General features: G+C 41.8%; 1 protein-coding gene across 1 annotated transcript; it reads left to right on the forward strand.

Annotated features, from left to right (window-relative positions):
* Positions 1-39,020: 39,020 nt before the first annotated feature.
* On the forward strand, positions 39,021-50,142 carry ela3l (elastase 3 like; the record flags this gene model as incomplete). Its single annotated transcript, XM_080765676.1, has 9 exons — positions 39,021-39,066; positions 40,641-40,729; positions 41,759-41,856; positions 42,642-42,770; positions 44,219-44,355; positions 47,104-47,249; positions 48,086-48,238; positions 48,589-48,642; positions 50,125-50,142. The coding sequence occupies exons 1-9, from the start codon at positions 39,027-39,029 to the stop codon at positions 50,140-50,142; spliced, it is 864 nt and encodes a 287-aa protein (XP_080621802.1). The 5' UTR covers positions 39,021-39,026.
* Between the last annotated feature and the right edge of the window lie 8,728 nt (positions 50,143-58,870).

Raw genomic sequence — 58,870 nt, forward strand, 5'->3', positions numbered from 1 at the left:
AAGCACAAGCCGTGTAGGATTTAGAATGTCGCGACTCGGACTCGCTCCTCAAAGACTCAAGACTTAATTGACTCGGACTCGAGCGCAATATATACTCTTGAACAATCTTTATTTTGTGTTTCATTTCATGCAATAATGAATGACAAGACCGACAAATAATATTGTCCATTCCTTGTCTTTTCTCTCTGGTGTGTGCTGAATGCGACCTCCGTTTCAGCAATGTAACATGGCGAGGCAGCTGCTGCGCAGTGGAGCCTTTCATCAAAACATTTAAATATTAAAACAGCTAAAGTAAACAATTGTTTGGCTCAGCATCAGCTAAGTATCTAACGTCAGTTAGACACTTAGACAAATAATTACTACTTAATTACAATGAATTATTTGTTCGGCCCAAAATTGTGTTTGTTGTCATGATTTGTCACGACTAGAGTTTGGCTTTGTATGAGGCTCAAAAGGTATTTAAATAAATACTTTTTGAAATGTCTATGAGGAAAATGAACGGAGAATTATTTCCTGGGCCCTGGGACTGCGACGCTCTATAGCAAACATTTATTACCGTAGTTGACTGGGTGTCCCAGAATGCTCACTTCATTCTCACCTACATTCCACTAAGTTCCACCACAAATAATGTTTCATTGGCAACATTCGACACGGCAACTCGCTGGCATTAGCTCGCTCAGTGCTGTCTCTCGTGGCTCAAGTTCGCTCCGCCGCAGTCTAAAACTATGGGGCGACGAAAGTCCCGTCCACCCGGGGAGCAAAAGCTAGTTTGAGTTTTGGCCCTCACCTCTAGCACCACGCCAAGCCACAGCCGATCTGAGTTATAATTATGTGAGTGGAGTGGAGTAGGGACATTTTTTTTTGTTTCATTCATGCTTAGTTGCACGCTTGTTTGTATGCTGCTAGAGCTACGCTGAAAATATCTGATAAGATATTCTCCACTCATCTGTTAACAGGCATAGCGTTAGCACCTTTTTTTTTTTATTCCCTTGGATTAATGAGTAATCAAAGTGCTTGAAATGCCACCTCAGTTGTTGAATGTGGTTGTTGTGTTCAGATCAGACGGAACACAATTAGTCCCGCCGCTGCTTTTCCTCCGCCTGTAGCTATAATGTTGTTGTTGTTGTTGTCGGGCAGAAACCACGGTATCTCCATATTCAGTTTTTTAAAATTATTATTAATGCTATTGATCTGCTACTTTTGCAATTTTTTAATTTGAATCCTAAAAAGTAACAGTTTTGAGACGACATCCCCTCATATCAGCTTCAATCTGATGCGTGCTGGCTGTTTTTATACAACTTATTAAAGCACGATGGACATTCTGTGCACCATGCGTCGAAAGGCCTATTCTCCCCTTTGTTTGTGACCTGATAGTGACTAAAAACCTGCGCTAAATTTGTATTGTGTCGTTCTGAACGTAAAGCACCACCAATCCAGTAGTCTGACTACAGCGACGGATCAGTTGAACGGCGCCACTGCCCCAAGTTGGAACGTCAATGGTTTTACCACCTGGATCTGCCAGTGGTGTAACTAAAGAAACTATACATTTGAACAAGTACTGTACTGTACTTTACTGGAGTATTCCAATTTTCTGTACTTATACTCCACTACATGTCAGAGGCAAATATTATACTTTTATTAATTATTTGGAAACTTTAGTTACTATAGTACCACTTAAGTCCTACATTTCGGCCAATCAACAAGCTTATATCTGCTATTTTCAAATAGCATTTTATTTGAAAACTTGTGAAATGAGAATATTCTGACTTTTGGTAGGCCTACTTTAAGTACATTTTGATACCAATACTTGTGTACTTTTACTCATGTAAATTTTGAATTTTCTACATTGCAGTATTGATACATTTACAAAAAATATGAGTAGCCTACTTTTTCCACCACATATGTCCACCGATGTTTATTTTTCCATCAACCTCCGACATGCTTTGACATAATTTGTCATGGCGATTTGTTTCTGTTTCTGCGGCACACACAGTGGACAAATTGTATGGTGTTATCTCTCGCCACGCCATTAATTAATTGCCATCTGGATGTGTCTGTAGTCACTCAGAGAGGGATTTATCCTCAGCCAACCTTTCTTTTGAAAGACGTCGCCCAGGAAACCAAATAAAACAATAGAGAGATATACTCCTATACTAACCCATTCTGACCTGAGATCAGATTCATACAAGGTTTCCACTGGACACACACTGGTCTGATTAACCCCATTCTGACCTGAGATCAGATTCTAAAAATGTCAGTCGTTCTTCGATTTTTCAAAAATAGCAGACCTACAAGCTCGTAGCGCGCCACTCGGTGGCGCGCTATGAGCTTGTAGATCTGCTATTTTTCAATAGCTAAAGCATAACATGATGCTAACACCAAAACGGGTTCCCGGTCAGAATGGGCTAACACCTCCCTGCGGTAGGAATTTGTGGGGGTGGAATCTAGGGAGGAAACTGGGACGCTATACTTGAATAGGTTACATTCATTAATTAAATATATGTTCAAGAATGCAAGACTCAAATCAGGCTAACAAGCAACAGGAATATAAGCTACAACTAAAACAAACCTTTTCCAAAGGGATCAAAGGCAAACTCATAATCAAAGTCACTGTCTTGGGTCACATTCTCACCTAATACTTCGGTAGACTCGATGCGTATGGGCGGAGTAATGGGATTCTTTGCATATTTAATTTGGTGGTGATACAATTATACTCATAACGTGCATGTGTCGTGCCGTCTGTGACTGGACCCCCACACCTGCCAAACGAAGTGCACTTTCTGAAAATGCGCAGCAGGATTCGTTTTAATCGCAGCAAAGCTCTCTGGTGTGAATGTGACCTTAAAGTAGTTGGTTGGGGTTGGGGGAAGGAGGATTGTCTCCTTTGCGATGGTCAGGTTCAGTGTCGTCATGGCAAGAGGAACCACAGATCCAGTGAGGGCGATCAACTCCTCACAGGTGAGAAGTACCAGAGCATCAATTACCAGTTGATTGGCAATGAACACCCAAGCCTCTTTCACAGGACACGGCTCTCCACCTGGACTGAAGACAACACAAAACCCAACACAATCCTACTAATAATAACTATCATTAACCAAAAGTATAATAATGTACCATCATATGGATATACACTTATATACACATATAACCGTACCTAAACAGTAGATCCAAAACGACAACTGGTAGCTGGGGTGGAGGAGGGTGAGCAACAGGTTGGTATACAGCAGCGCAGCAGAATCAGCAGCAGCAAGCAAGCAAGCAGTTTAAATAGCCGGTATGAAGATGGAGTGAGTGTGTGATTGGCTGAGTGAATCATGTGGATGAGAGCGTGATGCTGAGGTGGCCCAAGAACGGCCGGCAGCGACTGCACTGAGGTTTCCTGACTGAACTTGCTCTGCGCATGTCTACGACAGGCACAATGCTCATTAATCACAATACTAACTAGAACTGCACTCTGTCGAGTGCATACTTGCTTGGTGCACACTAGTAGGCCTACTAGTGCGCAAGCAGAGCGCGCAAGTACTTTCGACCGCTACAAACTGTCAAATCTCAGTAATGACTACTTGTGCCTGATACGGCAGTGGTGCCAGATTACCTACATGTATACTATACATAGGAGCATTACCTTTATTCCTCCCAACACTATAAACATATCGTCATTACGTCACCATCAAAAACCAATTACAGTACACTCTGGCATTGGGTCCTTTAATCCACATCTTTATTACGTCATCATTGAGAGCTAGTTAGTGTGGTTGCCCAACAGGGCAACCAGACTCTTGTAATTGTAACACTTTATTGTGGGCTCGCTACAGCGAGCACACACTAGTTATTGCCAACCTATGTTTATTTATTCTTTATTCCGCCGTTTTTTTTGACACCCTACTACTTCCACATACTTTATGCTAGAAATTTTGTTCAAACTTCAAACTGTTCAGCTCTTTGAAGTGATTGTGGCTTGTATTTTTATTTTTACAAAGTTTTATACTTTTTATACTTTTTATACTTTTTAACTTTTTTTTACATCCTTTATAATGAGAGTCGATGGAAGAAAGGTCCCATTTTTCACAGTTAACTTTTTTGAGCTCTTATTACTCCGTCATACTTTCACTTTGAAACTTCATTCAAACTTTATAATGTTCATCTATCTTTGAAATTTCATTGGTGAAAAAGTTGTTTTGAAAAAGTTTATACTTTTTAAAATATTTAACTTTATTTATAGTTTTTGCCTCCCATAGACAATGAATGGGATTTATCTCTAAATCAACCTCACTTTTGCAGCCTCATTACTCTGGCATACTTTGTCGTAGAAACGTGATTTAAACTTTAGAACGCTCACACGACTCTGGACTCTGGACGGTTCAAACCGTATTCGAATACGTTAAACGGTTTTTCCGAAATCGCAGTTCAATCGCAGGCCGTTTCGCGTAATTAGTGCCATCTTAGAGTGCGGGGCTTCTTTGACTAGAGTGTGGAGACTGAAATTCTTTCCTTGAAAATTTACCAAACAAATTGTCGTCCCGGCCAAAGTATTCATTTTACACGCATGTTCTTTGGTCATTTTGTAGCCACACATGTCCTCTTTCACACAATGTGACCACCAAAGCACAGAGACATACAGAATGTGAACTACGGCCTTTTAAGTGACACAAAAACAGTCAATCTGCTCATTGACCTCCATTGTATAATTCTTACGAGGAAATTATCGCGCTGACAATTCTTAACTCGCTCTTATAACCACATTTTCAATCGTACCAACACCACAATCGCACATGGTGTACCTCAATATCTCAGGCCACTCACAGCGAAAAATATATTTGCATTCGACTTTTACTTTTTGCGATAGAGCAATTTGTTCGGGCATAGTTTCCTCCATCCAGGACCATTGAAATCTCCCAGTCATAGTGCTGGCAAGTAGTAGAACTCTTTTTACTTCCACAGCTGAGACATATAAGGGCTTAATTACAGGGCTTGACATTAAAGTTACAAGATCTCAATGAGTTGCTCTGCGATACCTTGTGAGCTTGTAGGTCTGCTATTTGTGCAATTAGGCTAGACACATGCAAGTGCACGCACGCACGCACGCATGCACGCACGCACGCACGCACGCACACACACACACCCTGTCTTCGCACGCACGCACGCACACACACACACACACCCTGTCTTCCTATTGGCTGGCCTTTACACAGCTCTCGCAAGCGCGCGCACGCACGCACACACACACACACACACACCCTGTCTTCGCACGCACGCACACACACACCCTGTCTTCCTATTGGCTGGCCTTTACACAGCTCTCGCAAGAGCACGCACGCACACACGCACACACACACCCTGTCTTCCTATTGGCTGGCCTTTACACAGCTCTCGCAAGCGCACGCACGCACGTACGCACGCACGCACGCACGGAAAAAAAAATGAAAACTTTTTTTTTTTTTTTTTATAAAAATTGAAAAAAATTGAAAAAAATTGAAAAAAATTGAAAAAAATTGAAAAAAATTGAAAAAAATTGAAAAAATTGAAAAAAATTGAAAAAATTGAAAAAAAATAAAACATTGAAAAAATGTTAAAAAATTGAAAACTTAAAAAAATAATTACTTATTAAGAAAAAACTTCAACTTTTTTTTTTTTTACTTATTAAGAAAAAACTTGAATTTTTTTTAAGTTTTTTTTTTTTTTTCTACAACTTCCACATACTTTATTCCGCTTTATGCAGTTATTTATGCTTAAACTATAGTTTTTCCAAATGTTCATACTTTTTAAAACTTTTACTTCAGCTTTAATACATTTTCTACTTTTGTTTACAATATGCTACAGTCCCGAAATTTTGATTATGGATTTAGACCACCAATGGGAACACTATTACTCCGGTCCCCGAGTTTCAAACTTGACACGGCAAAAACTTTATACATTGCAATTTATGCGAGCCCACGCAGTTTCTACAGGAACTGCCTTTCTAGTTGTGGGCTCGCTACAGCGAGCACACACTAGTTATTGCCAGCCTATATTTATTCTTTATTCCGCCGCTTTTTTTTGGCACCCTACTACTTCCACATACTTTATGCTAGAAATTTAGTTCAAACTTCAAACTGTTCAGCTCTTTGCAGTGATGGGTGCTTGTATTTTTATTTTTACAAAGTTTTATACTTTTTATACTTTTTAACTTTTTAACTTTTTTTAACATCCTTTATAATGAGAGTCGATGGAAGAAAGGTCCCATTTTTCACAGTTAACTTTTTTGAGCTCTTATTACTCCGTCATACTTTCACTTTGAAACTTCATTCAAACTTTATAATGTTCATCTATCTTTGAACTTTCATTGGTGAAAAAGTTGTTTTGAAAAAGTTTATACTTTTTAAAATATTTAACTTTATTTATAGTTTTTGCCTCCCATAGACAATGAATGGGATTTATCTCTAAATCAACCTCACTTTTGCAGCCTCATTACTCTGGCATACTTTGTCGTAGAAACGTGATTTAAACTTTAGAACGCTCACACGACTCTGGACTCTGGACGGTTCAAACCGTATTCGAATACGTTAAACGGTTTTTCCGAAATCGCAGTTCAATCGCAGGCCGTTTCGCGTAATTAGTGCCATCTTAGAGTGCGGGGCTTCTTTGACTAGAGTGTGGAGACTGAAATTCTTTCCTTGAAAATTTACCAAACAAATTGTCGTCCCGGCCAAAGTATTCATTTTACACGCATGTTCTTTGGTCATTTTGTAGCCACACATGTCCTCTTTCACACAATGTGACCACCAAAGCACAGAGACATACAGAATGTGAACTACGGCCTTTTAAGTGACACAAAAACAGTCAATCTGCTCATTGACCTCCATTGTATAATTCTTACGAGGAAATTATCGCGCTGACAATTCTTAACTCGCTCTTATAACCACATTTTCAATCGTACCAACACCACAATCGCACATGGTGTACCTCAATATCTCAGGCCACTCACAGCGAAAAAAATATTTGCATTCGACTTTTACTTTTTGCGATAGAGCAATTTGTTCGGGGCATAGTTTCCCCCCATTCAGAACCATTGTAATCTCCCAGTCATAGTACTGGCATAGAACTTGGAAGTCTTTTACTTCCACAGCTGAGACATATAAGGGCTTAATTACAGGGCTGACATTAAAGTTACAAGATCTCAATGAGTTGCTCTGCGATACCTTGTGAGCTTGTAGGTCTGCTATTTGTGCAATTAGGCTAGACACATGCAAGCGCGCGCGCGCACGCACGCACGCACGCACGCACGCACGCACGCACGCACGCACGCACGCACACACCCTGTCTTCGCACGCACGCACACACACACACACCCTGTCTTCCTATTGGCTGGCCTTTACACAGCTCTCGCAAGAGCACGCACGCACACACGCACACACACACCCTGTCTTCCTATTGGCTGGCCTTTACACAGCTCTCGCAAGCGCACGCATGCACGCACGCACGCAAAAAAAATTAAAACTTTTTTTTTTATTTTATTTTTTACAAAAATTAAAAAATGAAAAAAAAATGGAAAAAAATGTAAAAAAAAGAAACATTGAAAAAAATGAAATGAAATTTAAAACTTAAAAAAAAAATTACTTATTAAGAAAAAACTTCAACTTTTTTTTTTTACTTATTAAGAATAAACTTGAATTTTTTTTAATAAAGTTTTTTTTTTTTTTACCTTTAAAGAAAAACTTTCAAAAACACTTCTACAACTTCCACATACTTTATTCCGCTTTATGCAGTTATTTATGCTTAAACTATAGTTTTTCCAAATGTTCATACTTTTTTTAACTTTTACTTCAGCTTTAATACATTTTCTACTTTTGTTTACAATATGCTACAGTCCCGAAATTTTGATTATGGATTTAGACCACCAATGGGAACACTATTACTCCGGGCCCCGAGTTTCAAACTTGACACGGCAATAACTTTATACATTGCATTTTATGCGAGCCCACGCAGTTTCTACAGGAACTGCTTTCTAGTTCCACTTATTATTATTTTTCTTCCACTAGTCTTTATTTTGACGCACTACCCCTCCCTCAGTTTTGACTGTACGCACTTGAGCCATATGTCAAATTGACCGGAAAAATCGGGAATCGATGGCGTGTACTTTGCTAAGAGAAATGTTGTATAGTTTAATTGATATGAATTTATTAGTGAATTAAATTATCCCATTGACTTCAATGGAAAAATGCAAAAAATCACATTCAAGTATTTTTCCCTCTGAGACTGTAAGCACTATAGTTACAAAACTTGGAGGAATATTTCCTAATTATCACTAAAATTAATTAAAAATATATATTTTTAGGTCGGCCTCATGGTGGCGCTATAACAGCCCACTTTACCTTTTGGCTCATAACTCTTGAACCGTATGTCGTAAAATCAAAATTATTTTTTCCCTGGATTCCTTGGGTCATGACGCATCTCCCCATATAGGCCACGCCCATGTCCGCCATGATGGATTTTCCGCCATTTTGAATTTTGTCCAAAACACACTTTTTGCTTTTCCTCCTACAGATTTTGTCCAAATCTCACAAAAATCTGTACACGTGATCTCTGGACCCATCCGATTAAAACAGAAACGCAGATTTTCGGTAGTGCGTATCGTTCGGCCGTAATCGTCTTCCGAAGTCAGTAGGAGGGGCCTATATCACGAAAAATGCCATAAATCACGAATGGAATGTCCATTCCATCCAAAATTTGAATCACATGTCCGGGGTGGTTCGTTCAACCGAGTTCCAAAAGCAATTCCATTTTCATCCATAGGGGGCGCCGCAAACGCGATAAATGTAACCGTTTGTCGAAAAACCAGAATTTCAGGGGTTAAATCCCCTCCGAATTACTTACACACGATTTAAGGTGTGACTTGAAACTGTAACAGGCTGGCAATATCAGTGGGAGGGGTATATATATGTAAGCCACTGCGGCAACCACACTCTGCAATTTTTTAAAATTGCGACCTCTCCGAGGTTGTCTAGTTATAAATATATATGTATATGTAATTTGTAAGTTGATTAGCGGTATACTGTGGTTACTTTGCGCCGTACGCACCGTCCCAGCCGTCCCGCTAATTTTGATGCGTATGCACCGTCGCAGAAAATTGTGCCTGATACGGCAGTGGTGCCAGATTACATACATCTGTATAACTAGCTCTCAATGATGACGTAATAAAGATGTGGATTAAAGGACCCAATGCCAGAGTGTAATTGGTTTTCGATGGTGACGTAATGATGATATGTTTTAGTGTTGGGAGGATTAAAGGTAGTGCTCCTATGTATACATGTATGTAATCTGGCACCACTGCCGTATCAGGCACAAGTTGCTGGGACGGTGCATACGCATCAAAATTGGCGGGACGGCTCAAGCTCAAAATGTGTCACTTCAACTCGCTTGGCGCTGCGTTTCGAGCTTGCAGATCTGCTACTTTTGATGCATCTGTATGATCAAGTAGGACATTCATTTACTTGGAGGAAAAAAAAAAGTTAAAATATGGAGATAAGAGTATGAGGTCACCGATATACTATACATAACAGAGCAGTATTGCCTTAGATGGAGCATGTCCTTCAGCCTGGTTTGTGTGTTTGGCGCCAAAGACAGGTTGCAGCGCATCATCATCAAGATGGCGGGCTGAGTCATTGGGTGTGAGCTGATGTCAGCTGCACAGCTGTGCAAAGGGCTCATTCTGAGAGGCACTGTGTGCATCTTCAATGAACCTAATCACAACTTTGTGCAGAGGGCTATCGGGCAAATGAAGAGTTCTGCAAAGGAAAGTTTAAAGGGATAGTTCAGATTTCTTTTAACTTAAGTTGTATGAAATACTTGCCGTTAATATAGTGGTTGCAACTGTATTAATTGATTGCCCGAGTCCCGTGGTGGGCGTTCTGCTCTGGTTTTAGTGACTATTAAGTAGTTCCGGTCATTTTGTGGGGGGCACTGGGGCCACACAGTAAAGGTAAATTAATCCACAGTCCCCCAGTGCCCCCCACAAAATGACCGGAACTACTTGATATTTCACCAAAACCAGAGCAGAACTCCCGCCACGGGACTCTGGCAATCAATTAATACAGTTGCAACCAATATATTAATGGCAATTATTTAAAATCTGAACTATCCCTTTAAGCCCTAACTAGTAACCAGACCAAAGGGTCAAGACGGTTTTAGCGTTGTCCCTGCAGTGTGATATGTCTTGTTGCACGTTGACCCACGTTGACCCTAGTGATTCAATGCATGGAATTCAATGGCCCAAACCACACCAAAGGGTCAAGACGGTTTTTTTGCGTTAACTCCTTGCAACCGTTTGGACCCAAGGAGTTGCATGGTGACCCTTTGGTGTGGTTAGGGCTTTAAACAGATTCAGAAAGTTTATTTTTTATTTTTTTTCCTTCAGCAACTATAAACCACATAAGCCCTATACTGTAGCCTAATACACTTTGTCAGGACACACATGTATGTATTTGGCCGTATATCCGAAAATATGTTGTGCCAGGGTCCCCCAGAAGACCCCCAGAAGAGACGATTTGTGTAAAACAAAATGTTCCAAAATATCAAATATAAGCTCGCACCGTGGCACAAAGTGACACACTGTGACTACACTATTTTAGAATTGCCAACGTATAAATGGAAAAATCACACCCGTTTGAAGTGAGGGGTGCTAGTATATTAAAGTTTAACTCATGTTGATTAGGTGATGTAATGGCGATGTAAAACAAACGGTGAAGACACAAACATTAAATGCCATTAACAATAAAGAGACAATATGACGTAAATGACACATTATGACGTGCATTTTCCCTTCATTGTCAATGCGTTTACAAAACAAACATTGAACTAAAGACAAACATTAAACCTGTGTATAGGAAAGAAAAGAAAAGTGGCTCTATACCTCCTGAGCCACTGCCGCTATGCCTGGGCGACTGCATACTGTGTGTATCAGTATTTATGCCTGTATTTTTATGACAATAATTTTGTTGTACTTCTGCACCTTGACCAACTGAAGCTTGACCTTCCCTATCTGGGGATGATAAACCTGACCTAACCTTATATCGTCGCTGTCGGGCAGAAACCTCTCATCTCCATAACATTTTGTGTTTTTTCGTAAACTAACGGCCCTGCTACATCGTTGGTCACACAAAAGCATCTAAAGTAGCAGATCCTCAAGATCGAAATGCGGCGTGAAGCGGCGCGTTTTGGCGAGCTTATCGATCTGCAACTTTTTTGCTTGTTTTATTCAATCCTGAAAACTAACATTTTGGGACATATGAGGTGTCCATCTGAAAGAGATGATATGTATATATGCACTCTATACATAACCACCTGGATTTGAACCCTCATCCACCACAGGCCATTGTCATCTTCACATCATGCCATGTTGTTTTGATGCAAAATTACTTTACTTTGTCCCCGTGGATATGAGTGATTTCATTTATCGTTTTTGATTTGGTTTTCAACTCAGGTTCATGGGAGAATGCGACAGGTGTCCATGTATCTTTATAGGTGCTAGTCTGATCTCAACACCTTATGGGTGTGAGGAAGACATTTGCCCACCCACAAAGGTCCAACTATCACTCATTTCGCTGAGGGGACCCACTCGACATTTTGCTGAGGGGACCAACTCGACCCCCACCCACCCACCCACCCCCCGCCCAAGTACCCCTTGGGGGTCCCTGCAGCCCCCACTTTGAGAACCACTGACATAATAGCATTAGCCTATTATACCATAGCTTTTTGGATATAGCATCCAGCCAACTTTCATTTTAATTGACACTCGTGATTTGCAACGTCCACATTTATTTCTGCTTTGCACGTACAGTATATTCAAATAGGGGTGCAGCCAGTCAATAATGTATAGTTATAGGGACACACGTTGGTGGCAGATAAAAGCAAAGCTCATCAGGCTGATTATTACCCACTGGGCCTGTCACAGGTCGACTTCACCTTTCTTATATCATCAGGCTGCACTCTCAATGACCTCCTCCCCCTGTCAACTTTATGGTTGAAGAAAAAAGAATAACTTTGAGTTTGTTGGCCACCGGTGAGCACTACCGCAACTGTAACCTAATAAGCATACTGTATATGCAGAAGCAACTATGTATACAAAGATTTAACGACATGGTCAAAATATGGAGGCCATGTGTTTAATGAATGGTTGAAGAAAGAAAATAAGTGGTGTGTGTGTGTGTGTGTGTGTGTGTGTGTGTGTGTAAATAAATGATCTGGGGGCGCGCACATATACACGCATGCACGCACACACACACACACACACACACGCGCACGCACGCACGCACGCACGCACGCACGCACACACGCACACGCACACACACACACGCACACACACACACGCACACACACATATATATTACATTGTACATCTAGGTGCGTGCCCTGGGCTATTTTGACTATGCAAAGTGTGCCCTCTCAGAAAAAGGGTTGGGAAACACGGCTCTATGGGACAAACCAATGCCTATCTGTGGTATACCACAACATGGCCGCCACTGCTATGCTCTTATATACTGGCCATGATTGCCAGAGCATTTTGAACAATAAACTTGTTTTGTTTTCACCAAGAAAAATGCGCCTTGCACACTATATCCCCAAACACCCAACGTCCTTAAATAACAGGGCATTGATGAGGTCGGTGCACACCTCATGTGAGTGCGGTATAAAGGTATTGTTTTGGGTGTGGGCGGTGCGTGTTGTACACAGATAAGCACAACAACCCCAAAGAGAGAGAAGGGCTGCTGCTGGCCTGGAGCCAGAGGAGAGAGATTCAGACGGAGCTTATCTCTCTCTCTCTCTTTCTCTCTCTCTCTCTCTCTCTCTCTCTCTCTCTCTCTCTCTCTCTCTCTCTCTCTCTCTCTCTCTCTCTGTGAAAGCCTGCAACTACCATCAGCTTATTAGTTGGCGCACCTATCTTGACATTAAAACCCGGAACGCATCAGTGTCATTTTAGATTCTAGCTCTATTATATATATACAGTAAACTCCTTAATTGGATTAAGAAGGCATTTTGTTGGTGTCAGGCATAGGAAACAAAGTCTTATGCACACCTGGTCGGCTCAGAGACGGGTGCGTAGGCAGGGATCAACGTATTCTGCACTTGCAATATGAACATTTTTATTATTTAAGCAACATTTTGGTCAAAAGACCTTCTTCGGGCATCTGCTGACAGCTAGTAGCACCACAGCTAAATACAGATCTAACAACCAATGAGCGGCAGGGGCGGTATTGCAGTCGCTGTAACGCACTGTTGTGACGAAAAGAGAGTTGAGCCAGAAGCCAAAGCTCTCTGTCTACCGAACAATCTTCGTTCCTACTCTCACCTATGGTCATGAAATGTGGGATGACCGAAAGAATAAGGTCGCGAATACAAGAGGCCGAAATGAGTTTTCTTCGACGGGTGGCTGGCATCTCCCTTAGAGATATGAAGTTCAGTTACACAAGAGAGACTCGGAGTAGCTGCTCCTTCGCCTGGAAAGGAGCCAGTTTAGGTGGTTTGGGCATCTGGTTAGGATGCCTCTCGGGCGTCTCCCTAGGGAGGTCCTCGACGCACGTCCCACTGGGAGGAGACCCCGGGGCAGACCAAGGCGCAGTTGGATGAAATACATTGACCAACTGGCCTTGGAACGTATCCAAGGCGGAAGTCACTAATGTTGCTCTGGAGAGGAAAGTCTGGAGCACTCTGGTGGAGCTGTTGCCCCCGCGACCCGAGTACGGATAAGCGGTTGAAGATGGACGGATGGATGGAACAATCAATGACAATCTCCATCGTTGATGGGGAAGAGACACAGCAGGTGGTGCAGGTTCTCAGTTGATTAAGTGATCTTGTCTTCACCGTCAGTCTGTAGGCCTATACAGTAATTAATACACCTCGAGTCGACGAGCCAATTAAGCGTCAACAAAAAAAAACACACAGAAGCTGCACGAAGCGTAACACCAGCGCATTTCTCAACGCCGCCCGTCTCCTGTTGAATCTGCGTATACGCGCAACACCGCGTTAATTGGCAGAAAAAGTGGTGAGAGGTGGTAACAGACAATTTCTTACATTTTTTGTTGCCTTTTTTGTAATAATTCCGAGCGGGGTTTTGTTTATGGCCAGTGTTTAAAGGCCTGCTCAACACATTCAAAATCGTATCGTCTTTGCGTTGGTGTTGGGCAGAAACAACACTCTACTCGATCATATACTATACAGGGTCACACAAAAGCATCACAAAAGCATCAGATACACAAGCTAGAAACGCGGCGTGAAGCGGCGCGCTTTGAGCTTGTCGTCGACTTTTGCTTTTTTTTAAATCCTGAAGAGTAACAGGACATTATGAGGTTTCCACCCGACAGAGATGATTTGTGTAATTGGCCTCAGGTATTAATGGCTTAAAATAAAATAAAGATTCCATTTGGCACGGTGAACAGTGACGAGCAGAGGAAGACGAGAGAGGCCAATTGGGGGCGAGGAGGCCTTAACATCATCATCACAACAACAAATCATTAGCAAAATACCATTGTACAATTTACAATTTACAATTTAGGCATTTAGCAGACGCTCTTAATCCAGAGCGACTTACATTAAGCAAGAACAAAAGCATGGGAATACATCACATAAAGACATTTATCATGAAACATGCGTAGCTAAGAAAGTAACAGTGGAATATCTATAATGAAGCTATACATATAAGCTATACATCTATACTACTATGCTACACATATGTACTATGACGTGCTATGACTACTAGAATTGCTATCTAAGGGGGTGGGGTAAGTGCTATGGGCCATGATGGAGTCTGAAAAGGTGGGTTTTCAGACTACGGCGGAAGATTGGGAGTGATGCTGCAGTTCTGACTGCAATGGGAAGTGCATTCCACAGTTTTGGAGCCAGAAGGGAGAAGAGTTTGGGACGTGTGGAGCGTTGTCCCGGCGTTTTTAGTGAGGGTACTTCCAGCTTCCCTGCGTTGGCTGATCTGAGTGAGCGGGAGGGTTTGTAGGGTTCGATCATACTTGCAAGATATGGGGGAGCCATACCTTTGGTTGCTTTGAATGCCAGCATCAGGGTTTTGTATTCTGTGCGGGCAGCGACCGGGAGCCAGTGGAGGGAGCGGAGCAGGGGGGAGACATGTGAGAATTTTGGCTGGTTGAAGACCAAGCGAGCTGCAGCATTTTGGATCAGCTGGAGAGGCTTAAGTGCACATGCTGGTAGGCCAGTAAGGAGGGAGTTACAATAGTCAAGTTTTGACAAGACTGTTGTCTGGATTAGGAGCTGGGCTGATTCCTGGGTGAGGAACGGTCTAATTCGTCGTATGTTATATATTGTACCACACGCAAGGCTCTGGGTATGTGAAATGTCAAGATCATTTGAAATGTGTGTACAGTATATTGCTACGTTCGCACTGGCAGATATAAAATATGCTACCATTATTTTTCAACGGCTGGCTTCCAACATGAAGATGCAACGTCTGTAGCTTCTACAAAAGCTACAGCTACAAAAAGAGGAAAAGCGGTAAAATGAACTTCCGTGGGAGCCGGTCGGGGCACCACGGCCACATGTGGCCGTCTGGGCATATGTTTTTTATCCCACGATTTTGTAACCCAGTTTTCTTTTCACCCAGTGCCAATTATCTAATGTAATCCTGGGCGCTACACTTTCTCTGCCAACCTGGGGGGGCAGCGGACTGACCTCATGCCTCCTTCTATGCATGAGGAGTCCAAGCTGCTTCTTTTCACCTGACAGAGGGGAATTTCCCCGGCCGGACGTAGCGCGTGGAAGGGACACGTTATTCCGACCAGTTCCTTTCCCCTCCATCAGGCGCCCCGGCTGGCCAGGGGGAGGTAGTTTTAGAGACCAGGATTACGGCATGTTTTTGTGAGGGTATCTACCCTAGGGGACACGGGGAGAACATGCAAACTCCACACAGAAAGGCCCTATCACCAACCCCCGCCTCGGGTATGGGCACTGATGACGCGGAGGAGGGAACACGCCGCCAGTGCCCACAGCGTCCCCAGCGGGAATCGAACCCAGGACCTTCTAGCTGTGAGGCGACAGCACTACCAACTGTGCCACCGCGCCCCCGTCTGGGCATATGTATACTTTTTCGAGGGGCACACGGCCAAAGAGAGGGGCAACGACGGCCATGGCCGCTGTGAAATTCCTGCCCTGGTCACTTCTCTTTTGGGCTTTGTTTTCGTAGTAGTGCTGTCTGCTTGTTTATCTCACAAACGGCAACAGCCCACCAGGACCAATCAAACGGGTATAAACTCAAGTGATCTCACCTCCGCTGTCCTTATAACAGCTATAGGGTGCATCCAGGGACAGTTGGTACAGTAAAGTGTGTCAGAACATGGACCATATTATCAAAGGAGAAGTGTTGTCAGCAGAAATAAATAATGGGACAGTCGTGGTGCCGCAGGGCAGATGTAGCCTCACAGCTGGGCGCACAGAGTCACCATTTATTTATGCACGTCGTAAAATCTGGCCAGGTTGATCTTATATGCCACTTTCCTGTCATCACGTTTGCAGAGTGACGTGTAATACAATGTAAATTAATCTTAGTCTAAGTCCTAATGTGCAGGGAAATATTATGAAAGGAATTATGTGTTTCCTAAACAATTAACACAATATGTAAAAATGTGATGTTCCTGCTTGTCACTGCCAACCATGTGAAGAAATCACAGATCGAGGCTTTAACCGTTGCTTTTATATGAAATATCCGAGACTACTACAATTTCATGGAATATGCTTCTGAACGTTATGGCTAGTTTGACCACTTCAAATGCTCTTAATAATAACCGGAAGCTCTCAATGCGTCACAGACTATACTTGTACAGATTGGTGTCACGGTTCGTGACGTGTTATGTTTAACTTGTGTACCTTTTATTTTGTAGTAGCCTATTGTTTTGTGCCATCCTGTCTGCCCCTGTAGTTCTGTACCTGCCTTGTCTAACCTGTATTGTGATTAGTCTTTGTTTTCCACCTGTGTCCTCTTAGTCCCCCAGCCAATCCCTGTCTTGATTTTGAGTTTTGTTTCACTTGTGCCTAGTTAGTCTGTGTCTATTTTTACTCCCCTGTTTGTTCATTTCCCTTGCTAGTTCGTCACTTAATGTCAGTAGTGTTCAGCTCCTCATGTATCCATGATTTGCCTCCTAGTGTATTCCTGATTTATGTACTTCAAGTTCCGTGTATTCCTTGCAGTACCGGTTCTAGGCCTTTTGAGGCCCTAGGCAACATATTATACAGAGGCCCCCCCCCTCCTGCTTTGCCACGCCGGATAAAAATTGTAAATTTGCCATGAAAATGCTTCAATCTGGTGCACTTTGAGATCAAAATTAAGAAGCTAGGTGGGGGCCACATGTGGCCAGTAGCCCATGTAAGGGATACATGAAAAAAAAATCTTCTCCCTGTGACGAGGCCCCCTCAGTGGTTGAGGCCCTAGGCGACCGCCTAGTTCGCCTATGCCTAGAACCGGCCCTGAGTGGTCCTACCCCCCCCCATGAGACTTACAAATCCCAAATGTTTATAAACAAATCCCAAATGTTTGTAAACAAATCCCAAATGTTTATAAACAAATCCCAAAATGTTTATAAACAAATCACAAATGTTTATAAACAAATCACAAATGTTTATAAACAAATCACAAATGTTTATAAACAAATACCAAAATGTTTATAAACAAATCCCAAATCCCATGAGACTTGGTCCTACCCCCCCCGACCATGAGACTTACTACAGGTCAACTGGAAGTGGTCCTACCCCCCCCATGAGACTTACAAATCCCAAATGTTTATAAACAAATCCCAAATGTTTGTAAACAAATCCCAAATGTTTATAAACAAATCCCAAAATGTTTATAAACAAATCACAAATGTTTATAAACAAATCACAAATGTTTATAAACAGATCACAAATGTTTATAAACAAATACCAAAATGTTTATAAACAAATCCCAAATCCCATGAGACTTGGTCCTACCCCCCCGACCATGAGACTTACTACAGGTCAACTGGAAGTGGTCCTACCCCCCCCATGAGACTTACAAATCCCAAATGTTTATAAACAAATCCCAAATGTTTGTAAACAAATCCCAAATGTTTATAATCAAATCCCAAAATGTTTATAAACAAATCACAAATGTTTATAAACAAATCACAAATGTTTATAAACAGATCACAAATGTTTATAAACAAATACCAAAATGTTTATAAACAAATCCCAAATCCCATGAGACTTGGTCCTACCCCCCCGACCATGAGACTTACTACAGGTCAACTATTTCCTTGTGTTGGTTTTTTGGAATAAAACCCTTGCATTGAAGCTCATCTGCCTGCACCTATCTGTCTGCAATTGGGTCCTAATTGCTCCTGCCCTTGCACTGTGACAATTGGCAATTTTCTGTGTTTCCATAGAAGACATGCCCGCTTCCATGGAATGACTCGTGGACTGAGAACTTTAAAGGAGTATAGTAGTAAAAATTACTAATGATATTTTCTATCAATTGCACAGCCCATGAAGCCTTGAATTCATGCAGATATTGTTTGTAATGTTTTTGTCACATTCCTAAGCTAATCGAAATTAATGTTGATGACCGGCATAGACTCCTGCCAGAGACCTTAACATCCGTTTTTGGCCTATAGGCCTATAGGAATGCAACAAAAACTAAAAATTATTCATGAATTCAAGGCTATATGAAACTTTGAGTTATAATGCAATTTGTTGTGTCGCAAGGTTGTATCTGACTCCCAACGCAGTCTCACATTGCCCTCAGTTTCCTGTCTCTCCACACTCTCAAAATGTAGTAAAAACTGTTGAAATATAATCAATAAAATAGAAAATGAAAAAAGTTGTTGCAGATGGTTTGGTAGAATTCACAGCCGAGTAGCAGTTTATCTGGGCATGCGCACACACACACACACGCACGCACGCACGCACGCACGCACGCACGCACGCACACACACACACACACACACACACACACACACACACACACACACACACACACACACACACACACACACACACACACACACACAGTGTAAAAAACAGTGACCTTCAGCGGTTCACACAAGACCTGCTAGCAGCAACAACGTCCGTGTTCTGAGTTGGCACATCCTAGTGGGACTTTCCACTACAATATTTAATATAGTCAACATATAATATTATGTGTTCGTTTGCCTTTGTGAATAAATAAGGCTTATGGCCTATGGGCAAAGTGTGTGTAAATGGAAAATAGTTTCACTCGCTCTTACTTTACCTGTGAAACTTGTGAGGTCACAATAATGTAATTATCATCACCTGACATTAGAGTAATAGAGGCTCAGTGGTTCTCAACGTGCCCGTGGGGGGAGGGGGTTCCAGGAGTGTTAATACAGCATCACAATAATTTTAACCATTTCATCCATTTATACATTAGCCATTCAATAATGGCAATACCAGACAGTACTCGCCACACACTCTCAAAATGTAGTAAAAACTGTTAAAATATAATCAACTGGAACTGCACTCTGTCGAGTGCCTACTTGCTTGTTGCACAAAAGTAGGCCATAAATGGCCTACTAGTGCGCAAGCAGAGCTCGCAAGTACTGTCGACCGCTAGTGTGACAGTGTGACCCCACCGGGTGCAGGCTTTAGTTCCGACATACTATTGATCCGAAACCTCAATCCTAACCTAACCCTAACCGCAAGCACGGGAGCAGCGCATGTCGGACCATCGCTTTATCGCATCGCATGTCGCCCCGCTTCGGATCTTCGGTGTGTTGGAAAAGCGTGCACACCCCACCCCACCCTGTCACTGTTTGCTGCTAGTGTACATGCCTTTCAGTAAGTGCGCACTGTTAGGATATTATGCAAAGACTACTAAGAAGCAGCAAACTGATCACACACACACACACACACTGCTCTCATTAGATTCCTGTCACTTTAAGAAGCTGAACACAATTTGGGCCAAACCAACTCCCCTTCTAGGGAGGGGGAGGATTGCCTGTCACAGAGGGACATCGAAGGATTAAAGGACTTTTGGGAAAACTAAAAAGACTTTCAAATAGAAGAGCTACAAGCTCAACTGAAATGTGAATGTGAATATATATATGAATGTGTTTTGTGCCAAACCAAGCAGAGTTGACATGTTGTGGATCATGTTGACCCCTATTCAGTTGGTCCAATCTAGTGGGAGGGGCCATGGGGGGTATAAAGCTGCAGGGAATGAATATCCCAGTCAGTCTGTCTGGCGTCTGCTCATTCTGCTCGTGTTGCTTGAGGAAGGAACTGTCTCTGAGGAGGTGATGTTATTATTTTATTATTTAATACCATGGTTGAAATACTTGGATCTATTCTTGTGATGTTTATTATGATATATATAATGTTATATATATATAGATTATAATTATTTAATTTACATTTGAAAAGGCCGGATTTATAAATACTTATGCTTATATCATATGATAATGATTTATTTGGAAATGGTTGGTTTGATTTATGTTGTTATATATGATATGCAGTACTTTGTTTTGAATATCTTTTTATTTCTATTTTGCAGACGTTTGGTCTCTTTTGTTGTCACTTGTAATGTCACTTGGGGTAATGAGTCTTGTGAAAACTCTGCCAACTGCGTAGCCTTGCCATCCGTTTGTTCATACAACCCTCGCCTAAATCAGGGGTGTGACAGCTACAAACTGTCAAATCTCAGCTTCTCTGTGAAAGAACGTTTGAAATATTTAATTATTAGGTTTAGCTATTTGCTACAGTACTTACCTCGTTTTTGGAGGTAAAAAAGTAGTATTGTGAAGTATGGTAACATTTTCTATCTATAAAATAAATACACTTCTATCGATTTAGAAGTGTCCTGGACCCATTTTTAGTTTCTCAAAGAAAAATAAATCATCTATCTGATGAAAAAAATCTTAATCGTAATTAATACGGATGAGTGACGGCTTTCGATGGTGACGTATATGTCGATCAGTGGCGGCCGGCGGGTGGATTAAAGGAAATGCCTCTATGTATTTGTAAGTTAATTAGCGGTATACTGTAGTTACTTCGCGTATGCCCCGTTTGATGCGTATGTATCGTCCCAGCATATGACGTCAGGGTATAACTGGTACAACTAGCTCTCAATGATGACGTAATAAAGATGTGGATTAAAGGAGCCAATGCCAGGGTGAAATTGGTTTTCGATGGTGACATAAGGACGATAGTGTCGGGACGTTTTAGTGTCGGGAGGATTAAAGGTAATGCCCCTATATGTATACATGTATGTAATCTGTAAGGCCCAAGTATAAACTCATACTGAAGAAGTGTACTTTACAATTTTGAGGTACAATTACTTGCATGGAGTATTTCCAAGTTTCAGCACTTTTACTTCTACTCCACTACATCTCGGATGGCGGCAACACCGGCAAGTCAAAACTTGTGACGGCAGTTCCGAATTGCAGCCACCTGTAGGTGTTCTTTTAGAGCAGTTTTGAAAGGGGGACACTTCTTCATGGCTGCATGCTGGCATAGGGCATTCCACATTTTGGTGGCATACCAGAAGAACGAATAGAAACCCATGTCTGTGCCAAATCTGGGTTGAACGTGATTTGTGGAGTTCCCCCTGGTGTTGTGATTGTGGAGTTGATTGACATTAAGAATACAGGGTATTATTGAGGTGTAGTCAGTGTATCTTGTAGACCAGGCCCATTGCAAGTTGCCCATTGCAAGTACTCTTAGTCTTTCGTGTAAAATTGAAAACCTAATAAGCATTGAGTCATAAAAGAGTAGTTAACCTCATCCACACGAATAGCCATTCCTCGAGCTTTATGCCTGACACTTTCATTTCGCCAGAACATATCTTTTTAATGGGCGTGGCTAGCGATTCAGGGCTGGGGCCAGGCTACGATGGTGTAGTTGCACGCTGAAATTAGGCCTATACTGTAGATGTGAGCTTGTATGTATAGGTCAGCTGCCTATTTCCGGCGCTCTATGCCGTCGTGCGCCGTTAGTATAAATGGGTCTTCTTATCCTGCTGTGCCTGCATATAATCAACAGTGTCACATCGACAATAAAAGCATGTTCAAATCCATTGGCAAAGGCAGAATCATTGGCAACATTCATGTTGTGCTTTTTTTGTGTTGTGTGTGTGTATAATTTGTTGTCCCTGGTAGGCATCAAGGATAAAAAAAAAGACTGCATTTTATCTTTATAGGCAGGCTTTGCAGTTTGCACTTGTTATTTTCTTCTTAATTGTATTCTGCATAGCTTTATTTTCCAGTCTTCACTACTGCTGCCCATGATTTGAATAACTAAAACAAGTTGAACAGTGTGTTTTAATTTGGGGGCATTGTTAAGTCATCACAGAAACAAAAATGTGTGATCAAAGCGATGCCGGTCGTCTCTCTGGTCCAACTGTTTCACTGTCCGGGCCTTTTCCCCGTCGCAGTCATGGAGATGAACTCTCGAACAAGATGTCACTTTTTTTTATATATAATGGCCTGCCGCCTATGTCATTGTTTGAGGAAAATTGTTTTTCTTGCCTATACATTATCTCTTCATGACACTGGCCACCTATTGCACATATCCTTATTGAAAAGATCATGCTGTTTCCATCCCTGTATAGTATTAATGGCCTATGTGAAGAGTGTGACCTATACGCCATTTTATTTTGCCTAAGTCAAAGACAATGTGATGGAAAATTGGCCTATATAAGTCGTGTAATCCTCCTATGTGATATAATTGACTTCGCTATTTGTTTGTCAATACAAATACATACACCAATAAACCTTTTTTTCTGCGCCAAAAGCGAAGGCATTTTAACCCTCGGCTTTTCTTTTCAATGTGTTGCAGCCATACGGCACAAATCAATTCTACAAGAACCTGACTTAATCATCTTATTCCATTTGACAGAGTCAAATTAACGAGTACAACATGTTTAATCGGGTCTTCCATTCCCCCTGATTTGAAGCATTTTTTTTAATTGGGTACCAATTAAGTAACTAGTACAATTGTTGAGTGTGCATGTATTGTACAGCATACACGCACGCACAGATAGAGACAGCACTTTTTTTTATGAGCTTCTATCTTGTCTTTCATTTAATTTGTATTCCAGTGTGTGGACCACAGATGGTGAGAATGAGTGTGTGGGAGGGAGGTCTACACTTCTTCACACATATATAGCTGACATTATACTGTATGCTGTCCAGATGTGTGAACAGGACAATGTATATTGTCACTGTCAGGGCAGCTAAAGCCAAAGACTCCAGGGTTGGCGACCGCCCCCCCCCCCCCGGAACCCACGCCCCGCTCCCCCCACTCTCCTCCTCATCAGTTCTTTCATTCATTCAATAAAATCTTTAAACCTTCCACAATGGTGTGTTCATTCCAACTAGTGAAGGGTGCATACTTAGTTTAGACTAGTCATTGGTTAGACATGGGTTAAGGTTGGTTTATGTGTGCTGCCCCGTGGGAGGTTAGGTTTAGGGTGAGGGTTTGACATAGGTTGTAGTTGTAGGACTAATGACTGTTCTAAACCCTATACAGTATAAAACCAAAATCACAATTCCTATCACATATTTGTTGTATGAGTCAGCCCATATAGAGTTATACAGGATGGTGAGCGTACCTGCCCCACCCCCCACTATTAATTTTGCTCAGTGGCGTTTTGAAGCACCCGGAAGAGCGCTCTACTTCCGCATTTTTTCGGAAGAGCACCAACAGTTGGTGGTCAAAATGTGGAAGTGCTAACGAGCTCTCGATGTTAATCGCCGGCTGCACAGGGTTTTCTCACTCTATATGCAGTTCCAGCTTTGTGTAGGCTCGGTCGCTTACTCGCTTCAACGTTGGCCAGCCACTCTGGGGGCTTGGTATAGCCTCTGTAGTGTGCTACATTGAGGACTACATTTCCCTTGATGTTAACTACGGCCTCTAACAGTGCTACATCATGTAGGACTACAATTCCCTTGATGTCTATCTACTATGTAGTCACTGGAATGTTGGACTCGGGTGTCTTACATTGGTGATCAGAGTGATAACACTGCTCGTACAACTTTGACAAATGTGACCAAACAAACCCTTATGGAGGTCTACTGCCACATCCCCTTGTCCCTGTACGCCTGAAGAAGATCACACAACCCGAAGCTTGCATTAAAACTCTGCATATCTGTACAGTTAATGAGTAGATCTGTTGTTTTCACTTTTGTGTGACTCCCTTGTACGACGACAAAGTAGGGGCCTGAATTTACGAGGGAAAATATATATAAAAAGTTGAAATATGGAGATACTGTACACGTTTTTCTGCCAGACACAGCAACAATAATGTTTAGTATTAGATGTATGTAGAGCTCATTCTATACTGACAGTAAATCATTAATTTCCCCTCTGAATGACTGAGAAACTCTCCTTTCTCCGTAGTGCAATCATAATGTTTTGTTTTTATAAAGCGGCTGTCTTCAGTTCACATGAGTGCCAGCTCATTGTCTGCTAGTAAAAATGATCTTATAAACATTAGATGGATGCAGCCTTCATGTATAGGCCTAAACCATTACATAATGTTACATCTCTCATTGTAAGGTCTCTCCTCCCATAACATAATGTTACATTCCCATTAGTCTCTAAAGAAAGTGTCCCATCTAGTGGTGAGCTTGAAAACTAAATAATTGTGCACATGAACCCTGAAGAAGGCTTTTCCCCAGCTATAAACACAGATGCAGTATGAACCATTTAAGACACAAATGTCTACCGTATATTTTAGTACAGAAGAACTATAGATAAGGCATATTGTTGCCTCTGTGCGGCAAAGCTTCTATTGTATTTTATATTGAATAATACCCTAGTTTGTCATACTACAGTGTCCCACAAACATAGCCAAAATGTGTATCACAACGTGTCATGAACTTGTAGCTTGTAGTTATTAGCTATTTTTCCTATTTACTATTTTTTTGTTTGTGAAAGTGGTGCCTGTGAGTTTTATAAATATTTAACCAATGAATAAAAAGTATTAACAAGAGCTTGTAACTAAACAATTATTTTTTAACATATTACAAGCTACAGTAACACAAGCATTGGGTTAAAGTTGAAAAATTGTCTCACACACACACACACACACACACACACACACACACACAACATAACTTTCACCTCCCCGGAGACAATGAACCACTTCATCTTTTGGATCATTTGTGTTCTGTCTACACAAAATCTCTTCACCCAAAAATAACCGATATACAATCTCACACCACATTCTTAAGCTTAATAGATATTAAGGATATTTGTGACTTATAGCAGGTTCCCCCAGAATAAGCTGGCGGGGGATTGGAGTGGTTGAGGGCAAATTTAATTCCCAACAGGACAACGTGGCTTTGCTTCATGGCAAACAGAGTCTGAGGGAAAAGTAAAGATGTCCTCATGTTTACAGTCATAATGCTTGGTCACATACAGACAGGCTTATGCCTATTGATCTTATAACTCTACATTCATAATGCTTGGTTACATATACAGACAAGCTTACAGTATGCCTATTGATCTTAACTCTACAACTGTTCTCAAAGGGCTTCCCCTGAGGACAGGAAAGGATTAGCTCCTCACTGACAGTGGGCGATATACAAGACTTGCCCAGATGGAGTCCATAGCTTTGGTGTATCATAGATTTGTTTTACATTAGAAGACATAGGGCTGTATTTTGCGTGTCTTAAGTACCAGGTCTTATTCCCTAACTTGAGTAAACTAAAGACCTGGAGGCGTGATCAATGCCATTTGGCTATTCTGAGTGGCCAAAGAGCATTGATCACGCCTCCAGGTCTTTAGTTTACTCAAGTTAGGGAATAAGACCTGGTACTTAAGACACGCAAAATACAGCCGATAGTGTAGCATGGCAATATATACTGTATATATACTGTGTGTGTGTGTGTGTGTGTGTGTGTGTGTGTGTGTGTGTGTGTGTGTGTATATATATATATATATATATATATATATATATATATATAAACGTGTCATTGCACTGCACAACGCGTCACTGCACTCAGTGCACTGTGAGCTTGTAGATCTATCTTTATTTCTTAACTGTGTTAATAAAATTATGTAATGCAAAGAAAAGGTGATGTGCTCTTATAAGCCATGGTTTTCTCACCGCGCCATGCTCAGAGGACAGAGACACAATCTGCTGAAGTGATCAGTAATAGCCCCATCCTGCAAAAAAATGACTATCTCCTATTACTGTGGTGCAATGGAATATAAATGGTTGGACAAGCTTGCAACCGTGAGCTGTGAGCAAATAATGCAAAATTGCTTCCCTGACATTATCCAACTGAAGTGAAACTCATTTGAAATGCCACCAGGTAATAGAACTCTGTGCAAGAACACTTTAGTATTGAAATAACCAAGACAAATGCACATGAGGAAAGGATATCAGGGAGTTGGAATTTTAGATGAGAACTCAATGTTCAAAAGTTATGTTTAATGAGAATAGGTGTTCTGGGAACTGTTCTGTTGTTATCACTTTCCCCCCCCTTCTGCCTCCAGAAGGATACTATAGAAGATTTAGAACAACTCAAGTGCTTCTCATTTATTGTACCATGTGTTGGCTCAAATATACTGTAATAGCCTGAAGGTTGCTGATATAAAGGCAATCCTTAGCCTGATAGTTAGATTATGTGTACCCACCAGTAGGCTACATACAATACAACTATACCATGTATACATACATATAGCACTTTTCTAGGTCAAATTCACTTAAATATGGAACTATTAATTGAATTCTTGACTGATTCGAGATTCTAACCTCCAAGCTTAACTATATAGCATTACCTCCAGTCCAATCGTTCACAATGCTGCAGTGCACCTGGTTGTCAACCTCCCAAAAATGTTCACGTCACTCTCCTTTGTTGTCGTTCCCTTCATTCAGAATTGGCAATTAGAAAATATGACGATGAATAATCCTTTCTGCTGTGTAGAGCAAGTTGAGCAACCTTCGCTTTATGCGCAGAAAGTTACTGAAAGTTTAATTGTTTAGCAAACTGTAATTTCATTCTCCATACAAAACATTTCATCTACGTTTACATGAAGGGTGATCATTCCGAATAAATACTTCCGAATAAAATACATCCGATGTAATGTTTTTTGCCGCGAGTTTACATGGGAAATGGTCATTCCGAATGAGTGTTTATATGGAGAAGTGATAGAAGACATGATACTGAATGTTAATTCACGTGAAACTACGCCATCTGTTGGACACATAAAATATAGGCAGTTCATTCATTGTGACTGTTTCAACAATACAAACATATTACAGACGAAAGACGATACTTTGAAATCCCATCATTTAATTCCGCAGTAGCTTTGAGGCTGCTGGTTGGATAGGGGCGGCGCGGGCATATATGTTTAGTGTTTACCGTCTTTTTTTTCCCCACCCGCTGCGGCGCCGCTTCTCCGCTGGGAAGGTGATCATCTCGTTTTTATTTGTAGGCCTACTACTATACTTTGTATCTACAGCACGGCCAGGGCACGCAACGCAACACTGATGATTATTATTGTATCGGGTCGCTCGTTATTTTTGAGAGAGAGAGAGAGAGAGACCGTTGAACACACACACACACACACACACACTGTGACACACACACACACACACACACACACACACACACACACACAGATCAGGGGTATCTCATCTGCTGCTGCTCCACGTTTTTTTTTGTGGATTTCGGATCTGAAAAAAGGAACGAAATAACGCGCTCTATGTGCAAACTCCTCGGCGCCGACGGCGCGCCTTGGATATGAGCGCCTTGGAGCATGCTCAGAAAGACCAGAATGAATTTACATCCGAAGCAGTGTATACATGAGTCAAATTTCTTTCAATCGCATTGAAAATCGGAGTAATCCGGCCAGTGACATCGGAATGGTTTTTAGATCGCATCGAGCGTTTTCATAAGTTTTTGTAGGTGTTTACATAACGTTTAATAGGATTGAACTTCTATTCGGAATGAAAAGGGGATTTAACTGCTCATGTAAACGTAGCCAATTGTTAGGACTCATGATTGGACAACTAGACTTGAAACTGTGTTCATTCCTGAACTTGTATTGCCCCTTTGATGTTTTAATTTAACTACTGTACCTATATATTTATCAGATTTTTTTCCACACTTTGTTTGTGGTTCATGTCTGTGAATCACTTTGTAAAGTTGTTTTGGAAAAGACAAGTAAAGTGTATTAGTTATGATTATGATGATTATGATTATTATTATTAGCAGACCTCAGCAATATAGTCCAAAAGGCTCAAGAAGATACAGTATCTGACTGAAATCAAGACAAATGTTGTGGGAGCATTTAAGAGCAGCAAAAAATAAATTGACATTAATTTAGGAAAAAAGAAAGGTATAAGTTAGATGTAATCAAAGGATAGCTTACATGCAGTGAAGTGTAACCATGGTGGACTGTACTACTGTAATTTTACAACTAGACTCACAATTCCCCCAGGGAATAAAATCGGTACATTTAAAGAACAGATTGGGAAAATATGTTTTTGCAGCATGTCATTCTGCCTATTTTTTTTTTCCTTCTTATTTTTTTAAAGAAATTAGCTTAAAGGAGTAAATGGATATTTAAATATATTGTTTTTGGGAGATGAAAAGAACAACAATGATTTAATAGATCCAAAATAATTATTCAAAATAAATGAAAAAAGTAATTGAAAAAACACGGGCACGGGTATTTGATGGACAATGTCGTTCACCAGAACCAAGGACGGGTGTTTTCGATGAATCTGTCACATGGTTAAAATGTTTTTAAGTTTGAAGTTGCAATGGGTTTGTATAGAAAGGGGGTGGGGCAGCTAAAATGCATATCAAATACTTCAAAACTGAATCGAGCAACTTAGAAATGACCTAAAGATTTTTTGAAATTGAAATGTCCCTTTAACATTCTCTACCACAAGGGATTGGACAAAATTACATTGTATTCGTGAATAAAAATGTACAGTGTCGCTATAAACACTATAGCCACTAATTTTAGCCAGAGAATTATGTAGAGGGGGAAAAACAAGAAGAGCGGCACAAGTTGGCACTGCGATGCTCTGTGAACCTGTACATTGGTTATTTTCAAATAGTCACAATATAAAATAGGGCTTTAGGTGTTTCAATTGTTTACAACTGTGCAAGGCAATATCTTCTGTCCTGATGCGTAGATGAACATGTATAATCTTCAAGGAAGGGATATTCTTCTATCGCATTGGTTGTCAAAGTGGGGCCACATTACTCATTTTGTTTGATTCACATTCTGCTTATACTGTTAAATTATTTATTCTGCATACTGTGTATATATATATATATATATATATATATATATATATATAAATTTATTGGAAATCGTATATTGTAATATTTGGTGCACTGAAGAGTAAGTAAACATTTTTAAACTTGAGTTTTTTTTGCATCATTACAGTCAATTTGTCTCTTATAGCCTGCCCTGCAGCCTGCTGATAGATTTATTGGAGATTATCAGCCGCTGGCCTTTATAAAGGAAATAATCTGCCTATACGAACTATAGGCCTAATTCATACGAGTAATAAATATATCTGTAAATCACGAATCTTCACGATTAGGCCACACCATTACCGTTAGCCCATTGGTTCGCTTGCACAGGTTATAGTTCTGCAGGTTACTTAAGGAGTTTCACAGGCAACAGCTTTTCTTTACGAAGAGGCCAGAAGTACTTGGTACTGATGCATTGTGTAGAACTGTATCACTTGGTTACATTACTACAAAGTACTCCCTTAGAATATGAAATAGTAATCACCCAGTTAATTAGACTACAATTTCTAGATGTGAGAGGTTAATCCACCTAAAATCCTAAACTAAAAATCACACATGTGTGAACCGAGTGGTGCAAAACAGTGGATTAAGAACCTCAACACGGATTTTCCTGGAGGCTTAAACATGCCTAAAATCAGATCTTGAATACAACAGAATTTAGGATTAAACTGGAGAAAATCTAAAAGTGATTGAATCAGACTTCCTTCGGATACATGGCGAATGCATTCATTCCTTGCATTGTGCTTACACATGTTGCGACAAGCACAGTGCACTGAAGTCTTTCAGTGTGTGTCCGTCCGTCCCCCCCCCCCCCCCCTCCTCTCTCTCTCTCTCTCTCTCTCTCTCTTTATCTCTCTCTATGCACGCACACAGCATTCATGTGTGTTGCTCTGCTAGGCTAACGTTACTACAGCGCCCCTACTGGCCCCTACTGGTACATACTGGTGCTCATTAATCAACACATAGGTGAACACAAACGGACATTGCTGTTCCTAGGAGTGGTTGCACCACTCAAAAATAAGCTACACTGCGTTGTCTACCTAGAAGTGGTTCATATTATTCAGAGTCCCCTGCCTACACGAATGCCCTCTAGCCGTGGCATTTGAAAGCAACATGCAGGCATTATGCAAACAACGCTTACGTTAATATCAATGGATTATTCTACACTCAGGATCCAGTTAACCGTGTATTTTGGGGTCCCAGAGATTAAAAAATATATATATTGTCGTCAGGGCAGAAACCTTATCTCCAGATTAAAATTCCAGTTTTCTTTAAATGCTTTATTTTATTTTTGTTTCATAAATGAATGCCCTACTTGATCATACTACACCATCACACAAAAATAACAGTTTTGAGAGGTTTGAACCCAGCAGAAGCGATATGGTATCAAATGAGCTAGGTTCTGTGGCCTAATTCATCAGAAAATGGCAGTCCTTGAAATTAAAAAAGGTTGAGAATCACTCTATCACTATCACTGACATACCTGTAACCTACATTATGATCTGACTTAAATGTTTAACTTTGTAAGCTTTGGTTAAAACATGTTCATTTAAACCAGTCACATGAGAGCCTGGGAAGGCATCACCTGCGGCTATGCAATGCGAGGCAAGGGGAGACAGACCCACTCTGTTCCTGATCTGAAGGCTTTCCTGACCCACTTTTAAACTGGGTAAACTCTGTCTAAATATAGATGTGTTTGTTTGCTTTTGGAGACATTTGGTTGTACTCTAAATCGATGTCTGTGTGGGGAAAGTGTACAATATCGTTGCTTCCGGGTAGAAACCTTGTATGTCTATTTAAAAAAATAATATGAATAAAACAAAACATTGTGAAAATTGCACATTTACAAGCTCACCTGTTGTGATGCGTTGTGAGCTCTGTATAGAGCGTCACAGTCCCGCCCCCTTTCATGACGATGAGAGACCCAGAAGTGAATTCCCCATTCATTTTCCTTATAGACTTTTCAAAAAGTATTTATTTAAAGACGTTTACGCCGCGGACAAAGTCAACTCGGATCGTCAACATGATCGACAAAATCATGACAATACGTTATGTATATGTTTTGGGCCGGTCATTTCTGGGTCTCTTGTCGTCATGAAAGGGGGTGGGACTGCGACACTCTATCTATAGTATCTGCTATTTTCACTACTACTTGTGTGTGACTTTGGTGTGACTATACGCACTTGTATGGTGAAGTAAATCATTAATGTACCAAAAACCCCAAAAAGTTGAAATATCAAGTTACACGCTTTCTGCCTGACAGCAATGACATGCTCTTGCTTCCAGCTCTCTAGAACAGGGATTTAAAAAAAATGCAGATCTACAGGCTGCACAACACATAGCATCACAATGCGTTGTGAGCTTGCAGAGCTTGTTTTCAAATAACCGATGTACAGTAGCCTATGTAAAGTGGTTAAACTGATTTTCATGCTATATTGACACATTTTGCTGGGGACCCCATGAAACCCCCTCAATGACCCAAAGAGTGGGGTGGTCCGCATTTTGAGAACCACTGTATTAGACTGTACAATAATGTGATGAAAAGCTGGTGCTGGTGGCACATTGCAAAAGTAATTACAACCAGCATACCTGCTCAATACCGTGTGTGTGTGTGTGTGTGTGTGTGTGTGTGTGTGTGTGTGTGTGAGAGAGATACTGTTGCGGATCTGCTACTTTTGATGCTTTTGTGTGACAAAGTATAATTCACGAAAAAACACAAAACGTTAAAGAGGTTTTCTGCATGACAGCAACGATAACTACTAGTGAATAAAGTTTTTAAATAAATGTAGTGGAGTAAAAGTACTCTGAGAAAATACTGAAAAACTCCAGTAAAGTGAAATTGCTTTGACTAAATGTACTTAGTATACTTTACACCACTGTGATTGGGTCCTAGCTGTTCCACGCTGCTTTCGCGACTTTGGTGTGACACATGCTGTGTATAGCATGACAAAGTAGGCCACGGCAGGAAGGGAAAAAAAAGGTCAAATATGCAGATTCTTATTTTCATTTTTCTGCCCGACAGCAATGATATAATAGGATGGGGATATGAACTCTAGTTAAGGTTCACGTCATCTACAGCCCAGTATCAATGCTGCGACATTATACATTATTCCGTGTCCATTAGCACAGTGGTCCGCAGGGTTGTATGAGGCGGTTATAATGAATAGATTGACTCGCATGAATAAGTGATGCGAGCCACAGAGTGCAACCATGGCCATCTCCGTATTCAGGTCCCATAGCATGAGGCGACCCATGGCTGTTGCAGCCGGTATAGGAAATGGAGCCATGCACCATCCAGGGGCATGCAGTGGTGAGAGTATAACCCAGTACATTTATCCAAGTACTGTATTTAACCCCCTAGACTTGTAGTGAAATGGACCTGAGTTGCACTTGTACTTGGACCTTTCTTATGCTCTACAAAACAGCGGATCTACATACACGATTAAAGCTTGAAGACTTATACCAGAAAGGTTTAATTAGCAATACACGAGAGGCTTTACCACCATTAATGGCACACCCGCGTTGGTGCAGGAAGGAGCCCATAGGTGAGTTCAGTAAGCAGATTCGCTAAAGAATACCAGTCGTAATTCTTTAATGACAGATGTAGCCACTACGACCAAAGATGTCCAAGAAAACCCTCTCTGGGAGAGCAGCGAGACACAGCACAGCTGATTTTTATGATTTGATAGGCGTTCGACATCCATCATGCTCGCTCGGCTATTCTATTTCATCCAATCAGATTGCTTCCTCGAAACGACCTGTTGTATAATTAGACGTAGTGATGTCTTTGCTATAGCTTCCCTTCAAAGGCTTTGCTGTCTTCTCAACTAAAAAGGATGAGCCATAAGGCATGCACTGTCTTTGACCTCTGTCGGCTGCAAGATTACCACTGCTGCAAATGATGTTAAAAGACATTCAACATGTGTGACTACTGTTTTTCATCTTTTGAAGTTCTTCGCAACCATCCCCGATACACCTGATGTTGTTGTTTACCACATTTGCAGTGGGTTGAGCAATGTTAACGCTTCATGGTGTTCAAGATTGAAATTGCTTCATGTGAGACCTCTAAGGGCCGATTCATACTCCTATTTTAGTTGCCACTGAAATGTCGTGATGACCCAAAATCATTTCGGCACTCCAGGGGGTATATTTCCTCAGCTTCAAGTTCAATTTGTCAGCGTTGAAGCCAAGGAAACACCATGAGTTTGGAAGAGTCACAAGCCCATTTCCAAATGCTTGTGGCCGGGAGGTGAGCTCAGCAGAGCGGGCAGTAGCTGCCTCTCGCTGGCCGTGCGATCTCGCTGCAGTGTTTTTATCTAGCTTCTCCTCACCTCCCACACTCTTTCTCAACAATAAAACGAATACTAAAACAATTACAAACCTATACTAGGCTAAACAACTGCACGTTCACATAAGAAACAACAACAACACACTCCACTGTTACGTTCTTAGTTTATACATGATACATGATATATGTGATGTATGCCATGCTTTTTGTTTTTGCTTAAATGTATGCCATGCTTTTGTTTTTGCTTAAATGTAAGTCGCTCTGGATCAAGAGCGTCTGCTAAATGCCTAAATTGTAAATTGTAAGATACCTCGGTTCCCCACAACGCATCATGTTTTAAAGCCGAACTAAATTCAGGTCGGGGACCCTTCCCAAACCGTCTTTTTTTCAGCACTAAATAGGAGTATGAATCGGTCCTAATAAAATGGTTCCCAAACCTTTTAGCTCAAGGCCCTAAAAGACTAATAGATGTTTGCCCGGGACCCAAACTAGTGAAAATAGCAGATCTACAAGCTCACAAAGCTTGTAGATTGGCTATTTTCACTACACAACTGATGAACAAGGTTGGGATATTACACTATCCTCTGTATCGATGTTCATTTAGTATTAAACTATGGGTCCATTAGTGCAATAGTTCGGTCAGTGTTGTATGAGGCGGTTATAATGAACAGATTGACTTGCATGAATAAGTTATTAGAGTTATAATAGAGTGCAGAGTAGAGGCTGAAAAAGAGACAGACCTAATATGCAGGCACACTACTGTAGCCAATATCAAAAGGTGACCCATGGTTGTACAGCCGGCGTAAAATAGAGCGAAGCACGATATTGACATTTTAGCTGATAATCAATAACAAATTATATCTACACTGACTGCCTTGATACCAATATTTCAATACCCACTATTTCCCACCAGCAGGGCTTACGCATAGACAGAAATATGGACAAAGGGAGAGGTGAAGTCACCCATTGGCTACTACAGACTCACTTAAAGCCACTTTTTCTGTGAATTCAAATCCACCATCATGGAATTTCCGCGGTTCCAAAAAGCAAACCGGAAACGCATGCTATTGGCTGGAAGAGCAGTGAGGGCGTGTCTTCACTCAGTAGAACCAGTACAAACACATAACTGAGACAATAACACCCCAACACTTGTGTGATGGTGTTATGATGAAGCACTTTCATTTAGTTTTTTTGCAAACACACACACACACACACACACACACACACACACCACCCATACACACACAGACTGAGAAGTTGGAAGTCCTAAAGGGTTTTATGAAAGAACATTACAGAATCAAAGTAGACAGTGTGAAAAGAAAAATAAACACAAAAAAATATAGCTGCAAGCAATGATGACCGGGCCCTCGCATCCCTGTCCACTTTAGGAGCAGTGATGACCGGGCCCTCGCATCCCTGTCCACGTTAGGGGCAAATATCGATCAGAGCCGGGAGCAGAGAGCAGAGATAATGAACTCTAAACATCTGTGTGAAGTGAAGGGTGAAGTGAGGGGCGCTGCTGCTTAAAGCAGACATTAAAAGTCCATGGACTTGCCTGCCACATGACGTTGGAGGGGCTACGGCATAGAGTTATAAAGGATAGAGGCCCCCACTCAGGCTGGTCAGCGCAATCCCCCGACAGCACCCCCAACTCAGACCCTCAACCCCCGCTCTACCGATGCAGGGATAATATCCTGACAGACACGGAACCTCTTCTTGGCGCTAAAGCGTAGCTAGCTCAAACTGCGTTTTGATTCATAAACAGCGGGTCACTGCACGGTAGTTGTGAACGTATATTCCGTGATTGTGAACAGAGCAGCCGCAGCTCAGCGCAGTCGGGGGAGTGTACTGCGCCCCCCCGGCTCTTCTAACTTCCTCCATGTTATTGGCCTACGGCAGGGGTGGCCAAAATCACAAAGGCTGTGCAGGTAGAACACATGACATGCACCTAAAAATATAATTTAAGTATAAAAATGTATTTTTGCACCTGGCACTTGAATTAAGGTGACTTGATTGATTGACATCAAAAAGTGCCTGTCAGCTCAAACCCACAATGCAAGTCTTTGTCTTAAAGTGTGTTGTGCAGATGTCAGTATATATAGCATTATACAGTTATATATTTTTAAACCCTATACCAGTTCGTCCCCTCCTCCCCTCAAGTGCGCGCTAGGTACATAAAAAAAAATCAGCAATTGGATAATACTGTTTTTTTGGTGAGTAGATCTTGTTGAGCTCGTCATTTTGAAAGTAGCTCGCAAGTCAAAAAAGTGTGGGCACCCCTGGCCTACGGTATACACTCCACCAGGGGGCGCAGCAGTCACCACCGGGCTCCGCCAAACTTTGGTCAACTCAACTGTCATTGCATCTATTTAATTATTGCATTAATGCATTTATATAATTGTATTTTACCGACAGCACGGGTGGGCAGCCATGTGCCCCAAATGCCTCGATCTGGACACCAACGCAATTGAGTTGTCTGCGTCACAGTTGTTACGTGCCTGATACAGACAAATTGGCAGTTTACTGTACAGCTATTCCGAAAAGAAACGTAACTGATTGCATCTGTAGCCTTATCTGTACAGTATGTTGAAGAGTTTGCGACTAAATAATAACTACATCCGATCCATACGGAACACATGCGTTCTGTTTTCCATAAAGGGAAAGGTAACGCTTTTGCACATACAAGGTTTCCACATTGACGGTGACGATATGAAGGTCATTGGATTAACTGTTATCATGGAAATTAAATATGTATTAAATATATTTTCATACGGGCATTTGTATTATGTTTTGTTTAATTCCCTCTGAGACAGATTCAATGTTTATTTATTACTTTTTTGTTAAAGGGAACGAGCAGATGGTTCAAGTCAGTTTGGGGGCCAGTCGAGAGAGAGAAATGTTCTGCTCTCCATAACGAGTACAAAGACAGACTGTATCCCGAGCAGCAGCCTGTATGCTGGCGCAGTGATATCTCTGTTTGTCATACAGTAATACATATTCATGTTTCTCTCATTGTACGCATATTCATTAGTTTGGTTTTTAGAAGATGATTAACAGCCTTTATAGACTTAGTTGAGTATTCATGGAGGGCCCCACTGGAATTGGTGGACAGTATGTTGTGAATTTATTTATTTGACCCTCCATTTCGTCCTATAAGAGTCTCCCTCTAACTCGTATCAAACTTTCCAGGCCGTGACCCCCTAAAATAGTCATATTTGAACTGGGGACCCCCCAGCCTGACGAGCACTTCTAACTCCTACACAATAATTGTAGGAGTTGAGCATTCCATTCTATTTTATTTGACTTGGTTCCACAGATAAATATTGTGTTATTGCTGCAATTTTCACAATTTCTGACTATGTGGCATTCCGACTATGTGGCTTCCGCGTGCGGTTAGGTTTAGGGTTAGGGACAGGGTTAGTAATGCGACGAGTCGGAATGGCAGTGCTTTGGTAGCGGGCATACAATGTTGCATATTACGCAATTCATCTTCAAATGAGATCTGTAAGCTTTCGAGCTTGTATCTGCCGCACTGTTGATACTTTTGTGAGACGCTGTACTAGTATGATCAAGTAGGGGCGTTAATCCCCCCTCCTTGAGGGGGTTCCAGGTGGTCCCCAGCTAAATATTTAAGATTTGGTAACTACTGCATTACTTATTACAAGAAGTCTACACGGTTAGAGAATGTAGAATAAACAGTTTGCCTGTCGTCTCTCCAATGGTACCGCGTCAGCAGCATGGAATTGTGAACAAACTCTCACCCAATGATAGCAATGTTGTATGCGTTGTTGGGTCTGAGAGGGCGCAAATGCCGAATAAATAATGGACCTTGATATGAAAAGGGTTGAAAACCACTGGTCTATCTGATAAAGTTGTTGATGGCGATGGCATCAAATGTGTCGATCAATGTCAGTCCTACAATCATCGTCTCTGTCGGGTGGAAACCAAAACTGTTACTTTTCACCATTCAAATAAAATAAATAGCAAAAGTAGCAGATCCACAAGTGACACATTTTGAGCTTGTCCATCTGCTACTTTTACTAGGCTATATATTTTTTTATTTGTGTCCTGAAGAGTAACGGTTTTGGACAACCGGCAAAGTAAAATTATTCAGTTGTCTGTATTTTAATGTCGGAAGCCCGTTTGTTTCTGAACCAATCAGAGCGGCCCATACCTTCAGGCTATGGAACATTAGAATCTCAATCATTGCACCCGTGTAGCATCACTACTGTTTGTTTACAGGTTAGAGAGAGACAGCCAGTCAAGCATGTTTGCTACTATGGCTCATTTCTAACCTATAATGTGTTCAGATACATATTTTACCGTGCTGATTAAGTTTAAAATGAGTATGCTAATAATACACTGTCTGGATGTCAAAAATGTTGTGTCAAACCATGTGACTTCCATAATTCCATTGGAAATGCATTGGGAGCTTGCATCAGTAAATAAGTCTCATACATCTAGCATGCATCAATGTTGTATGCTAGATCGAAAGGTGTGAGTGAAGCCTAACACAGCACTGAAACCATTACAATGACTAAAACCCCATCAGTATAAATCCTAACCATCCATGACAATTGTATCAAATTAATGCAATTAAAATGTATGTGGAAATGTCATACATTTTAGTGGAAAGAGGCCCAACATTTTTTCAGATGGGTGGTCCGCAGCCAAATGCATATCAATTATGGGGTCCTTGACATGAATACGTATTTTGCTATTGGTGTTTAGCTAAGAACAATTTGAATTTAAGTGGAGCCATGATAGATGATGATGGATTGCCATGATGGATTGAACGGTATAAGAAAATATAGTTACAACAGGTCTACATTCCACTGTGTGTAGAGGTTGAGTTGGTAAAGAATGCTCTCGCCAACAAAACTGAAACCACAGGCTACTACGGGTCATACGGGTAGATTATAGAGTTTGTTTCAAGTGAAGGTCATGTGAATTGTTCCAGGAAACACACCTGCTTGGCCGGGGTCAGTCAGGCCAGGTGTGCCGCATTCGCGTCCGTCCCTCCGTCTGTCTGTCATTGGCCACTCTCCATTGCTACGTGTGGATTAAGGCTGGCAGTGGTGGGACAAGTGACAAAGTACATTTACTTTAGTACGGTATCTAAGGACATGTTGTAGCCTACTTGAGTATCAGTACTTTATTTACCGGTATTTTAATGTTTTAAATGTTTTACTTTCACTCCACTACGACAAATATTGACACTTTTGAATATAAGTATATTGGGGTTTTTTTAAAGTATCTATACTTTGCCTCAAGTATACTGCTGGGATCAAGTCCACCGCCGCTCGCCTCACCTTCTATAGGGCTACGGGGGTGGGGGGTATAGGGGGCGTGTATGGGTGGGGGTGCGTATGGAAGGGGAGCTATAGGTGGGTAGGGGGCTAGGGGCTGCGGGTGTAGCCCACGGTGTGGGGGTTTAAAAGGCGCGCTGGAGTGGTGATGCCCCTCCAGCTCAAGCATCAATCAACATGATCCCCGTTGTGCTGGCCTCTTTGTTCATAGCTGCTGGTAAGAACATCTGTTGTGTCTCTCTCTCTCTCTCTCTCTCTCTCTCTCTCTCTAATTCTTACCTCCCTCTGTTCCGTCAGTATGTCAGTGCAGTGGTTCTCGTTTTCGTGTCGAGGACCCCCAGATTGATCTGTGTTTATATTCGTATTGCAATTACTCAAACTTTTCCCAAACACATTTCATTATATTATATTATTATTATATTATATAAAGATAAATACCGTTAAAATAGCAGGTGCACAATCTCATAACTTTTTTCTATATAGCCGAACTATAAAATATAGGGTTAAAGTGGCTATAGACAATTTTTGATGCTACAGTATAAGGAATTTCCCTGGACCTCACTTTTAAAACTCTCTCTCTCTCTCTCGGCATCGATCGTCATTGATGGATAATTTGTAATTATTTAAGATGTATTGTTAGTGAATGAGTGCCCTGTGTCCCGCTTAATTATAAATCTTATGCCCTATGACTTATATTTCATGTCACGCTGTTCCACTAAGTTAAATCTCACTTCTCCCCTAGCCAGTGCGAGATAAAGAATTGTTTTTCTCCTGTTTGCCACAGATTACATTTGAATCTGTGAGAACTGTTGTTTGACCTTCTAGCTAGGTAGACATTCTGTCTCCCTCGCTCTCCTATATTTATGTCTTAAAAACGTTATATTAGTCGGCACGGCCATACCTCCCAGCTATAGGTGTCGCTGTAATTCACTTTCTGTTAACCTCTGAACTCAAATTGAATGTCAAAGGGATGTTATGACTTAGGACCTTTAAATTGTTGTCACTGATGATGATGTCAGTGAGAAATCTTTTCAACGCTGTACGGACATACTGTTATTTCTCTCCCGATGTCATTACATACATCACCATGTATTATATCAAATGGAAAATCCTAAGCTTTGGCGTGTGGACTTCTTCTTCTTCTTCTTCTTTCATCAGATGGCCAACTCAGTGTCATGCAGCCATGCCCTCGTCTCTGGTCCTAGGTCAAAAAGGCCAGCTTCTGAGGGTGGGCTGTATAGGGGGCAGTCTGTGATAATGTGTCTGTTCAGGCTCACCACACTCGCACGCCGCGCTATCCGATAGGCCCCACTTCTTCATGGATGACTTGAAGCGTCCCACGCCACAGCGCAGACGGTTCAGCGAGGTCCATAGATGGCGTGGCAGGTCTTGTCCTTTAACGTCACCTACTGGGTCCCGGATGTGTTGTTGAATCCGGGAGGGCCCGGCCGTCTCCCACGACTGTTTCCAGGATGCTGCCAGCCAGTGTGGACTTCTCTTTTTTCGTGTCTGTGTCAAAATCATTATAAGATCATATTATTATCATCATATTACATGCAGTAATCCTGGTCACTAAACTGCCTCACCCTGGCCAGCCGGGGCACCTGATGGAGGGGAAAGGAACTGGTTGGAATAACGTGTTCCTTCCACACGCTACGTCCAACGTAGCGAAAGGTTCAAATACGAAAAAACGAAAGGTTCAAATACGCAGGTAAGAGCTTGGTTAATGCCCGACAATATGAAATAATTGCCTAATTTCCACCTCTCTCTGTCTCTCTGTCTCCACTCCAGCCCTCGGGTGCGGCACCCCTCCCATCGAGCCCCTGACCACCCGTGTGGTCAACGGAGTCGATGCCAAGCCCCATAGTTGGCCCTGGCAGGTATGTGCTAACACACGCACGCATGCACGCAGCCACGCACACAGACAGACGCACGCACGCATGCACGCACGCACGCACGCACACATACACAGTCCCCCTAAGCTCTTGTACTGCTTTTTAAGAGGTTCCCACCTGACATGATATTATGGTTAATTATAAAAAACGCCAAGAATATTAATTTCTGGGGTTTAGCATGCAGAAAACAGATGAGCATGGTTGTTGCAGATGGCTTGAATTCACAGCCGAGGAGGAGTTTATCCGGGGGCAAAGGAACCGACGCACACGCGCACACGCACGCACGCACGCACGCACACACATACACACACACACACACACACACACACACACACACACACACACACACACGCACACAGTGTAAAAAACAGTGACCTTCAGCGATTCACACAAGACCTGCCAGCAGCAACAACGTCCGTGTTCTGAGCCAACAGCACAGCACTGGCACATCCTAGCAGGATTAAATTGGACTTACCATGTTGGTTGCTAGCTGTTCTCTCATTGTCTTTACGAAAAATAATGAGGCTATGGGCATAAATCGGAAAAGAGTTGCACTCCTTGTCTCCTTTTGTCCTTTATATCCCTATATAAACTTGTGAAGCGAAAACGAATTTATTAATTTGTGTATGGCTGGTGGGGGTATGCACAGGTTGCTTTTTGGGAAATGTATACAATATTACAATTTAAAAAAGGAAATCTGGATAACAAACCTATCATAAAAGTTATTTTAGCTATATGCCAATTGTAATAGTGGATAATGTTTTCCATGGCATGTCTTGTTTTTAATACCCCCTAATCTTTCTGACCTTTTTTTAATGTCATTCCTGAGAAATACCCTCAATAAAAAATCAAAATACCTAAAACCAATAAATGATAAATGCCAAATCTAAGCCTTTTTTCAAGTAATAAAAGCTGATTAAAATACATTGCATACAAGAATAAACCAAATGAAGCCACACATGTGGAAAAAAGTGATAACTAACATTTACCACTCGTGTGTCTGTCTGTCTGCAGGTCTCTCTGCAGTATGAGAGGGATGGTGAGTGGAGACACACCTGTGGAGGGTCTCTGATTGCTGCCAACTGGGTCATGACCGCCGCCCACTGCATCAAGTAAGGACTTGCGCAATCCCAGACGGAGGCTGTATTGTCAACTTGTGAACTCAATACTGCCCCTGTCAGCTTAGAAATGAATGTATAGGCCACACAGGAAGACCACAATGGAAACAAGCCCTCAGGGCCCGTTATCCTTTTAGCTTCATGGTACGTATAACTGTACTTTTAGCTAAACGGATGAATAAAGTATTAAATAATAAATAAAAATGATATATATTTTCGACCTTTTCTAATCCCAAAAGCTGAGTATAGAATAGAGTGGTCTAAGTACCAAACTGAAGGGATGAATTCTGAATATTATCAAAGTGTTCCGAGCCACCCCTGGACTGGTGCCACGGCACTACCTCTCTTGTCTCTCGTCTGTCCCAGCACCAAGCTGTCCTACAGGGTGTTCTAATGGTCTCACCTCTCTTGTGTCTACCAGCACCCAGCTGTCCTACAGGGTGTTCTAATGGTCTCACCTCTCTTGTGTCTACCAGCACCCAGCTGTCCTACAGGGTGTTCTAATGGTCTCTCCTCTCTTGTCTCTCGTCTGTCCCAGCACCAAGCTGTCCTACAGGGTGTTCTAATGGTCTCTCCTCTCTTGTCTCTCGTCTGTCCCAGCACCAAGCTGTCCTACAGGGTGTTCTAATGGTCTCTCCTCTCTTGTCTCTCGTCTGTCCCAGCACCAAGCTGTCCTACAGGGTGTTCTAATGGTCTCTCCTCTCTTGTCTCTCGTCTGTCCCAGCACCAAGCTGTCCTACAGGGTGTTCTAATGGTCTCTCCTCTCTTGTGTCTACCAGCACCCAGCTGTCCTACAGGGTGTTCGTTGGGAAGCACAACCTGGTGGTGGAGGAGTCCGGCTCCAAGGCCATCCTCCCTGAGAAGCTCATCGTCCATGAGAAGTGGAACCAGATCTTTGTGGCACTCGGGTGAGGAAAGGCAAAAGCCCAGTGGTGGGAAGTAACTATATATATAAGTACATTTTCTCAAGTAGCCTATACTGTACTTAACATTTTCAGGTACTTTTACTTCACTGGAGTATTTGCCATTTCAAATACCTTGAGTTCTACTCCGCTACATCTCGGATGCAAATATTGTACTTTTACTTTTCAAGTACATTTTGAATTCCAGACTTTCTATATTGTAGTATTGATACTTACACTTACCTTTTTCACTTTTTTCCACCACTGGCAAAAGCCATTGTGTTACTGTACATCAAGGGTTCTCAAACGTTTCAGGCCGTTAATTAACTCCCCAAAATAATAATATTTGAACTGGGACCCCACTCACTTTAGAATCTTGCTAAGAGACCCCACTAAAGGCAACACTTGCACATCAGCTATGTTCACTATACTTTTGTGCAAAGTACAAAATCTATTTATAAATATTTGACGTTTCTTAATTGCCCGACAACCAACTCTATCTAGAGGAAATTGCTTTGGCATACTGGAAGCAGCAGCCAGCAGACAACCTAACATCAAAACACTTTGACGCCAGAAGACGCATGTGTCAGGCTGACATTTGCAACTCACATTAGTGTGCACTACTGTACTCCGGTGCGTAGGCGGTTCGCTAAGCGCTGAGTGCCCTGCGTAATGGGCAGATTGCCATGAAGCAGCCTGTTGCACATGGCTTCATCACGCCTCCGGAGACAATAGGGCCCTAGCTGATTTCGGTGCCCTCTGATGGCCTTTTGCCTTTAGCAGGCAGCGTCACGGCTAAAGGGTATCAACTTGACAGCAGTTATCTCACGTTCTAATAGGCAGATTATCTCTTGAGATTCGTCCTTGGCTCAGATGAAGCTATAGCCCTTCATCACCTCCAGTCATCCTTGTTCTCCGTACGTCTGGCCAGCTCGTGTACATCCCACGAATGTTAATGGGGGAGGTCTTCGTCACCAGCCTGTGTGTTGGTACTTGGTTCCCATCACAGCACCAATTTGCTGGCTGGCACTTCTTTGGTGTCTTTAGCAGTGTCCTGCTAGTCTCATTCTCCTGGCTCATTCCAGGATACTGTTGGTAACATGTACATTCTTGCTGATAAGTACAGAGCCCAACATTCTGGTCATCTATAGATTTCTACAGGGTTGTTTTCAGGGGTATTATGCTTTATACAGACTATTTTGGTGACCTTGTGACCTTTATTCTATATGGTATAGTCTTGTTTGGTTTTAAGAACGGAGGCTGCAAAAATGAATGTCTCCTCGAGTCCTCGTAAGATAACTCTCTCTCTCTCTCTCTCTCTCTCTCTCTCTCTCTCTCTCTCTCTCTCTCTCTCTCTCTCTCTCTCTCTCTCTCTCTCTCTATATATATATATATATATATATATATATATATATATATATATATATATATATATATATATATATATATATCAGTAATGACATCGCTCTCATCAAGCTGTCAGAGTCGGTGACTCTCAGTGACCAGGTGCAGTTGGGTTGCATCCCGGCGTCCGGAACGCTCCTGTCCAACCTGTACCCCTGTTACATCACTGGCTGGGGACGCCTCTACAGTAAGTACCTGCTGGACCAGACTCATGCTCTTCTACAAATGCCTTCTACGTCAGTAAAGGTGGTGCGTTCTTTCGCTGCGTTTTTCGGATCCGAAAGTAGTAGGTTATCACTAGAAGAAAAAAGGTTTTCCGTTATTTCGAGTGAAAATTGGTAACATGAAATTGAAACAAAGATTATGTAGCAGACCAAAATTGGAACTGGAACACTTTCAAATGGTTAAGCTGATAAATGTGTCCCCTCTCGTGATTGGCTGAAATTCGGCAAGCCACCTGAAAATGTGTTGTCTATTCTACCAGAGAACTGGAGTTACAGTGTCTCCCTCCCTGTTACTGATAATAGCCTGCACTGTATGTCCAGTATCAGGAAATATTGACATTTTCACACAACAAAAACAAAATGTTTTAAGAGGGTACAGAATATGTATTACTAGGCTAAGACATGTACAGATGATTATAATTCACATTATGTATCTATGCACACACCTTCTATGCACACCTACAACAGCCTCAGGTCCTTATGAATCATTACCACTTTTCACTCCTTAATGACGGCCCTGTGGGCATACTGTATTTACCTAACAGTATTTATACATGTGCACGTGATGTGTTGCACAGAAATGGTTCTCAACCAGTGGTTGAGAGTCTTGGGACCATCAGTGGTCCTTGAGGCGGTTCCAGGTGGTCCCCAGAGAGTTGGTATACCCAAATGGACCCTTATAGATCTTTAAGTCTTGAGAGTGTAAAATAATAGTGATAATAACTAACTTGCGGAGGTAACGTGCCTTGTCCACGGGCAACAGATCTTTCAACGTATGGCATTGCAAATACGTTTGATAATCGCTATACTCTGCGCAATATTGTTTTGGAAATGCCGCAAATTGCATTGCCGTGAACGAGAGCAAATCACAACTTCCCCTGGGGGTGGTGACTCCGCCCTGAATACGCGTTGTCCTGTCGGTGTATATGGAGCACTCATTTCCAACCTTGTCTTCATAATCACTATGAAAAAACATTAAATCATGGAGATAAGCGGTTTCTGCTCGACAGCGACAAGATGTATGTGTGATTGTGTTTATGGATCTATAAGCGGTCATGCGTGTTGCATCATGTATTACACAAGTCAAGCACAGAGAAAAACAATCCTTGTGCCGGCGGCACACTTGCATGCACGCAGGCGCACGCACGCAAGTGCACGCACACACACGCGCGCACACGCACGCACGCACGCACGCACGCACGCATGCACGCATGCACACACACACACACACACACACACACAGACACAGTCTAGCAGCATCACATCCCGGTTCAATAAATGCCTCCATAGATTGAACACTGACATCGTTGCTGTCGACGGGTAGAAACCTTGTATCTCCACTCTTCAACTCTTTACACTCTTTCCTAAATTAAAGCCCAACTCATGGATTCAAAATTTCAGTCATTTGGACTCCATTGAAGCCATGCATGTCTTCTATCTACATTAAGCTCTCAATGTCTGCGATGTATTGACAGGCTGACAGCTTGTAGATTTAGGCTATTTTGGTTCTTATTTCAGATTAGAGCATCTGAAGTGGTCAAACCAGCAATATGAACCATCTTCCATAAAATCTTAATAGTCTTGGATATTTCATATAAAAGCAAAGGTTAAAGCCTCAATCTACAAGCTCACAACGTGTCGCAACAATGCAGCGATGTTGTGTGCTTGTAGATCTGCAATTTTCACCATTCCATGAAGATTTCCATTCCATCACCTGACAAGTAATGGTTTTGGACATATGAGGTTTCCAACGGCCGAGTGATGATGTATTTCATCGCCCGCGGACACGTTGTAATGCATGTCTGACAGGCTGTCTCCTGCGAGCATGAAAATGTCTGATTTGTTACGTATAAGTAAAAGTAAAAGCAATATCACCCTGTAGAAATACCCTGTTACCAGTACAAGTACTGGCTCTATTCACATTTTGTTTACTTTGAACATTTGAAATGTCTACATTTTTGGTTTAAAAAGAAAAAAAAACGGCATCTCTACAAGCTCTCTGCTACACCTATAGCTTCTCTCGAAAAAGGTTTTGCAACTTTTGAAAGAGCTTTTTTGGTTCTTAACCCCAATATCACTTGTTTACTCAAGTCATGATTATTTTGAAAACAGGCTCTTTACTTGAAGTATTTCTACAGTACATTGTGCCATTCCTACTTTAACTTAATAATAATAATAATAATAATAATAATAATAACAATAATACTCAGAGTACCTCTTCCACCAGTGTACTGTATAATCGCCTTGCCTGGGGACACGCTGTAGTGCATATCTGACAGCTGTCGCAGTGTACACATGTCATACATAATGCGCTGCTGTGTACATGTGCGTGTGTGTGTGCGTGCAAACAACATTGCGAGGACCATTTTCCTGGAGAAATGGTTCTTTTAATGGTTGTGCGCTATGTTATGGGGTTAAGATCAAACATTTAGAGGTCGTCTTTAGCGTGTGAAGATTTAAACATATGCATGCACACCGATGCCGTGCACTTTGAAAATGTTAACTTTTAGTCGAAGCACCCTGCATCATTCTCTCTATAGTCATAATTATATCGAATGATATCCAAAATGACATCTGTGTGTGTGTGTGTGTGTGTGTGTGTGTGTGTGTGTGTGTGTGTGTGTGTGTGTGTGTGTGTGTGTGTGTGTGTGTGTGTGTGTGTGTGTGTGTGTGTGTGTGTGTGTGTGTGTGTGTGTGTGTGTGTGCGCTAGCCGGAGGCCCCATCGCTGATGCGCTGCAGCAGGCTCTGATGCCAGTGGCGGACCACGCCACCTGTTCTAAGCCCGACTGGTGGGGGATAGCGGTCCGTACCACCATGGTCTGTGCCGGAGGGGACGGCATCGTGGGCGGATGCAACGTAAGTGTGTGTGTGAATTAAGCGAATCATTAAATATCTCAGTCCACTGACATAATTACATGTTATCTTCCCATGGGTATGAGAGAATGGCAGACAGACAGACACATAGACAGACAGACAGACAGACGGACAGACAGTATAATGTGAGAGTATCAGCACACATTATATTATATACACAATTAATCACATGTTAATTGTGATCCCGATTTTGGCTTCCCACAATTATATGAACATGATTGTTCGATTATTAGCATTTATTGACGTGTTAATTACCAGGAATGGTAGCACAATGTGAAAGTAAAAGCTCTGTTGATTTAATGTGATCTCAATATTGATTAACATTGTGATAATCACTTGGCCATATGCATGATATTTTGGTGCATTGTGTGAGTTGACCTCTGTGCAGTGGTAGAAAGTAACATTTACTTAAGCATATACTTAAGTACAATTTCAAGGTATTTGTACTCACTACATCACGGAGGCTAATATTGTACTTTTACACCACTATTCATTTATTTGAAAATGTTAGTTCCTAGTTACTTTTATTACCGGTATTACAAAACATATTAAACACGTCAGCCCTATATACATCTACAAGCTCACGGCACAAATATTTGTATACATTTTAAAACTTGAATTTACACATTCTGCATAATGAGTAGGCCTACTTTTACTTTTGGTACTTTAAGTACATTTTGATGGAAATAATGTAGTACTTTTACTCAAGCACATTTTGAATTCCGTATACTTTTACCTGTAACGGAGTAGCAGTATATTGATACTTTCACTTACGTATGAGTAAAACATTTGAGGTACTTTTTCCATCACTCCTGCAGGGAGACTCCGGTGGTCCGCTGAACTGTCAGAGCGCTGAGGGGACGTGGGAGGTCCACGGCATCGCCAGCTTCGTCTCCGGCCTGGGCTGCAACTTCGTGAAGAAGCCCACCGTGTTCACCCGCGTGTCTGCCTTCAACGACTGGATCGACAAGGTACAGCAGTGGTTCCCCAAGTGGGGACCCGGGGGACCGCTATAGGGGCCCTTGAGATAGTTCCAGGGGGTCCCCAGCTAAATGATAATTATAGGAACCAAATTATGGACCCTCATGGTTCTGTACCTAACGGGTCCATTTGGTTCCATTTGTACACTCTTAAATTGAACCTTAATTTTCAATATACATCGGGGTCCCATAGATAGAAATGCCATTAAATGGGGGGTCCGTAGTCCCTACTTCTACTCAGGCTTCCCTACTAGCGTAGCGATACGATGGCCAAATCCGTGAAAATGCAGCCTGTCTCTTTAAGAAGCTAGTGTGCGCGCTCCCCACTATGTTCTCTGCAGCTGCTGCTGCATGTGCGCGCCGCTCAGTCTCAGAACTTGCCTGAGAGCAGTGCAGTGAGCACGGTGCTGCTGACAGAGACAGATAGACAGACAGAGAGCCTAAATACTTTCATATTTCCCTCTACTCGGGCCAGAACAGTGACAGTCACTGCAGTCAGAGGGTTTCTTTTAAATTAGCTTAGAGCAGTGATACTGTGGAGGATTTATTTTCAACGCAAATGTGTATTGCCTCGTTGGTATAACAAGCAGCACTCTCTAGCTGGCTAGCCTATAGTAGCTGCTAGCTACTAGCTGTTAGCTGCTAGCTGCGTGCATCGGTGCTTATTGCTTGTCCTCCTGTCTGTCAGCCTGTACATTCTCTTGCTCAACTCTACTGAATACTGATGTTACAATATAGAATGGAACATTCAGGGAAGACAGTGATAAACTACACAATGGTTCTTGTATTTATGGTCAGGGGCTTGATTGCTTGGAACAGACCGAGGCAGCGGCTAATGTAATTTAGGCACAATGATAATGATTTACTAGCCCAAACATTTAGACTCAAAGAGGTTTTTTTCGATTCTGGATTCGTCAGAATCGAAAAAACCCTAGGAGAGTAAATGTTTGAATTATGTACCAATACCATGCACATTTTCAAATATAGTAACACACAAAATAGCCAAAGTGTCCAGGCGTTGCTGGAAACTATATAGTGCCCACTGCCCACCTATCACTGTATCCCATTTTAGTTGCCAAACCAATGTGGGTTCTCTTGTAATTTACTTTTGTTCTCACTTGCAACCTTATAATGCAAGGTGCATAATGGACTACTGAAGGCTACATGCCTATAAGTGTCTTCCTCTGGGTTTTTTTTTTTTAACTTTTAACACACTGTTGCTATGCACCATGTGCATGGCTATAAAGTCAAGACCTATAGTAATTTCAATATGAGTATTTATTTATTTATTGATTGACCAGACTAGCAATATAATACAGCATAACTTCAAAAGCTGCTTCTATAAAATGAAGCATGGATTGACACATTCGGTAAAGGCAACTTTGGGAAAACATAATTTTACAACCCCAAAATGTGGTGTGCGCTGTGCACACCATGTTTTTAATTTGTGATTTATTTTACACTTTATCGCTGTCTAGGACAGGGGTACGTAGATCGATGCAAATTTGGGGGGTTCGCCACATCGTTTGAAAATTGGTCTGAACATTTTCTTTTGGCTTTAACCCCTGAGCCTTTAATGTCCGTACTGTTTTCATTGCTGAATGCTGACTAATAAAGTAATCAATCAATCAATCAACCAACTGTCAGAGTAGAAACCTTGTATTAATTTGTAGTCTTTACTAACAGATAAATGAAGAGCCTTTTGTATTGCGTGTATACGTGTATAACGTTTTCAGATCAAATGCCACAACTGTATGTACGTTGACTCTTGTGATTGTTTGAGCAACTTGCAATGTCATTGAACTGAAATGCTGTTTTATTGTTGTCATTGAAACTAACAGATTCATTGTCGTTCTGTCTTTTTCTCTCTCTTCCAGACTATGATGAACAACTAAGTAGTTCTGAGGACGGTCAATAAAGCAAGGCCCTCAAAAACACATTTGTCTCGTTGTCTGTGTTCACTTTTGTACTCCCCAAAAGACAAAATAAATGTTGTATCGGCAAAGCCATCGAAGAAACATTGCAGACATTGATCTGAAATTCTGAACCTGTCGGGTTGAAATGTGATGAATTGGAATTAAGCTGCTGTTCAATTGCATTTCCCCACAACTCTGTCACCATGCCCTCTCAAGGTCGGGTAAAAACGTCTCTGCTTCTGAAAGCGGGGTCCTTGGGGATGTGTCGGGTCCAAAAATATTTTTGTTTAGAAAAAGCTTAGGGGGAAAAAATGTCACCACATGTCCACTAGGTGTCCTCATATACTCATCATAAGGAATAGGTTGTGAATTGTGAGTGTTAAGCCCACACCACACCAAACGGTTTTTAAGGTCAACCACAATTAGTTGCATTGGTGTGGTTGACCTTAAAACTGTTTCGTCCCAAAGAGTCCCTATACCGCTGTGGTTTGGGCTTTATTTAGACTGGTTGTAAATTTGCAATGGATTTCAAGTTTTTACAACATATTGAGAGTGTAAAATGTAAAATGACCGAAGTAGCCATTGCACCAGGTCTTTTTTGCCATCTACAAGTTCACAGTCACAACTTAGATCTTATATTCTGTATAGAAAAAATATAGTATTACAGACGTGGCTTTGACATCAGCAGGATGCCTGAAAGTACAGCCAATTACGGCACTGGCCCCAATTTCAGCTGTAATGGGGTCTAGATTGTCGTAGATGATGTCCTTATCATAATCGGCACCTGTTTAAAGAAAAGATGTAGCCTACTGTAAGCAAATATCTCTTAGGCCTATATTCTAAATATTTCAAGATAAATTGTGAGATAGTTCAAAACAAAACTTGTGCAAAGCTTGTTTACAGAACATGTCTGTGTGACTGTGACAACAACACAACAAAGATTACTTATCACACTTGTCACTTATCACAGCAGCATGGAGCACCAAACATTTTGGTGATCCTTTCTCATGAAAAGGTTTGAGAACCACTTGGGTAAAGAAAAAAGGAACACAAAAGAGAAAAAGCTTAGGGGGTAAAATGTCACAGAGAAATCTATGAAGTGCAGAAGGCCTGAACCTGATGGCCTTTACATCACTGCTGTCAGCCAGAACAAGCGACTTAAACAAACTTTAATCCATAATGTTTTATTTGGGGGGGGGGTCGTACCCTTTTCTTCTTCGGCTTGACTTCGGCTTGACTTATGACCGTATTGGCCATCACTTCCCCACTGTAGAATTCTACTGATGGCTGGAGACGAGAGGAGAGGGAGGAGTAGTTAATGGAAATAAAACAAACCTTACATACATGCCGTTTTCACATGGATTGATAAATATAATCTGCCGATTGAATTGTCTTTCCCATATGATGTGTGAAACAGTGAAATTGGGTGGGCCGTCTTGAATTCTTCATGTAATCGGTCTACATGTGGGAAGCCATTTGCTCATGTGTTTATACTGTCTAGATTCTAGCACGACAGAATTCACCAAGCACAGAACTTTCTAGACTCTAGAAAGTTCTGTGCTTGGTGAATTCTGTCGTGCCATTTATATGGTGATGTCACTCATGTCTGATGTCCCTTTTCTGCCATCAAAAAAGGGACAGAAATTTGACTTTCAGGGTTACAGAAAAGGTTACAAAATATGTCCATTGAACTAAAAGAACAGAAAACAGGTTTACTTTAGCTCCCTTAAACCTAAAAGTTTGTAACTTTGTATATGTATGCATAACCATGATGTGAACATGCAGATATGGTTTCAAATAATATGATAGTTTTAGGATGCCACCACTAGGTGGCAGCTAAAGGCCACATTCAAAGCCACATAATTATTTTTATTTGACCAATAGATCTACATGTATCTGTCGCAAGAACTTGTTCAGCATCATTATTCATTATTCTATTGGCTGCAACAGGTGCCTATTTATTTACCACTCTGTGCTGAGTTGAGTAGATACAGTGTCATCAAAGGTCCTATAAGCAGCAATGGACTGTTCTGTTCATGCTACCATCTGGCAAAGGTACAGGAGCATCAGAATCAAAGCCAAGCCATATGACTAGACACATATGACATACAATCTCAATTAATTGTCAATGGAATTGAATCTTTGTGTAGAAATGTGGTCTATAGTTTTTTTTTATTGGCCATAAATATTGCCTATATACATACATTCATGAATCCACTTGCTGACCGGCTCCATATATGGAGCTGACCTGTTCTGGTCAGCTCCATGCCCTCAGGGCGTCTTACTGGTGTGTGTGTGTGCGTGCGTGCGTGCATGCCTGCCTTCCCGCCCACCCTGCCCTGCGGCCGTGTGTGTGTGTGTGTGCGAGCGAGCGGCCGTGTGTGCGTGCGTGAGATTCTCTGATTCTCTATATGTGTTCAGGGGGAGTTGTGTGATGGGGTGAATCTGACTATTTGTAGTGTTAGGTCTCTAGAGGACTCAAACTACTGAAAATAACAAGTAGATTGAAGCGCATTAACACAATGTGTGATGTGCTCTTGTAATTGCCAGTGTGAATTAAGGCAATTGTTGTGGGGAAAAAAACAAAAAAGATTGGGCATTTATATCTAACGCCTTTATCCAAGGTGCTTTACATAGATTGTGCATTGGCATTCACCCATTCACAGACACAATACACAGATGACAGACGAAACCATGCAAGGCACCAACCTGTACATCAGGTTCAGTGTCTTGCTCAAGGACACTTCGACACTAACTCTGGGGGTGTGTTCGTACTGGTAACCTTACGGTTCCCATCCGACCACTCTACACCTGAGCCACCGCCGCCCCGGTTACGTGAAATAATAATCATTGTGGAAAAGGAATCAGTAGTTGTGTGGTTCATGGACTATTAATATAATTATAAGGGTTAAATGTACAGGCCTAAGATAATTATGTTCTCTAATAGACTGTTTCCCAAACAATTGGTCATGTTATACAGTATGTGGGTCGCGGACCAATCTTATATTTATCCTACATTTAGTTTTTTTATTATTATTTCAAAGGTTTTCCCTAAAAAAAAAAGAATTACATACAAAAACAACAACTAATTGGTTAGTGTCGTGAACATATAGATTATTATACTATTTTCACTAGTTGGGTCCCTAGGAGACATCCAATTTCTCTTTTTATCTTGAGTTAAAACATTTTGGAACGATACATAATATAGGCTACCCCTTGGTGGAGTCCTGCAGTCTCGAGTCTGGCAGACTCTAGTAAAAGGCTTGATTGATTAATTATTGTTTAAAGTATTTATTAACAGTTTGCAGAATTACAGTACATTCCAAGCACAGCTCAATACAAATGTTAACTGTGAGTGGACGACACCATAAATTACACTTGTTTACAAGAGGGTCCACCATTTTCAATTCATCATAACATTTAGAGACGTACAAGTGGTGCCCTTTGAGAGCGGTTTTGAAGGAGTCAAGGGATTCACTGTTGGTAAGGTGTTCCACATTTTTGTGGCATAGGAGCGAAATTTATTTAGTCCCTTGTTTGTGCCGAATCTGGGTTGCACATGGTTTGTTGAACTCCCTCTGGTGTGGACTAAAATATATATAGAAATTTTAAAATAAAATAAAAAACATCTACAAGCTCACTAAAGCTACAAAATAAAAGTGACAAATTATCTTTTGGTTTTTGAGCTTGTAGACTGGCTATTTTTTTTATTAAACAGGATATATTTTTCCCAAGCAAACACCAAATTTGTCTTTTACGGTCTCGAGCTAAACATGTTCAGGAGCCACTGGTCAGACAGTGTGGGTTCAGCTGCATGTTCATGTTCTCTGCCGATTCCTCTGCAGAGCTTCAGCTTCAGCATGCTGGCTGAAACGAGAGCCGAGAGGCCCGACGGACGCTCTCAAAAGACTGCTTTGTTATAGTGGTCGGGGTCAGTCCCATCCTCCTCTCTCAATCATGAACTCTGGTTCTCTCTCTCTCTCTCGCGCACGCACGCACGCACCCACGCGCACGCACACACACATCTTGTGATCGGCTATTTTCTGTAACAAGGTATAAATTAGGCATAGCCTAACTCCAAACCCCCTAAACCTAATCTTCAAATGTTTAATCCTAATCCTAACCACAACATGCATCTTTTGCTAAATGTAAACTCCCCAAATCTGTTTTAAACATAATTTTCTCTCACAAATGTCTCAAATTCTACTATATTATCGTCTCCGTCGGGAGGAAACCTCATTATGTCCAGTAGCTCGCCTGCTACTTGTTGATGCTGTTATGATCAGTGTTAATTTACAAAGAAACACAAAACATTTGAACATGGACATGAGGTCTCTGTCCTGACGGCAACGATATACTTGTGGGGACGTTTGGCCCTCACAAGCATACAAGGACACACACACACAACCCACAACAAAACCCACCTGTTTAGGCAGGCCTATGACCCTGCATGACCTGTCTGCTGCAAGCTGTGTTTTTGTTCTGCTTTTAACTGTTCTGCTTTTAACTTGTACTGTTTTAACCTGTATGTACGGCGACCTTGAGTGCCTTGAAAGGCGCCTTATAAATAAAATGTATTATTATTATTATTATTACACACACACACACACACACACACACACACACACACACACACACACACACACACACACACACACACACACACACACACACACACACACACACACACACACACACACTCTCTCTCTCTCTCTCTCTCTCTGTCCATTATGTTCAGCACAAAGGAGTGCTGGGACACCCTGCTGTTGTCCAGAATACTAATGAGGAAGACAAGCCAGCCCCACTGTGTGTGTGTGTGTGTGTGTGTGTGTGTGTGTGTGTGTGTGTGTGTGTGTGTGTGTGTGTGTGCGTGCATGTGCAGCCAGTCCACTAGTCCTCTCTATGAAGCCAATTTTTCACTTCTCCCAAATGTAAGCTGTTTATAAGCTCTTTTTCTTTGGTGAATGGTCCTCTGTAGTCGTGGTTGCAGTCCCATAGCCCGGATGGATGGTAGGGTGGAAATGATATACTTATTATTTCATAATTTCTATTTGTTGCATTCATAAATAAGTATAGGCAGTGGTGGAATCTTTATACTTCTGATGTATATTTTGTGTCAAATGACCCTTGTCTTGTAGCAGCGATGGTTGAATGAGTGAGAAGGAACGGAGGTAGGCAGGCAGGTTGCAGTCTTACGAATCCAGCTTTATTGTCAGGATTCACTCAGTACAACAAGGCAGAGGCACGGGCTGAAGGCCCCGTGCCCTCAGTTCGGAGTCACATCATAGTAGCCAATCTATGTGAACACAAACAGTGGTCCCAAACATTGCCATATATTCACTTCACAAAGTCCCCCCTCCGGATTCAAACAGGCTGCCTCCTCTCTATGGGAGCCAATCAGATTGTTGCTTTCACCGGATCTGCCTGTAAGAGGTAGGCGGGACATCTGGCATGTAGCTCATGTGGCACAGTGACTATACGGTTTATATCAATAGGACTAACTAAATATCAATACTATATTATAAGGTATGCAGAACCTTATTTAACACATAATGTCACAAAGGTAGAATGTAATATATTATTAACAGGTCTAACTGATTCAATCACAAATACATTGTAGGCTAGAGAACAGAGCAGGAAGCTCCCTGAACACAGTTGAGATATTTCATCAAGATTAGAACTGTCCCGTGACCCCCTGGGGTCTTGACAGCTCCTAACAGAGACATTGTATGTACAGGACTGATTGTAAATAACTCTACGCCGATTACTCTTTCTATGAAGTTACCACAGTTTGCATGTTCTAACTGTGTCAGCCTGTGTACCTTATCTGATCCATATTCATCACTGCAACTTAAAATGGTGGGGTATTTATTATTATTATTATTATCCATCACTCCTGAATGAAGTTCCTGGTGCTGGGAGTCTGGTGCAACACATGTCCTGGGCCTGGTGAGAGCAGGCCCTGGTCAGACGTAGGAGGGGCCCGGTCAGGAGTCAACCCACAGAGCCTATAATCCTTCCACGCGCCAGAATTTGGTTCTCCCAGTCCCGACAGAGTAGTCCCGGAGCAACGGATTGTGCGGCCTTGCTCATTCCCTGATGGACTGATCGAGGGTAGCTACTGGGACGTAAGTCGGGATTTGATCAACCCCCGGCTGGGTCGCCTGCGTGAGGGGCATGATGTTGGACGACCCGAAACCCCGTTGACCTCAGGATACATCACTGAGGATACGTCCTGTCTTGTCACAAACGCTGAGGAAGGCCATACATGCCGAAACGCGTACGTTTTCAGTCTCAGAGGTAAATAAAATCATGTAAAAGGACATACAATGAGTGCTGGCATTTTCTTCATCTTAACTCATATCTTCGAGCCTTGCACCTAGAAGGATTTTGTTTGAACCTGGAGTGTTGAGGGTACGTTGTCTGCTACAATAGTAGGCTACTTTTCCCTCCCCAATTTATGCCAATTGATTCCTCACCCCTCACATTTTCTGTTGTCACATGCTGTAATGCGGGAGCTGGCGAAAACTTCTGGGAACTCCGATTACTGCTGTCGTATCCTATTGACTCACCTGCCAGTATATGAGGAGCCCCGGGAGGATGTAGAGCCTTCGTCCTCCTCTGGGCAAACACTCCCTGCGGACAGGTGCCACTTTGGTGACTATACTTTGTAGATTTGGAATATAGGCTATACATTAACCACTTCAGCCCCATATTCTTATTAAACACATTTAGCCCATGTAGCCCATGTTTTGTAATGGCATCATGATATGCCCGTGGATATACAGAGTGAACTTAACAATGATACATTATCATTAATATGATACCTTTTATATAATCACCAACATGAATTATGTTCGACTTAGTACCATGCAGGATGGCTGAGCTCTTGCCGCATGCATGGCAGTGATAGTGCCTTTACTCTAAGCATCTGTAACTGTTGAACATCTCAGAGCTGTGCGCGTAAATCTGTTGATGAGATGATGGGCTTCAGTATAAATAGCACAGCGAGAGTGGAGACTGTAGTCTGTAGACTAGTCTCTGAGTCTGTATGACTACTGTTTTCCCAATTGGGTCGGACTCAGTCAGGACACATTTTTGGGTTGCATGCATGCAGACACATTTTTATGGGTCCCTTTATTTTTTGTTCCCTACATTTGAGGGGTGTCAGCCCCTCCTATATACAGGTTTAATGTTTGTCTTTAGTTCAAAGTTTGTTTTGTAAATGCATTGACAATGAAGGGTAAATTTACATCATAATGTGTCATTTACGTCATATTGTCTCTTTATTGTTAATGGCGTTAATGTTTGTGTTTGCACCATTTGTTTTACATCACCATTACATCACCTAAACAACATGAGTTAGACTTTAATATATTAGCGCCCCTCACTTCACACGGGTGTGATTTTTGGTATTTCAAAACATTTTCAAAAAACATTCCCCCAAGAAAGCAACATTTTTCAGTAATTACATGAAGAAATCAATGAAAAATCTAAATTAGAAAACAAATTACGTATAGTGCAAATAGCTGATCAAACCGTGGCGGGAAGCAACACATTGTGAGCTTGTAGATCTGCTATTTTCACTAGTTTGGGACTTTCTCTTTTGGGTCACAGGCTAAAAAGTAGGCTACCAAGTAATAAAGTATAGTAGACAGAGTGGAGACAGATAGTGGACTGGAGACAGAAAGAGAGAAGGGGGAGAGTGGGGGAGAGAGAGAGAGAGAGAGAGAGAGAGAGAGAGAGAGTTCTCTGTCTGACCAGTCTGACCAGTGGCTCGCGGGTGACAGAGAGAGAGGGGGGGGGGGAGACAGAGGTATGGATGTGGGTGAGAATGGGAAGAGGCGGGGCTCGTCTCCGCGACAATGAGACACTATGATAATGACTTCAACACGTCTTCGTCGCTTTGCGCGCACCATCATTCACTCGCGTCTTTGGGAAGCGCTCCGTAGTCGAGTCGGGCAGGGCACCAGTCGGGCGTCATCATCCATTGTACAGTGCAGTCACTGTGGCTGAACTGTGCGTTCAGTTAGTGTTTCAGTCAGACGGTAGCCACCTGCTACGAACGGAGTTCAGTTGAGTTGTGTGACATGTGATGTCAGCATGCATGGTGACGGCCGTGTGGGAGTCGGGACCGTGATGCAAGATTGCAAGTTCACTCTGGAGTCTGGACTGAAGTCAATAACAAGGTAGTGTGCAGGCACGACTGGAACTATAACTATAGCCTACAGACGATCTGGATTCCGGAGGAGATGCTCCACTAGGTTCAACAAACTAATGTTGCACAAATAACTTGTGGACTATTTTATTAAGGGACGCGATCGAGTCACGTGACGACTGTTGGCCGATTGAAAAAGACAACAATTAGGTGGGTTAAAGGTTTTCTAAAGTTTTTTGTTTATTTGTTTGTTGTTCTTTTGTGTAGCACATATAGGCTTGTTGTGCTTGCAAATCTGCTATTTTCACAAGTTGAAATATGACTTAGGCCTATGTTTCGTTATTGGATTGTACCAATTAATAATCATACCCTAATGCAAAAACTATAGAATACGGACCTATATATATGCCTACCTCCGTAACAACATATTCTGAAGTTTATCCAATAACGTGTTACTTTTTTAAAGATAATTGGCTAAGCTTAGCTCTTATGCATAATATTGTTGCAGTTGTCACTACCATCCTGGTCACTCATGCAGACTACTGTTTG

The sequence above is a fragment of the Protomyctophum bolini genome (genome assembly GCF_963924005.1).
Source record: "Protomyctophum bolini genome assembly, chromosome: 6".
NCBI lineage: Eukaryota > Metazoa > Chordata > Actinopteri > Myctophiformes > Myctophidae > Protomyctophum > Protomyctophum bolini.